We start from the raw sequence: 72,089 nt of genomic DNA on the forward strand, positions 1-72,089 counted from the left end.
TCCTCCAGCCCCTACAACCCTCCCTATCTCTGTAACTCCTCCAGCCCCTACAACCTCCCTATCTCAGTCACCACCTCTATCCCCTACAACTGTCCCTATCTATGTAATCTCATCCATTCCCAACACCCCTCCCTATCTCTGTAACCTTCTCGAGCCCCTACATCCCTCACTCTCTCTTTAACCTCCTCCAGCCCTAACGGTCCTCCCTATCTCTGTCACCTACTCCAGACCCACCAACCCTTCCTTATCTCATAAACTCATAAATGTTTACAGCATAGAAGGAGGCCATTCGGCCCACTGTGTTCAAAGATCTGACTACACTGTCAGATACAAGCCCAGCTTGGCCCTGGAGGCCATGGCAACACAACTTAAATGTGACGAGAGTTTCTGACTCAACCATCCTTTCAGGCAGTGAGTTCCAGACTCCCACCACCCTCTGGGTGAAAAAACATCCCGTCAACTCCCCTCTTAGCCTCCCACCTCTCAATGGTCATCTTTAGACTTTTAATTCCAGATTTTTATTGGATTTAAGTTGCACCATGTCCTGTGGCAGGATTTGAGTCCAGGTAACCCCAAAGCATTGCCCTGGTTTTCTGGAATATTGGTCTAGTGATAATATCACTGTACCACCGTCTTAGTGGCGGCTCCGTGTTACCACTGGACAGGGACCAGGGCAGAAGCAAAATAACTGCGGTCGCTGGAAATCTGAAACAGTAAAGAGAAAACGCTGGGAAGGGTTAACAGGCCCAGCAGCATCTGTGGAGAGGGAATCGGAGTTAACATTTCCGGTCATACTAACATGTGAATTAGGAGCAGGAGCACTGGGCCCTCAAGCCTGCTCTCCCCACCCCCCTCCCCACCCATTCAATAAGATCGTGGCTGATCTGATTGTAAGCTTGACCCCACATTCCCGCCCACCCCCTGATAACCTTTCACCTCCCTTGTTAATCAAGGATCTATCTCGCTCTGCCTCAAAAATATTCAAAGACTCTGCTTCCACTACCTTTCGAGGAAGAGAATTCCAAAGACTCACCGCCCTCTGGGTGAAAACATTTCTCTTCATCTCTGTCTTAAAGGGGCGACCCCCTTATTCTTAAACAGCGACCCCCCCCCCCCACCTTGTTCTAGATTCTCCCACAAGAGGAAACATCCTCTCCAGATCCACCCTGTCGAGACCCCTCAGGATCTTAAAGGTTTCAATTGAGTTGCCTCTTACTCTTCTAAACTTCAGCGGGTACAAGCCCAACCTTCCCTCATAAGACAACCCGCCCATTCCTAGTATTAGCCTGGTAAACCTCCTCTGAACTGCTTCCAATGCATTTACATCCTTCCTTAAATAGGGAGACCAGTACACAGTATTCCAGATGTGGTCTCACTAATGCCCTGTACAACATCCCTACTTTTGTAATCAATTCTCCTCGCAATAAATGATAACATTGTATTAGCTTTCCTAATTACTTGCTGTACCTGCTCTGTAAACTTTTGTGATTCATGCACTAGGACACCCAGATCCCTCTGCACCTCAAGAGGCTCTGCAAGAGCCGGCCACCTTTCACCAGGACTGGGAAAAAGTGAGAAGTGTAACAGGCTGTAAACAAGCCCCGAGAGAGAGGGAAAGTGGGGGAGAGGGGGTTAGAAGTGATGGGTTGGAGGACAGGAGGGATCAAGTAACAAAAGGGAGGTTGGTGGAAGGCAAAAGGGAATGGTAATGGAACAAATAAAGAGATGGGTATAGAGGAGGTGTGAATGGCAACAGCAGAAGCATCACTAACAGCCACCATCTGAAATAAGCGGGGGCAGTGGGTGTGATGTGAAATCGTTGGCCTCACTGTTGCGTCCGGAAGGCTGTCGTGTGACTAATTAAATGATGAGGTGCTGTTCCTCGACCTAACACTAAGCTTCTACAAATGCAGAGAATACCGTGGACGCTGGAAACCTGAAACAAGGGCTTTTTTTCTTATCTTTGATTATTCGTTCGTGGGGTGTGGGTGCCACTGGCCAGGCCAGCATTTATTGCCCATCCCTAATTACCCTTGAGGGCAGAGTGGCTTGCTAGGCCATTTCAGAGTCAACCCACAAGACTGTGGCTCTGGGAGTCACATCTCGGCCAGAACAGGTAAGGACGGTAGATTTCCTTCCCTAAAGGACATTAGCGGACCAGATGGGGTTTTTACAACAATTGCCAATGGTTTCATGGTCATTGTTCATTCCAGATATTTTATTGAACTCATGAGGTCATGAGGACTCGAAACGTCACCTCTTTTCTTCTCCGCCGATGCTGCCAGACCTGCTGAGTTTTTCCAGGTAATTCTCTTTTTGTTTTGGATTTCCAGCATCTGCAGTTTTTTGTTTTTATCCCCAAGGCATTATCCTGGGTCTCTGGATTACTCGTCCAGTGATATCACCACTATGCCAACGCCTCCCCCCAAGTGCCAGAGCAGCTCAGCAGAGTCTGGCAGCACCTGTGGAGAGAGAAACAGAGTTAACGTTTCGAGTCCCTCAGACTCTTCTTTGGAGCTTGCTCGAGAGCTCTTCTCCTGAAGGGTCACCCGGACTCGAAACGTTAACCCTGCTTCTCTCTCCACCGTTGCTGCCGGACCTGCTGAGCCTTTCCAGCCTTTTTCTGTCTTCGTTTCCAACATTGAGCTCCACTGGGAGACCGAGGACAGGGAGGTTGGAGTGGGAGTGGGGCAGGGAATGAAAATGGGACGCCATTTGGCAGCTCAGGGTTAGGCTCGCAGGAGGCTCTGGGTTCAACTCCCTTTTCTTAGGAGGCTTGAGCACAAAAAGTGTCAGACTGATGCTCCCGTGCAGTACTGAGGGTGCGCTGTGCCATTGGAGGTGCCATAGCCCGAAGGGGCTCGATAGGGTAGATGCTGAGAGATTGTTTCCTCTGGTTGGGGAATCTCAAACACTGGGGAGGGGGTGGGGTGGGGGCAGGGGGCCCAGTCCCAGGATAAGGGGTCGATCATTTAGGACTGAGATGAGGGGAAATTACTTCATCCAAAGGGCTGTGAATCTTTGGAATTCTCTACCCCTGGGGGTTGTGGATGCTCCATCGTTGAACACATTTAAGGCCGGGGTGGACAGATTTTTGGTCCCTCAGCGAATTAAGGGAAATGGGGAGTGGGCGGGAGAGTGGAGTTGAAGCCCAAGATCAGCCATGATCGCATTGAATGGCGGAGCAGGTTCGACAGGCCGTCTGGTCTAACCCTGCTCCTCTTCTCTTGTGTTCATGTGTGAACCTGAGGCCCCATCTGCCCCATCAGGTGGGTGTAAATTATCCCATGCTGCACTTTTGAAGAAGAACTGGGGAGTTATCCCCGGTGCCCGGGCCAATGTTTATCCCTCAACCAACATCACAAAAAAACAGATTGTCTGCTTGTGTTTACATTGTTGTTAGTGGGAGCTTGCTGTGCAAAAATTGGCTGTCACATCCCCTGCTTTTTATAAGTTCCTTCATAGGATGTGATCAGCACTGGCAAGACCAGCGTTTATTAATTACTGCTAATTGCCTCTTGAGAAGGAGGTGGTGAGCCGCCTTCTTGAACCGCTGCAGTCCATGTGGTGTAGGTACACCCACAGTGCTGTTAGGGAGGGAGTTCCAGGATTATGACCCAGCAACAGTGAAGGAACGGCCGATATATTTCCAAGTCAGGATGGTGAGTGTCTTGGAGGGGAACTTCCAGGTGGTGGAGTTCCCATCTGTCTGTTGCCCTTGTCCTTCTAGATGGTGGTGGTCTTGGGTTTGGAAGGTGCTGTTAAAGGAGCCTTGGTCTGTTCCTGCAGAGCATTTTGTAGATGGTACACACTGGCTGCTACCGTGTATGGATGGTGGAGGGAGTGAATGTTCAAAACATTACAGCAGTGGATTAAACATTAAACATTACTTAAAGTGGATCTTTCAAGACTGTGATTGATAGTTTTGTTGGTAGTTTTTCTTGAATTAAGGAACAGGAGGTAGAGATGGGTAAATGGAGTTAAGATTCAGATCAATCACGGATCTAAATGAATGGTCAGGCAAGTTTAAGGGGCTGAATAGTCTACCCCAAGTTCCTATGTTTCATGCCCCTACATCTGAACATTTGCAGCTCCCAGTTCTGCACCGCACCGCCCCCACCCCCCACCCCACCACCCTCAACCCTCCTCCTCCCTACCACCCTCCAATACTCTCAATGATTCCTTTACATTTGCTATAAGCGACATACAATCATACTCAGTGACCCATTCTCTGCAAAACAAAAGGAATATGTTCAAGCCTCACGCCTTTTTTGAATGTCCAGGAGCTTTTGGAGCCTAAACTCCCCCCCACCCCATTGTTTTCTCTATGGAAACGCCTCGGCCAATCTCCTCGGCCAATCAGAGTTGACGTGCCAACCCATCAGCACCGTTTTCCACCGTAGTGTAAATCGTTGTGAGAGTCTGAAATTTGGCATTCTTGTGTTTGTCCTGATGAGTGCGAGATGAAAGGCAAGCCTCGGCGACACGTCTCTCTTTAGAGCAGCAGACAATGGTTCCTCCTTCAGTCAGCACGTACCCGCCCTTGGGAACCTGCTTGTCCGAAACATTGTCTCCTGGCAGCCAGGGGTCCACATAAATGGTGGGGCAGGTATGAGAATTGGAAGTGGTCAAACTTTCTTCTTAATTATTCTTCCATGGGGGTTTTTTGAAAAAGAAAATTATTCTGTCACGGGACGTGGGGCATTTCTGGCAAGCCCAGCATCTGTGGCCCATCCCTAGTCGCCCTTGAACTGAGTTTCTTGCGAGGGGCCATTAAGAGTCAATCACTTTGCTGTGTGGACCAGGAGTCACGTGTAGGGCCAGACCAGGTAAGGTTGGCAGATTTCCTTCCCTAAAGGGACATTAGTGAACCAGATGGGGTTTTTACAACAATCGATGATAGTTTCACGGTCACCATGACTGAGATTGGCTTCTCAATTCCAGAGATTTTAATTCATTGAATTTAAATTCCACCAGCTGCTGCGGTGGGATTTGAACCCACGTTCCCCCAGAGCAATAAGCCTGGGGCTACCGGATTACTAGTCTAGAGGCACAACCGAGATGCCGCCATCTCCCCGGAGATGAGGCCAGTGGTTTGGGGGAGGGGAGGGGAGGGGGGGGGGGGTGTTGGTGGTGTATGGGAGGGAGGGTGGGGGCTTTATCCATTCATTGTGGGGAAAGTGGCAGCAAAAATGAGATATCTGCATTTACATAGTGCCTTTCACAGCCAATGAAACATTTTCAAGTGTAGCCACTGTCGTAACGCGGGGAAAGGTAGCAGCCAATTTGCGCACAGTGAACTCCCACCCACCTCAACATGATCAGTGACAGCCTGGGAGAGGGTGGTACTCTCACTGGACAAGTCATCCAGAGGCCCAGGCTAATGGCCTGGTGGGCGTGGGTTCAAATCCAAGAAATTCAATTAATAAATCTGGAATTGTAAAGCTAGCCTCAGTAACAGTGACTGTAAAACCAACATTGATTGTTGTGGGGGAAAAAAAAGAAACCATCTGGCTCACTAATGTCCCTTTAGGGAAGGGAATCTGCCTCCTTGCCTGGTCTGGCCTATGAGTGGCTCCTAGACCCACACTGCATTGTGGCTGATGTCTCTTAACTGCCCCCTTTGAAATAGTGTGACAAACCAACCAGCCCAAAGGGGCAATTGGGGATGGGCAACAAATGCTGGCCTTGCCCACAAAAGAATAAGTTATGGAAAGAGTGAGCAGGAACAGAGGGACCTTAGAGTCCATGTACATAGGCCTTTGAAGGTGGTAGGACTTAGTGAGTGAGGAATTAGCACAGAATCACACAATGCAGAAGAGGCCCTTCGGCCCATCGAGTCTGCACCGACACTTGAGAAACACCTGACCTACCTCCCTAATCCCATTTACCAGCACTTGGCCCCATAGCCTTGAATGTTATGAGGTGCCGAGTGCTCATCCAGGTGCTTTTTAAAGGATGTGAGGCAACCCGCCTCCACCACCCTCCCAGGCAGTGCATTCCAGACCGTCACCACCCTCTGGGTAAAAAAGTTTTTCCTCACATACCCCCCCCCCCCCCAAACCTCCCACCCCTCACCTTGAACTTGTGCCCCCTCATGACTGACCCTTCAACTAAGGGAACAGCTGCTCCCTATCCACCCTGTCCATGCCCCTCATAATCTTGTACACCTCGATCAGGTCGCCCCTCAGTCTTTTCTGCTCCAACGAAAACAACCCAAGTCTATCCAACCTCTCTTCATAACTTAAATGTTTCATCCCAGGCAACATCCTGGTGAATCTCCTCTGCACCCCCTCCAGTGCAATCACATCCTTCCTGTAATGAGGCGACCAGAACTGCACACAGTACTCCAGCTGTGGCCTCACCTAGGGAGCATGAAAAGCACATGGGATCTTGGGCTTCAGAAATAGAGGGATTGAGAACAAAAGCAGGGAAGTTATGCTGAACCTTTATAAAGCTCTGGTTTGGCCACAACTAGAGTATTGAGACCAGTTCTGGTCACCACACTTTAGGAAGGATGTGAGGGTCCCTGAGAGGGTGGAGAGGAGATTTACCAGAATGGTTCCAGGGATGAGGGATTTTAACCACAAGGTTAGGTTGAAGAAGCTGGGGTTGTTCCCCTTGGAGCAAAGGAGGTTGAGGGGAGATTGGATAGAGGTGTACAGGATTATGACAGGTTTAGATAAGGTGGACAAAGAAAAGCTGTTCCCATTCGCTGATGGTACAAGGATGAGGGGGACACAGATTCAAAATTTTGGGGATGAGATGCAGGGGGGCATGTGAGGAGGAATATTTTCACACAGCGAGTGGTAATAACCTGGAATAGCTGCCTATGAGGGGGGTGGAAGCAGAGATGATGGAGCGATTTCAAAAGGAAATTGGACAGGTGCTTGAAGGAAATAAACTTTCAGGGGATCGGGGATATAGAGGGGGAATGGGACTGACTGGATTGTTCCACAGAGACCTAGCAGGGACTCCATGGGCTGAATGTCCTCCTTCTCTGCTATAATGATGTTCTGCTCATCTGTTTTTGCGATGATGATTGAGGGATAAGTATTGGCCAGGGCAACGGGAATTAAACCCCCCTTGCTCTCCTTCAAATAGTGCCACTGGATCTTGCACTGCCACCGGAGAGGGCAAGATGTGGCTGCAGTTTCAGGTCTCATCTGAGAGATGGCACCTCTGGCAGTGCAGCACTCTCACACTTGGGTACCCAGCCTCGATTTTGTGCTCAAGTCTCTGAAGTGGGACTTGAACCTATGAACCTTGTGACTCAGAAGTGGGAGCGGCTACCAACTGAGCCATTGTAATCAAAGCAATAAAAGCTGGAGACCTGAAATCAAAGCAGAGTGTGCTGCAAAGACTCAGCAGGCCTGGCAGCATCTGTGGAGAGAGAAACCGGGGTTAACGTCTTGAGTCCGTGTGACTCTGCTTTGGAACTGACCGACACATTGATCTTCTCCATGTAACTGAGGGTGCTACCTAGGTCGATGAATCAATGTTCACAGTTTAAAATGTCAAACAATGCTTGGCAGTTAACCAGCAGTCACCATCAACTGGTGCATCCTTCATGGCCACGCCTCTGCCAATCAGCGCTCTCTTCTCATGCAGTAGAAATGGCTGTTTCTTCCCCTGACATTGGTATTCTTGCGATTATCAGCAACTTTCTTCGGCGACAATTAAAACAGGGGGAACGTTATTGTTGCGGGTCATTTCAGTCACCACACGGCGTCCCGAGGGAGTAGGGTTAAGCCGGTTTATTCAAACCTGCGTGCAAGGGGAGCAGTCCTTCTCTCAGAATCAATGGTTTACAGCAGCCGCAGTGATAATACCCCCTCAGGGGAGGCTGTGCACCACCAGATGGAGCTTCTGTGAACATGTTACTCCCAGCTCACCCAAATAACAATCGTAAAATTCAGTCAGTAAGCCAGAGCCTCCGCCATATGTTATTCCCAGCCCAGCCCACCCAAATAGTCTTGACCCCCATTAATGGCCACACGAGGAGTTCAAAACGTCTGACTTGCTCTACCTCAAACACGCACGGTTTCAATTGATGAACGTCTTAGGAGAGGAGTCGGCAGGTTTGGGGGTGGTTAGTACCATGTGGCACAGGAATGGCATCGACTGTTTCCCGAAGCCCTTCCAACGGCTGAATCTGCTGTGTGTGCCAGACTGGTGCCTCAGGCCTCCTTCACCGGTTTGTTGCTCTCTCTGGACTGATACTGAAACAGAAGAGATGGGTATTAAGTGGGCATTCCCCCGGAGTGCTGCAGTCTCAATGATGCAGGTGCACCCACCGTGCTTTTATTCTGGGCCAGTTAAACGATCCTGGCGGCGATATGCCCGAGGGTGACCCCTCTGCTCATTTCTCCACGCCTCCGGTCCTGTGCTTTCCTCTTCCTCATTGCTGATCAGAGTGTCCCGCTTGCAACCTCAATGAGAAATGAGCGGTATGACTCAGAATCTCACAGTGCAGAAGAGGCCCTTCGGCCCATCGAGCCTGCACCGACGCCGACACAAGGGAAAAGAATACATAAGATGGAGCCCCTTTCTCCCCCTCCTCCCCATCTCCCAGCTCCTCCCCATCTCCCAGCTCCACCCCCCTCCTCCCCCTCCTTCTGCTCCTTCCTGCTTCTTCCCTCTCCTCCCCTCCACCCCCTCCCCCTCCTTCCCTCCTCCCCCTTCTCCATTCCCCGCTTCTCCTTGCTTCCCCTCTTCTCTCCACTTCTCCCAATTCCTCCCCTCCTCCCCTCTCCTCCCCTCCACCCCTTCCTGTAGCTCCCCTTCCTCCCCCTCCTTCCCTCCTCCCCTTTCTCCCCTCCTCCCTTCTCCTTTCCTCCACTTCTCCCTCTTCTCCTCTCTTCCCCCTTCTCCCCCATTCCCCCTTCTCTCCCTTCTCCCCCCTCCACTTCTCCCAATTCTTCCCCTCCTCTCCTTCTTCCCCTTTCTCACCCCTTCTTCCCCTCCTACCCTCCTCCAACTTCTCACCGCTTCTCCCCCTTCAGCCTGAGTCAGACAGAGACCGAGTGAGTACATTTGGGAACTTGGTTCAAACTGGGAATTGGGTGCACAGGGGGAAGAGGAGCTTTAGGTGAAGTTTACTGCAGGAAGTGTGTCGTAGAATAGAGAGCTGGGGGTTGGGTAATTAAAGGAGTTAGGGAAGGGAGGGAAAGAGGTGCACTTTGGGTTTCTGCTTTCTAACACTCTGAGCCATCAGGAAGTGGTCGTACTCTGCTGCAGGAGAAGCTGGTTATTTGGTGAGTATCTGGTAAATGACTAAGGTTTATTCTATTCCTAAGGTTCAAAATAGTCTGGCAACTGGCGATCAGGTTAATAAAACATATAAAAACAAAAATAAAATATATAATTGAATAAAAGAATTAAACAGTTAATTAGGATACATGAAGGATGTCAGGACGGGTGGTGTGTTGCAGCTGCAGCATGTGGGAACCCCAGGATGCCAATTTGATCTAGGGCAAACATGTCTGCAGTCAGTGTTTGAAGTTCGAGCAGCTTCAGCTCAGAGTTTATGAGCTGGAGGCTTAACTACAGACACTGCGACACATCAGGGAGAGGGAAAGTTACCTGGATTCTTTGTACCTGGAGGCAATCGAACCTCTTAGGGCAGGGTCTTCTGATTTGGTCAGTGGTCAGGGACAGGAAAGTGTGACTGTGAGTGAGGCAGGTAAGGGGACCCAGAGGGCAGGAGCACAGGAGTGTGAGCCTCTGCAATTGTCCAACAGGTTTGAGGTTTTTTCAGCTTGTCTGGATGAGAGTGGGGGCTGCAGGGTGGATGGGCTAACAGGTCATGGCCCGTGGTACAGGAAGCCATTCAACTGGGGAGAGCATAAAGGAATGTAGTAGAAGTAGTAGAGGATAGTATATTCAGAGGGATTGACACCGTTCTCTGCAGCAAAGAGCATGAGTCCAGGTGGCTGTGTTGCCGGCCCAGTGCCAAGGTTCAGGACATGATCTTGGGGCAGGAGAGGAACTTGCAGTTTTTCAGGAAGGTATAATAATTTGCATAATGTTTTTGGAATTTATTGTAGACTAATAGTGGGTCTATGTCTATGTCTGTTTGTGGGTGCGTGTGACTTAATTAAATTAAAGGCAGCTGTTCTGAAGGCTTTGATGTATCAGAAGATAAGCTAGGTTTGAAATGTTATGATAGATTTTTATTATTAGAGGTTAAGTCCAAAGACGTGGTGAAACAATGGGAATTTCCATTCAAAGGAGAAAATATGTATAAAGGAGAGAAGGCTGTGTGTAAGGGCAGGCATCCTAAAGTATAGAACAAGTGTGAAAAGCCCCAAGCATCTAAGCCTCAAGCTGCTGTCTATAAAAAACTGAAGTTAAGAAAACTCACTTTGAAATGGATTGTTCAGAGAATTGTGTTTCTTAGCCTGGGTCTTTTAATATCTATGTGTCTTACTGTTGCATTGACAATCGTGTAATTGGGAGTTAGATTAACGAGGGGATTTATCATCACAGTAATTTGTAGATCTATGTGTGTATTTAAAATAATTTCTTCCATTAATAAAGGTTTAATTTAGCTTTTTAAGACTTGGTGGTCTTATTACTACTGATCTCAAGGCACACATCTCGAAATTTATACAAATTGCAAAAACAGTCGTGGCAGTTGTTTCAAGTTCCCCTTTGGGGTTTGAGCAGCTCAGCATTTACCATCGGCTGTGCCATAACACAGTGGGAGGGGGAGGACCCAGTCACCATGGTCCACATAGGTACCAATGACATTGGCAGGACAAAGAAGGAGGTTCTGCATAGTCAGCATGAGGACCTAGGTACCAAATTAAGAAGCAAAATCTCAAAGGTCATAATCTCTGGATTATTACTTGAGCCACGTGCAAATTAGCATAGGACTAGGGAGATGAATGTGTGGCTCAAAGACTGGTGTGAGAGAAGTGAGTTCCAGTTTGTGGGGCACTGGCACCAGTGCTGGAGAAAATGGGATCTGTTCCATTGGGGTGGTCTACATCTGAATTGTGTTGAGACTGGTGTTCTTGTGAGCTGCATAACTAGGGAAGTAGAGAGGGTTTTAAACTAAATAGTGGGGGCAAGGGATCAAATTTGGAAAGATGTGGTAAATCAAAGAATAGAGACAAGGCAAAAGAAAAAGGTATTATTATGGGAAATGAAAAGCAGGAAGGGATAGAGAGTACAAATCTAACTGTAAATCAACAGATGAAACTAGAGGTTACAAAAAGAATAAAAGGATAAAACTAAAGGCTTTGTATCTAAAGGCACATAGTATGCAAAACAAAACAGATGAACTGAGAGCGCACACAGAAATAAATAGTTACGGTTTGATAGCTATTATGGAGATATGGCTGCAGGAGGACATGGATTGGGACCTGAATATTGAAGGGTGCAGGATATTTAGGGAGGACAGGAAGTGAGGAAAAGGTGGAGGGGTGGCTCTGTTAATTAATGATGGTATTAGCACAATAGAGAGAGATGACCTAAGTTCAGGAAACCAGGATGAGGAAACAGTTTGGGTAGAGGTGAGAAATAGTAAAGGTAAGAAGAAACTTGTGGGAGTTTGTGTACAGGCCCCCTAGCAGTAACCGCAGAGTGGGGTTGAGCATAAAGGAAGAAATAATGGGAGCTTGTTAGAAAGGCACGGCGATAATCACGAGATTTTAATTTACATATAGACTGGAAAAGTCAGATGGGCAAAGATAGCCTAGATGAGGAGCACATTGAATGTTTTTGGGATAGTTTCTTGGAACAGCATGTTCTCAAGCCAAACAGAGAATAGGATATACTATTGTTATTATGTAACGAGATCGGAGTAATTAATGATCTCATAGTGAAGGTGCCTCTAGGTAGCAGTGACCATAATATGATTGAATTTTACATTCAGTTTGAGGGAGAGAGGCATTGGTCTGAGACTAAGCTTTTAAACTTAAATAAGGGCATTAATGAGAGCACAAAAGCTGAGCTGGCGAAAATTAAGTTAAGCGATAGGTCAATAGAGATGCAATATTTAAGGGGATATTTCAGAATGTACAGAACAGATACATTCCAACGAGCAAGAAAAAGTCCAAGGAACGGACACATCATCCATGGGTAACTAGAAAGGTTAAAGATAGTATCAAACTTAAAGAAAAAGCATATAATTGTGCAAAGATATGTGGAAGGCCAGAAGATTGGACAGAATATAAGGAACAGCAAAGAATGACTAAAAGACAAACAAGGAGGGAAAAAATAAGTACGAGAGAAAGCTAGCCAGAAATATAAAAACACATAGTAAGAGTTTTTATAAATATATAAAAAAGAAAAGGGTTAACAAAGTAAGCATTGGTCCTATAGAAAGTGAGTCTGGAGAATTGATAATGGAAAACAAAGAGATGGCAGGTGAATTGAACAGGCATTTTGCAAAATGTTCACTATGGAAAAAAACAAGTAACATCCCATAAACCAGGAAATGGAAGTGGGGAAGGAAGTCACGAAAACTACAGTCACCAGAGAAGTGGTGATGAGTAAATTGTTGGAGCCGCGAGCTGACAAGAGCCCGGGTCCTGATAGACTTCTAGTCTAGTAAGATAGTTGATGCATTGGCTTTAATTTTCTAAAACTTCCTTGATTCAGGGAAGATCCCATTAGATTGGAAGATAGGAAATGTAGTTCCATTATTCAAAAAGGGAGGGAGACAGAAAGCAGGAAACTACAGGCCAGTTAGCTTAACGTCTGTCACAGGGAAAATGTTAGAAGCTGTTATTAAAAAAAGTTATAGCAGGGCACTTGGATAAGCTCAAGACCATCAGGCAGAGTCAGCATGGTTTTGTGAAAGGGAAATCATGTTTAACCAATTTATTGGAGTTCTTTGAGGAAGTAACATGTGCTGTGGATAAAGGGGAACCAGTGGATGTACTGTAGTTAGATTTCCAGAAGGCATTTGATAAAGTGCCACGTCAAAGGTTATTGCAGAAAATAAACGCTCATGGTAGAGGGGATAATATATTGGCATGGATAGAAGATTGGCTGGCTAGCAGGAAGAAAAAAGCAGGCTTAAATAGATATTTTTCAGGTTGACTAGATGCCACAGTGCTGGGACCTCAACTGCTTACAATTTATATAAATGACTTGGATGAAGGGATTGAAGGGATGGTTACCAAATTTGCTGATGACACAAAAATTAGTAGGAAAGTAAGTTGTGAAGAAGACATAAGGAGGCTACAAACAGATATAGAAAGGTTAAGTGAGTGGGCAGAGATCTGGCAGATGGAGTTTAATGTGGAAAAATATGAAATTGTCCATTTTGGCAGAAAGAATAGAAGTGTATTATCTAAATGGTGAGAGATTGCAGGGCTTTGAGGTGCTGAGGGATCTGGGTGTCCGAGTGCTTGAATCACAAAAGGTTAGTATACAGGTACAACAAGTAACTAGGAAAGCTAATAGAATGTTATCATTTATTGCGAGGGGAATTGAATAAAAAGTAGGGAGTTTATGCTTCAGTTATACGAGGCACAAGGGAGATCACATCTGGAGTACTGTGTACAGTATTGGTTACTTTTTTTAAGGAAGGATGTTAATGTGTTGGAAGCAGTTCAGGGAAGTTTTACCAGACTAATGCCTGGAACGGGAGAGTTGTCTTATGATGAAAGGCTGGACAGACAAGGCTTGTATCAGCTGGAGTTTAGAAGAGTAAGAGGTGATTGAAACATAACAGATCCTGAGGGGTCTTGACAGGGTGGATGTGGAGAGGATGTTTCCTCTTGTAGGAGAATCTGGAACGAGGGAGTCACTGTTTAAAAATAAGAGATCGCCCATTTAAAACACAGATGAGGCGACATTTTTTCACTCAAAGGGTCGTGAGTCTTTGGAACTCTCTTCCTGAGAAGGTGGTGGAAGTAGAGTCTTTGAATATTGTTAAGGCAGAGGTGGAGAGATTCTTGGTAAGCAAGGGGGGTGATAGGTTATTGGCAGTTGTTGGGATGCAGATGTCAGGTCAGTTTCAGATCAGCTATGATCTTATTAAATGGCGGAGCAGCCTCGAAGGGCCGAATGGCCTATTCCTGCTTCTTGTTCGTATCCTTGTGCTTAAAGGAAACTCAAGTCCTCTTCCGGAAAGATCCTCCCTCCACCTGTGAGCAGCTGTTGTCCCTCGAGGTTGCAGCTCTTACGCCATCACCGGTGAGACGCTGCACGTTTTTTCAGTGGGCCACAGCTCGCAGCCTTGAGCATGGGAACCCTTACCTAGGCCCTGGGACGGGGACTTGCAAAAGGGTGGGGATGGACCACCGCCTGCGGACTTGAAAATGATCCTGACCGCCCTCCGCCCCACACTGCCTATATATAAATATGGCCAACTAAAACTGCGGCTGTTGGGTTAGAAGGTGCGTGCTGGCGACCTCAAGCTCTGTAAATAAATATCGAAGTTGGACAGAGTAGCCAGGGCGACAGAGGGGGCGATAATGGCGGCCGCATTACCCAGACAACCCCGCGCTTCAGAAACCGCTCTATCCCGCCGGCTGGTGGCCGAGCACGCATGCGTCACTCTGGTTGCTGGCCCCGGGGAAGGGGATAAGGGAGCCCCTGGTGGATGGAGAGGGAGACCCCGGAATCTGTTTCCGAACAAAAGGCAAACAAAAAAAAACACCGGATGAGGCGAACCAAGTCCAACCCCGGCAGCTTCCTGACGGTTGTGGGATTTTACCCTGGACTACGGTGCGGCGGGGCCATGTTTGGCACTTGGTACTGGCGCCCTCGTGACTTGACGTGATGACATCACAACGCCCTGGCGAGGTCGGGGGGTGGGGGGGGCGGTGGTAGGTGAGGCCAGGAGCCAGCGGCCTCGTGGCTTGACGGGATGACGTCGCAAAGCGGAGGTGGGCTGGGGTTGGGGGCCCGGTGAGGCCCAGTGTGCTTGACGTGATGACGTCACAAAGCCGGGGTTGGTGGGGTTTGGGGGGACCGGTTCGGCAGGGACTTGTGGCTTGACGTGATGACGTCACAACGCACGGCCAAGGAGCTGGGCGTGAGGCCCGTGGCGGCAGCATTCTGGATTGTGACGTCAGGACACCCGGCAGGTGTGTGTATGCGTATTTTGGGGGCGGTGTCATCCTGGCACTGACGTGATGACATGAGGACGCCGGGCTATGAATGACGGGGAGCTCCGCCAATGGGAGGAGCGGAAGGGGCGCGCGGACGGGGTGGGGTTGGTCGCCCAGCCCAGGGGCGGGGCCGGACTTGATTGGGATGTCAGTCGCTTGAGGAGAGGAGGCAGAGGCTCTTACCACCTTGTCCTGTGATTGCAGGCTGGGAATCCTGTGGCGGGTAACCCACCTCCAGACTCCCCCAAAGCCTGTCCATCATCTACAAGGCACAAGTCTGGAATGTAATGGATACTCCCCACTTGCCTGGATGAGTGCAGCTCCCACAACACTCAAGAAGCTCGACACCATCCAAGACAAAGCAGCCCCGCTCGATTGGCACCACATCCACAAACATTCACTCCCTGCAACACCGACACACAGTAGCAGCCAGTGTGCACCATCTACAAGATGCACTGCAGGAACTCACCAAGGCTCCTTCAACCACACCTTCCAAACCCACGACCACTACCATCTAGAAGGACAAGGGCAGCAGACACACGGGAACACCACCACCTGGAAGCTCCCCTCCCAGTCACTCACCATCCTGACTTGGAAATATATCGGCCGTTCCTTCACTGTCGCTGGGTCATAATGCTGGAGCTCCCTCCCTAACAGCACAGTGGGTGTACCTACACCACATGGACTGCAGCGGCTCAAGAAGGCGGCTCACCACCACCTTCTCAAGGGGCAATTAGGGACAGGCACTAAATGCTGGCCCAGCCAGTGATGCCCAAAGCCTATGGAAGAATGAAAAACTACCCTGGGGAGTGGCTTGGAGGGGAACCTGTAGGTGGTGAAAGGTGCTGGCTAAGGAGCCTTGGTGAGTCGCTATATACAACAGACTGAGAAAGGATAGAGAGAGGAAACTGGCAGATGGGAGTAGCTGTACTTGCTCGGGATAACACGTCAGCGGCAATCAGCGAGACAAAAGTAGAATCTGTATGGAAAGAGACAAAAGATAATAAAGGATCAATCACAATGATAGGAACATAGGGAGCAGGAGCAGCCATTCAGCCCCTCGAGCCTGCTCTGCCATTCAACCCGATTATGGCTGATCATCTACCTCAGCATCATTTTTCCCCACTATCCTCAAATCCCTTGATACCTTCAATATGTGGAAATCCCTCCATTTCTGTCTTGAACATGTTCAATGACTGAGCTCCCACAGCCCTTTGGGGGAGTGAATCCCCACAGATTCAGCGCCCTCTGGGTGAAGAAATCCCTCCTCCTCACCTCAGTCCCAGCCAGCGGGAAACATCCTTCCTACATCAGCCCGCCTAAGTTCAGCTAGAATTTTGTAGGACTTGATGAGTTTGTCTCTCCTCCTCCGAAACAGGAGGAAATACAAGCCCAGTCTCCTCAACCTCTCCGAAGAGGACAATTCCCTGGGATCAGCCTGCCTTCCCCAGCTGTAGTCCACAGATCGCCTCCAAGTGCAAGTGAGGTGGAGGGAGAAATATGCAGGCAAATGAGGGAATTGAGTAAAATGTGGATAATAATCATGGGGGATGGGGGGATTTCAAGTGTCCCTGATCTTAATTGGACAGAAGAGGTCGGCAAAGGGAGAGAGTGCCTACCCCCTATGTCTGGGTTTCCAGGTGGGAAGAAATTAGTGCTCGGCAGCTGTGAAGAGGAGGCTGTTTGTCGTCAATATCTGATGAAGCAGTCGTGAAAGGCAGTTTGCTTAGACCATAAGACCATAAGACCATAAGACATAGGAGCAGAAATTAGGCAAATCGGCCCATCGAGTCTGCTCCGCCATTCAATCATGGCTGATAAGTTTCTCAACCCCATTCTCCCGCCTTCTCCCCATAACCTTTGATCCCCTTACCAAACAAGAGCCTATCTATCTCGGTCTTAACTACACTCAATGACCTGGCCTCCACAGCCTTCTGTGGCAATGAATTCCATAGATTCACCACTCTCTGGCTAAAGAAGTTTCTCCTCATCTCTGTTCTAAAAGGTCTTCCCTTTACTCTGAGGCTGTGCCCTCGGGTCCTAGTCTCTCCCACTAATGAAAACATCTTCCCCACGTCCGTTCTATCCAGGCCTTTCAGTATTCTGTAAGTTTCAAGCAGATCCCCCCCTCATCCTAAACTCCATCGAGTATAGACCCAGAGTCCTCAAACGTTCCTCATATGTTAAGCCTTTCATTCCTGGGATCATTCTCGTGAACCTCCTCTGGACCCTCTCCAGGACCAGCACATCCTTCCTGAGATACGGGGCCCAAAATTGCTCACAGTATTATAAATGTGGTCTGACCAGAGGCTTATAAAGCCTCAGCAGCACACCCCTGCTTTTATATTCTAGTCCTCTCGAAATAAATGCCAACATTGCATTTGCCTTCCTAACTACTGACTCAACCTGCAAGTTAACCTTAAGAGAATCCTGGACTAGGACACCCAAGTCCCTTTGCACTCCAGATTTCTGAATTCTCTCCCCATTTATAAAATAGTCTATGCCTCTATACTTCCTACCAAAGTGCATGACCTCACACTTCCCCACGTTGTATTCCATCTGCCACTTCTTTGCTTGAGGGGCTTTTAACCCTTATAACAGGGTTTGTTGTTTAAATCTGCAGAACTCAGAACTTTTGCAGGACAGTGGTTCGAGACTTCTTTGACCCCACGGTGTGCATTGACAAACCCACTGTTACAATCCCGGACTCAGTGCGATCAAATCCGTGACAAACCCTGACACCTGTGTTTAAATCTCTCCACAATCTGTGAATCCTGTGCATAAATCTCTCCACAATCTCTGATCTTGTGTTTAACCGCAATCCCTCCACAATTCCTGACCCCTGACATTAAATCCCTCCACAATGCCGGACTCCTGTGTTTAATTCCCTCCACAATCGCTGACACCTGTGAATAAATCACTCCACGATCCCTGAACCAAGTGTTTAAGACCCTACACTATCCCTGAACCCTGCATTTAAATCTCTCCACAATCCCAAATTCCTGTGGTTAAATCCCTCCACAATCCCTGACTCCTGTGTTTAAATCGCTCCACAAACGCTGACTCCTGTGTTTAAACCCCTCCACAATCCCTGACTCCTGTGTTTAAATCCCTCCACAATCCCTGACTCCTGTGTTTAAATCCCTACAAAGTCCTTGACTCCTGTGTTTAAATCCCTCCACAATCCCTGAGTCCTGTGTTTAATTCCAACCACAACCCCTGACTCCTGTACATAAATCCCTCCACAATCCCTGACTCCTGTGTTTAAATCCCTCCACAAACCCTGACTCCTGTGTGTAAATCCCTCCACAAACCCTGACTCCTGTGTGTAAATCCCTCCACAATCCCTGACCCCTGTGTAAATCCCTCCACAATCCCTGACTCCTGTGTTTAAATCCCTCCACAATCCCTGACTCCTGTGTCTAAATCCCTCAACAATCCCTGCCTCCTGAGCCTAAATCCCTCAAGTATCCCTGACTCCTCTGTTTAAATTGCTCAACAACCCCTGACCCCTGTGTTAAAATCCCTCCACAATCCCTGACTCCTGCATTGAAATCGGTCTAGGACCCCTGACCCCTGAGCCTAAATCAGTCCTCTATCCATGACACCTGTGTTTAAATCCCTCCACAATCCCTGACTCCTGATTTTAAATCCATCCACAATCCCTGACTCCTGTGTTTAAATCCTTACAAAATCCTTGACTCATGTGTTTAAATCCCTCCAAAATTCCTAATTTATGTGTTTAAATCCCTCCCCAATCCCTGAGTCCTGTGTTTAATTCCATCCACAATCCCTGACTCCTGTACATAAATCCCTCCACAATCCCTGACCCCTGTGTTTTAAACCCCTCCACAATCCCCGGCTCCTGTGTTTAAATAACTCCACAACCCATCAATCCTGTGTGTAAACCATGCCACAATCCCTGGTGTTTAAATCCCTCCACAATCCCTGACTCCTGTGTGTAAATCCCTCCACAATCCCTGATTCCTGTGTGTAAATCCCTCCACAATCCCTGACTCCTGTGTGTAAATCCCTCCACAATCCCTGACTCCTGTGTTTAAATCCCTCCACAATCCCTGGTGTTTAAATCCCTCCACAATCCCTGACTCCTGTGTGTAAATCCCTCCACAATCCCTGACTCCTGTGTTTAAATCCCTCCACAATCCCTGATTCCTGTGTGTAAATCCCTCCACAATCCCTGACTCCTGTGTGTAAATCCCTCCACAATCCCTGACTCCTGTGTGTAAATCCCTCCACAATCCCTGATTCCTGTGTGTAAATCCCTCCACAATCCCTGACTCCTATGTGTAAATCCCTCCACAATCCCTGACTCCTATGTGTAAATCCCTCCACAATCCCTGACTCCTGTGTGTAAATCCCTCCACAATCCCTGACTCCTGTGTTTAAATCCCTCCACAATCCCTGACTCCTGTGTTTAAATCCCTCCACAAGCGCTGACACCTGTGTGTAAAACCCTCCACAATCCCTGACCCCTGTGTGTAAGTCCCTCCACAATCCCTGACTCCTGTGTGTAAATCCCTCCACAATCCATGACTCCTGTGTGTAAATCCCTCCACAATCCATGACTCGTGTGTGTAAATCCCTCCAAAATCCCCGACTCCTGTGAGTAAATCCTTCCACAATCCCTGACTCCTGTGTGTAAATCCCTCCACAATCCCTAACTCCTGTGTGTAAGTCCCTCCACAATCCCTAACTCCTGTGTTTAAATCCCTCCACAATCCCTGACTCCTGTTTTTAAATGTCTCCACAATCCCTGACCCCTGTGTGTAAATCTCTCCGCAATCCCTGACTCCTAAATTTAAATCCCTCCACAATCCCTGAATCCTGTTTTAAATCCCTGCACCATCCCTGACCCCTGTGTGTAAATCCCTCCAAATTCCCTGACACCTATGTTAACATCCCTCCACAATCCCTGACTCCTGTGTTTAAATCCCTCCACAATCCCTGACTCCTGTGTGTAAATCCCTCCACAATCCCTGATTCCTGTGTTTAAATCCCTCCACAATCCCTGACTCCTGTGTTTAAATCACTCCACAATCCCTGACTCCTGTGTTTAAATCCCTCCACAATCCCTGACTCCTGTGTTTAAATCCCCCCATAATCCCTGACTCCTGTGTGTAAATCCCTCCACAATCCCTGACCCCTGTATTTAAATCCCTCCACATTCCATGACTCTTGTACTTAAATCCCGCCACAATCATTGACTCCGGTGCTTAATTCCCTCCACAATCCCTCATTCCTGTTTATAAATCCCTTCACTATCCCTGACTCCTCTGTGTAAACCCCTCCACATCCCTGACTCCTGTGTTTAAATCCCCCCGTAATCCCTGACTCCTGTGTGTAAATCCCTCCACAATCCCTGACTCCTGTGATTAATTCCCTCCACAATCCCTGACCCATGCATATAAACACCTCCGCAATGCCATGTGTGCGTTTGTGTGTATGTTAGAGCCACAAAGTGGGGGTTCAATGCCCCCAGGGTCCGGGAGGTGAAACCCAAGCTGGGGAATCCGATCCGGAGAGGAGGCGGTGAGTCCCGATATCCGTGGGGGCAGTCATTCCCGGCTCGTTTGGTCTCAGCTTGTTTCCAGTCGCTTCTGATGAAGAGGTTTCCGAGATTGAGTGCGGTCCGGTTGGGGTTGGGGGTGGGGGGGTGGGGTTGGGGGTGGCGGGTGGGAGCTGGGCTGTGTAATCGGCATTTAAAATGAATCAGGAAGCTGACTAACCAGGGAGGGGACGACTGCTCGCTCACGAGGGCTTTCAGAATGAAGGAAAGGAGCCAAAAATTAGAACTAAGCCTCTTGGAAGGGAATCTGAAAAAAATTCTTCACACATGGTGTGATTGCAGCACCCCAGAGGGCTAATGGATGTTAATTATATGTAAATATATGCTAATTTATATTGCTAAGATCCAGAGGAGATGGGCAGTGTTTAATTGAGCACCTAGAGTACTTGTAAAGAGAGACCGGCCTCCCGCCACCACTGAGCACCATGGGGGCTGGACCACTTCATTGGCCCCAAAATGACACTTTAATTAGATTTGACAATATTCCTTTAAGATTTTTGTCTTTTGTTACAGTGCCCCTTTAAGGACTATCACTTTAATTTGACGTGTTAACTTGCCTACCTGTTTGTTGGAGTATTCCGTGACCAATGGACACCGTCAGGGCTGGAGTGCTTCATCGCCCTGCCAAAACCACATTTTGACTCAGTTAGATAAGTTTTCTTCAGAGTTTTGTTTTGTTACAGTGCCCCTTTAAGGGGCTATCATTTTAATTTAACTTGTAGGTTTGTATATTTTAATTTACTGATTTACCCATCAGAGTATAAAGAGAGACTGCTGGGACACTGGGACACATGGTCGGAGATTAATCACACCGAGGCATCATTAATACATAGAAACCCCATTTATTACTTGTGCACAAGGGAGACAGCACAATGAGAGCTACTGTACAGTCTCATAGCAGAATACACGCAGATTTGTTAAAAGCATTTTTACAGCCGGTCAGTAAGTTTTGCAACATACCTATCCGTATATTTGCATAAGTTAACCGACCAATCCATGTTCCAGTAAATTTCCCTTTTCCTCACAACAGATGTTTGGTCAGGCAGTTGCTTATCGCAACCCTGATTACGTTCGGCCTGGGAAAGAACAAAATGGAATGTCTCAGGGCTCATCCTACAACTGTGGTCAGGCAAGGTTGTATTCTTCTCAAGGCTGCAGTATTTTTCTCTTAGGCCTAGGCGTACAATTCAACTTCTCCAATAACCCTTTCAGCACCAAATGGGTTCCCTATAGTTGCCTAGGCCACCACACTTACACATGTCATGCTGCTGTAAGAAACATATCTTTTTATTTCTGTTAGACTGTTGTAAAGAACACATCTTTTTTTATTTTCTGTTGGACTGTGGATTAAAATTACAATGGCTGCAATTTGGAACAGGATGAGAGATATACGCAATGTTGCAGTCCTGGAACAGAGTGTGCCTTGAAAGACAGGGTGGTGCCGGAAAGGAGCCCTGGCCCAAGGGAGCTGCCCGGCAACAATGTTTTAATTGGCTCCTGACCGGGTGACCAGGGTTTGTGTGAGAGCAGTGCAGCAGAATAGCTCCTAGCCTGAAAGGGAAAAGACCTAACCCCCCCCCTCTCTCCTGTGCGTGTAAGATTCCAGTAACTCTACAATAATAGCCAGCTGGCTTTTTCACCTCATATCTCTATAACCTGCTCTCTCTCTGAAAACCCCTGTCAAGAGGCAACGGGGAAAATCACCGTTCAAGACATTGAAAGGCAAGTGAACTGAAGACTGAAAGCGCTGGGAAGACCACCCCGTGTCATCAACAAAGAACTAAAAGGAGATTGGAAGACATGATCAAAATCAACCCATTGAATCCTGTACCCCAGAATTGGTGCTATTGAACTGTTTTATCCCACCCTTAAACTCCATGTTTTGTGTGTCTTGTATGTGTGTGGGGGGTGGGGGGCGGGGGGTGGGGGGGATTTAAGAAGGGGGTAGCAGTCGGGGTGCTGAAATGGGCTGCGAAGGAGGAGGAGGAGAATTGATGGGCCGAATGGCGAGGACAGGAGGCAGCAGGCGAGCAGCAGAGGCTCCGCAGCTTAGGAGAGAGGAATGGGTGTGAATTCCAATAATCGTAACTGAAGCCAACCTCGTACCTGAAGATGGGTTCATTTCCAAGAGAGCCGCGTAAAGTCCCAGAATCTCCCAGCTCATCCCAGACGCTCAGAGGGAGCTGCTTTCCATATAAAATCCTGCAACGATTCCCCATAATCCTCCCCCCCCCCGCCCCCCCCCACCCCCCGCCCCGCCCAAGTGGGGACAGCGGAGCTCAGATACCAACGTGAAGCTCCTGCTCCACTGCTGCACAGGCTCAGCATGAGGGCTACAGGGGAACTGAAACTGACTGGCCTTCAATTTTGCCCTGCGCTTATAAATAATGGGGTCACACCATTTCATCAGGGCGTTAATATCATCAAGCATTGAGTGCGGAAGGAGGAATGTTTGCCTGCTCTGCCGGCGGGAAGAGATTTTCAAAGTTTGTCAAGGCTGGAAAAGCAGCGAGGCATATGTATGCACCCCTGGGTGAGGCTGTTTCCAGGGTGTTGACTGTGGAAAGAGCTTTAACCAGTTGCACAACCTGAAAAAACATCACCGTCCACAGTGAGGAGAGACCGTGCACGTGTTCTGATGTCTGTATCTGTGTGTGTGTCTGTGAGCGAGAGTCTGTGTGTGTGTGTGTGTGTTACCAAAAGTCTGTGTGTGTATGTGTGTGTGAGCGAGAGTCTGTGTTTGAGAGTGTGTGTGTGTGTGTGAGCAAGAGTCTATGTAAGTGTGTGTGTTACTAAGAGTCTGTGTGTGTGTGTGTTACCAAATGTCTGTGTGTGTATGTGTGTGAGCAAGAGTCTATGTAAGTGTGTGTGTTACTAAGAGTCTGTGTGTGTGTGTGTGAGCGAGAGTCTGTGTGTGTGTGTGTGAGTGAGAGTCTGTGTTTGTGTGTGTGTGTGTGAGCGAGAGTCTGTGTGTTTGAGAGTGTGTGTGTGTGTGAGCAAGAGTCTATGTAAGTGTGTGTGTTACTAAGAGTCTGTGTGTGTGTGTGTGTGTGAGCGAGAGTCTGTGTGTGTGTGTGTGAGTGAGAGTCTGTGTTTGTGTGTGTGTTACCAAAAGTCTGTGTGTGTAGGTGTGTGTGAGCGAGAGTCTGTGTGTTTGAGAGTGTGTGTGTGTGTGAACAAGAGTCGGTGTGTATGTGTGAGTGAGAGTCTGTGTGTCCGTTTGTGTTTCTGTGTCAATGTGTGTGTGTCTGTGAGCGACAGTCTGAGTGTCTGAGAGTGCGTGTGTGAGCAAGAGTGTGTGTGTCTGTGTGAGCTAGAGTCTGTGTGTCCGTGTGTGGGTCTTTGTCAATGTGTGTGTGTGTGTCTGTGAGCAAGAGTCTGAATGTTTGTGTGTGTGTTACCAAGAGTCTGTGTGTGTGTGTGTGTGTGTGAGCAAGAGTCTGTGTGTGAGCAAGAGTCTGTGTGTGTGTGAGTGAGAGGCTGTGTGTGTCTGTGTGTCCGTGTGTGTGTCTGCTTCAATGTGTGTGTGTCTGTAAGCGAGAGTCTGAGTATGTGTGTGAGCAAGAGACTGTGTGTGTGTTTGTGTGAGTGAGAGTCTGTGAGTGTGTGTGTGTGTGTGTGTGTGTGAGCGAGAGTCTGTCCATGTGTGTGAGCAAGAGTCTGAGTGTGTGTGTGAGCGAGAGTGTGTGTGAGAGTGTGTGTGTGAGCAAGAGTCTGTGTGTGTCTGTGTGTGTGTGTGAGCAAGAGGCTGTGTGTGTGTGTGTGTGTGTGTTTCTGAGCGAGAGTCTGTGTGTCCGTGTGTGTGTCTGTGTCAATGTGTGTGTGTCTGTGAGCGAGTCTGGGTTTGTGTGTGTGAGTGAGAGTCTGACTGTGTGTGTGTGTGTGTGTGTGTGTGAGAGTCTGTGTTTGTGTGTGTGTGTGAGTGAGAGTGTGTGTGTGTGAGCAAGAGGCTGTGTGTGTCGGTGTGTGTGTCTGTGTCAATGTGTCAATGTGTGTGTGTCTGTGAGCGAGTCTGGGTTTGTGTGTGTGAGTGAGAGTCTGTGTGTGTGTGTGTGTGAGCAAGAGACTGTGTGTGTGTGAGTGAGAGTCTGTGAGTGCGTGTGTGTCTGTGTGTGTGTGAGCAAGAGTCTGTGTTTGTGTGTGTGTGTCTGTGAGCGAGAGTCTGCCCGTGTGTGTGTGAGTGAGAGAGAGTCTGTGTGCGTGTGTGTGTGTGTCAGCGAGAATCTGTGTGTGTGTCTGTGGACGAGGCTTCAACTGATTGACCAACCATGGAGAATGCCCTAGATTCAGGGAAACATTGACGCAGTCGTTTTGCAAGAAAATGATTGAATTTTTACATCAGCCTCAGTTGATTCTAAAAGCAACAGCAGCATTTCAGTCCTGTCTGAGATTCAAGAAGTGAAAACAGGGTGATGGTTTATATCAGACAGGAGGAGTTTGGTGTCAGTGACTGTGGGGTTGGTTTATATCAGACAGAAGGAGATTGGTGTCAGTGACTGTGGGGTTGGTTTATATCAGGCAGGAGGAGATTGGTGTCAGTGACTGCGCGGTTGGTTTATATCAGACAGGAGAAAATTGGTGTCAGTGACTGTAGGTTTTTTTCATATCAGACAAGGGGAGATTGGTGTCAATCACTGTGGGGTTGGTTTAGATCAGACAGTAGGAGATTGGTGTAAGTGACTGTGGGATCGTATTATATCAGAGATTAGGAGATTGGTGTCAATGACTGTGTGGTTGGTTTGTATCAGAAAGGAGGAAATTGGAAAGAGTGACTGTGGGGTTGCATTATCTCAGACAGGGTGAGATTGGTGTCAGTGATTTGGGATCAGTTTATATCAGACAGGAGGAGATTGGTGTCAGTGGCTGTGTGATTGGTTTATATCAGACATTTTGAGTTTGGTGTCAGTGACTGTGAGGTTGGATTATATCAGACAGTATGAGTTTGGTGTCAGAGACTGTGGAGTTGTTTTACATCAGACAGGAGAAGATTGGTGTCAGTGACTGTGGGTTTGGTTTATATCAGACAGGAGGAGATCGGTGTCAGTAAATTTGGGGATTGGTTTTTATAAGACTGGAGGAGATTGGTATTAGTGATTGTTTGATGGGGTTAAATCAGACCAGAGGAGTTTGGTGTCACTAAATTTGGGGTTGGTTTATATAAGACAGGAGGACATTGTTGTCAGTGACTGTGGGATTGGTTTATATCAGACAGGAGGAGATTGGTGTCAGTGACTGTGAGGTTGGTTTATATCAGACAGGAGGAGATTGGTGTCAGTGACTGTAGGGTTGGTCTATATCAGAAAGGAGGAGATTGGTGTCAGTGACTGTAGGGTTGGTTTATATCAGACAGGAAGACATTGATGGTCAGGACTGTGTGGTTGAATAATATCAGACAGGAGGAGATTGTTGTCAGTAACTGTGGGGGTGTTTTACATGGGACAGGAAGAGATTGGTGTCAGTGGCTGTGGGGTTGGTTTATATCACACAGGAGGTGATTGGTGCCAGTGACTGTGAAGCTGGTTTATTTCAGACAAGAGGAGATTTGTGTCAATGACTGTGGCATTGTTTCATATCAGAGAGTAGGAGATTGGTGTCAATGACTGTGGGATTGGTTTATATCAGACAGGAGGAGATTGGTGTCAGTGACTGTGAGGTTGGTTTATATCAGACAGGAGGAGATTGGTGTCAGTGACTGTAGGGTTGGTCTATATCAGAAAGGAGGAGATTGGTGTCAGTGACTGTAGGGTTGGTTTATATCAGACAGGAAGACATTGATGGTCAGGACTGTGTGGTTGAATAATATCAGACAGGAGGAGATTGTTGTCAGTAACTGTGGGGGTGTTTTACATGGGACAGGAAGAGATTGGTGTCAGTGGCTGTGGGGTTGGTTTATATCACACAGGAGGTGATTGGTGCCAGTGACTGTGAAGCTGGTTTATTTCAGACAAGAGGAGATTTGTGTCAATGACTGTGGCATTGTTTCATATCAGAGAGTAGGAGATTGGTGTCAATGACTGTGCGGTTGGTTTATATCAGACAGGAGGAGATTGGTGTCAGTGACTGTGGGGTTGGTTTATATCAGACAGGAGGAGATTGGAGTCAGTGACTGTGGGGTTGGCTTATGTCAGACAGGAGGAGAATAGTGTCAGTGACTGTAGGTTTTTTTCATATCAGACAAGGGGAGATTGGTGTCAATCACTGTGGGGTTGGTTTAGATCAGACAGGAGGAGATTGGTGTCACTGACTGTGGGGCTGGTTTATATCAGACAGGAGGAGATTGGAGTCAGTGACTGTGGGGTTGGCTTATGTCAGACAGGAGGAGAATAGTGTCAGTGACTGTAGGTTTTTTTCATATCAGACAAGGGGAGATTGGTGTCAATCACTGTGGGGTTGGTTAATATCAGACAGGAGGAGATTGGTGTCAGTGACTGTGAGGTTTATTTATATCAGACAGAAGGAGATTGGTGTCAGCGACTGTGGGGTTGGTTTATATCAGACAGGAGGAGATTGCTGTTAGTGACTGTGAAGTTTGTTTATATCAGACAGGAGGAGATTAGTGGCAGTGACTGTGGGGTTGGATTCTATCAGACAGAAGGAGATTGGAGTCAATGACTGTGTGGTTGGTTTGTATCAGAAAGGAGGAAATTCGAAAGAGTGACTGTGGCGTTGCATTATGTCAGACAGGGTGAGATTGGTGTCAGTGACTTTGGGATCAGTTTATATAAGACAGGAGGAGATTGGTATCAGTGGCTGTGTGATTGGATTATATCAGACATTTTGAGTTTGGTGTCAGTGACTGTAAGATTGGTTTATATCAGACAGTATGAGTTTGGTGTCAGAGACTGTGAGATTGGTTTATATCAGACAGGAGGAGATTGGTGTCAGTGACTGTGGGGTTGGTTTATATCAAACAGGAGGAGATTGGTATCAGTGACTGTGGGGTTGGTTTAAATCAGTCAGTAGGAGATTGGTGTCAGTGACTGTGAGGCTGGTTTATATCAGATAGGAGGAGATTTGTGTCAGAGATTGTGGGTTTGGATTATATCAGACTGGAGGAGATTTGTGCCATTGACTGTGGGGTGGGTTTGTATCAGACATGAGGAGATTGGTGTCAATGACTGTGGTGTTGGTTTATATCAGACAGGAGGAGATTGGTGTCAGTGACTGTGAGGTTTATTTATATCAGACAGAAGGAGATTGGTGTCAGCGACTGTGAGGTTGGTTTATATCAGACAGGAAGAGATTGCTGTTAGTGACTGAAGTTGGTTTGCATCAGACAGGAGGAGATTGGAGTCAGTGACTGTGAGGTTGGTTTATATCAGATAGGAGGAGATTGGTGTCAGTGACTGTGAGGTTGGTTTATATCGGACAGGAGGAGATTGGTGTTAGTGACTGTGAGGTTGGTTTATATCGGACAGGAGGAGATTGGTGTCAGTGACTGTGTGGTTGGTTTTTATCAGACAGGAGGAGATTGGTGTCAGTGATTGTGAGTTTGTTTTATATCAGACAGGAGGAGACTAGTGTCAGTGACTGTGAGGTTGGTTTATATCAGACAGGTTGAGATTGCTGTCAGTGACTGTGGGGTTTATTTATATCAGACAGAAGGAGATTGGTATCAGCGACTGTGAGGTTGGTTTATATCACACAGGAGGAGATTGCTGTTAGTGACTGTGAAGTTGGTTTGCATCAGACAGGAGGAGATTGGAGTCAGTGACTGTGAGGTTGGTTTATATCAGAGAGGAGGAGATTGGTGTCAGTGACTGTGGGGTTGGTTTATGTCAGACAGGAGGAGATTGGTGTCAGTGACTGTGGGATTGGTTTATATCAGGCAGGAGGAGATTGGTGTCAGTGACTGTGAGGTTGGTTTATATCGGACAGGAGGAGATTGGTGTTAGTGATTGTGAGGTTGGTTTATATCGGACAGGAGGAGATTGGTGTCAGTGACTGTGTGGTTGGTTTTTATCAGACAGGAGGAGATTGGTGTCAGTGATTGTGAGTTTGGTTCATATCAGACAGGAGGAGACTAGTGTCAGTGACTGTGAGGTTGGTTTATATCAGACAGGTTGAGATTGCTGTCAGTGACTGTGGGATTCATTTATATTAGACAGGAGGAGATTGCTCTTAGCGACTGTGAGGTTTGGATATATCAGATAAGAGGAGATTGGTGTCAGTGACTGTGGGTTTGGTTTATATCAGATAGGAGAAGATTAGTGTCAGTTACTGTGGGGTCAGATTAGATCAGACAAGAGGAGATTGCTGTCAGTGACTGTGAGGTTTGGATATATCAGATAAGAGGAGATTGGTGTCAGTGACTGTGAGGTTGGTTTATATCAGACAGGAGGAGATTGGTGTAAGTGAATGTGAGGTTGGTTTATATCAGACAGGAGGAGATTGGTGTCAGTGACTGTGAGGCTGGTTTATATCAGACAGGAGGAGATTGGTGTCAGTGACTGTGAGGTTGGTTTATATCAGACAGGAGGAGATTGGTGTCAGTGACTTTGGGGTCTGTTTGTATCAGACAGGAGGAGATAGGTGTCAACAAATATGGGGTTGCTTTATATAAGACAAGAGGATATTGGTATCAATGACTGTGGGATTGGTTTATATCAGGCAGGAGGAGGTTGGTGTCAGTGACTGTGTGGTTAGTTTATGTCAGACTGGAAGAGATTGATGGTCAGTGACTGTGTGGTTCAATAATATCAGACAGGAGGAGATTGGTGGCAGTGACTGCAGGGGGTCTTTTACATGAAACAGGAAGAGTTTGGTGTCAGTGAATGTGGTGTTGGTTTATATCAGACAGTAGGTGAATGTTGTCAGTGACTGTTGGGTTGGTTTATATCACACAGAGGAGATTGGTGTCAGTGTCTGTAGGTTTGTTTTATGTCAGACAAGAGGAGATTGGTGTCAATGAATGTGGGGATGGTTTCTATCAGACAGAAGGAGATTGGTGTCAGCGACTATGTGGTTGCTTTATATCAGAGAGTAGGAGATTGGTGTAAGTGACTGCGGGATTGTACTATATGAGAGATTAGGAGATTGGTCTCAATGACTATGCAGTTGGTTTGTATCAGACAGGAGGAGATCGGAATGAGTGACTGTGGGGTTGCATTATATCAGACAGGAGGAGATTGGTGATAGTGACTGTGGGGCCGGTTTATATCAGACAGGAGGAGTTTGGTGTCAGAGCCTGTGAGATTGGTTTATATCAGACAGGAATAGATTGATGGTCAGTGACTGTGTGGTTCAATAATATCAGAAAGGAGGAGATTGGTGGCAGTGACTGTGGGGTTGGTTTATATCAGACAGGAGTAGATTGGTGTCAGTGGCTGTGTCTTTGGTTTATATCAGAGAGTTTGAGTTTGGTGTTAGTGACTGTAAAGTTGGTTTATATCAGACAGTATGAGTTTGGTGTCAGAGCGTGTGAGATAGGATTATATCAGACAGGAGGAGATTGGTGTCAGTGACTGAGGGTTCGCTTTGTATCAGATAGGAGGAGATTGGTGTCAGTGACTGTGGGGTTGGTTTATGTCAGACAGGAAGACATTGGTGTCAGTGACTGTGGGGTTGGTTTATATCAGGCAGGAGGAGACTGGTGTCATTGACTGTGAGGTTGGTTTATATCGGACAGGAAGAGATTTGTGTTAGTGACTGTGAGGTTGGGTTATATCGTACAGGAGGAGATTGGTGTCAGTGACTGTGAAGTAGTTTTATATCAGAAAGGAGAAGATTGGTGTCAGTGATTGTGGTGCTGATTTATATCAGGCAGGAGGAGATTGGAGTCAGTGACTGTGAGGTTGGTTTATATCAGACAGGAGGAGCTTGGTGTCAGTGACTGTGAGGTTGGTCTATATCGGACAGGAGGAGATTGGTGTCAGTGACTGTGAGATTGGTTTTTATCAGACAGGAGGAGATTGGTGTCAGTGATTGTGAGTTTGGTTTATATCAGACAGGAGGACACTAGTGTCATTGACCGTGAGGTTGGTTTATATCAGACAGGTTGAGATTGCTGTCGATGACCGTGGGGTTCATTTTTATTAGACAGGAGGAGATTCTTCTTAGTGACTGTGAGGTTCGGATATATCAGATAAGAGGAGATTGGTGTCAATGACCGTGAGGTTTATTTATAACAGATAGGTTGAGTTTGGTGTCAGTGACTGTGACGATGGATATTATCAGATAATAGGAGACTGGTGTCAGCGACAATGGGGTTGGTTTATATCAGACAGGAGGAAATTGGTGTCAGTGACTGTCGGGTTGGTTTTTTTCAGACAGGAGGAGAATGGTGTCAGTGAATGTGGGTTTGTTTTATATCAGACTGGAGGAAATTAGTGTCTGTGATTGTGGGGTCGGATTCAACAGACAAGAGGAGATTGGTGTCAGTGAATGTGAGGTTGGTTTATATCAGATAGGAGGAGATTGGAGTTAGTGACTGTAGTTGGTTTATGTCAGACAGGGGGAGATTGCTGTTAGTGACTGTGGAGTTTGTTTATATCAGACAGGAGAAGATTAGTGGTAGTGACTGTGGGGTTGTTTTACATCAGACAGGAGGAGATTGGAGTCAGTGACTATGAAGTTGGTTTATATCAGATCGGAGGAGATTGGTGTCAGTGACTGTGGGGTTGGTTTATATCGGACAGGAGGAGATTTGTGTTAGTGACTGTGAGTTTGGGTTATATCGGACAGGAGGTGATTGGTGTCAGTGACTGTGAAGTAGTTTTATATAAGACAAGAGGATATTGGTATCAGTGACTGTGAGGTTGGTTTATATCGGACAGGAGGAGATTGGTGTTAGTGACTGTGGGATTGGTTTATATCAGGCAGGAGGAGGTTGGTGTCTGTGACTTTGTGGTTGGTTTACGTCAGACAGGAAGATATTGATGGTCAGTGATTGTGTGGTTCAATAATATCAGACAGGAAGAGATTGGTGGCAATGACTGCAGGGGGTATTTTACATGAAACAGGAAGAGATTGGTGTCAGTGACTGTGGGGTTGTTTTACATCAGACAGTAGGAGAATGTTGTCAGTGACTGTTGGGTTGGTTTATATCAGAGAGTAGGAGGTTGGTGTCAGTGACTGTGAGGCTGGTTTATATCAGATAGGAGGAGAATGGTGTCAGTGACTGTGAGGTCGGTTTATATCAGATAGGACGAGATTGGTGTCAGTGACGTTGAGGCCGATTTATATCACACAGGAGGAGAATGGTGTCAGTGATTGTAGGATTGTTTTATATCAGACAAGAGGAGATTGGTGTCAACGAATGTGGGGATGGTTTCTATCAGACAGAAGGAGTTTGGTGTCAGCGACTGTGTGGTTGCTTTATATCAGAGATTAGGAGATTGGTCTCAATGACTATGCGGTTGGTTTGTATCAGACAGGAGGAGATCGGAATGAGTGAATGTGGGGTTGCATTATATCAGACAGGAGGAGATTGGTGATAGTGACTGTGGGGCTGGTTTATATCAGACAGGAAGAGATTGATGGTCAGTGACTGTGTGGTTCAATAATATCAAAAAGGAGGAGATTGGTGGCAGTGACTGTGGGGTTGGCTTATATCAGACAGGAGGAGGTTGGTGTCAGTGACTGTGGGGGTGTTTTACATGAGACAGGAAGAGATTGGTGTCAGTGACTGTGGGGTCAGTTTATATCAGACAGGAGTAGATTGGTGTCAGTGGCTGTGTCTTTGGTTTATATCCGACAGTATGAGTTTGGTGTCAGAGCCTGTGAGATAGGTTTATATCACACAGGAGGGGATTGGTGTCAGGGACTATGAGATTGTTTTATATCAGACAGGAGGAGATTGGTGTCAGGGACTGTGAGATTGTTTTATATCAGACAGGAGGAGATTGGTTTCTGTGACTGTGGGGCTGCTTTATATCAGGCAGGAGGAGATTGGAGTTAGTGACTGTGGTTGGTTTATATCAGACAGGGGGAGATTGCTGTTAGTGACTGTGGAGTTTGTTTATATCAGACAGGAGGAGATTTGTGGTAGTGACTGTGGGGTTGTTTTACATCAGACAGGAGGAGATTGGAGTCAGTGACTATGAAGTTGGTTTATATCAGATAGGAGGAGATTGGTGTCAGTGACTGTGGGGTTGGTTTATATCGGACAGGAGGAGATTTGTGTTAGTGACTGTGAGTTTGGGTTATATCGGACAGGAGGAGATTGGTGTCAGTGACTGTGAGGTTGGTTTATATCAGACAGGTTGAGATTGCTGTCAGTGACTGTGGGGTTCATTTATATTAGACAGGAGGAGATTGTTCTTAATGACTATGAGGTTCGGATATACCAGATAAGAGGAGATTGGTGTCAGCGACTGTGACGATGGATATTATCAGATAATAGGAGACTGGTGTCAGCGACAATGGGGTTGGTTTATATCAGACAGGAGGAAATTGGTGTCAGTGACTGTCGGGTTGGTTTTTTTCAGACAGGAGGAGAATGGTGTCAGTGAATGTGGGTTTGTTTTATATCAGACTGGAGGAAATTAGTGTCTGTGATTGTGGGGTCGGATTCAACAGACAAGAGGAGATTGGTGTCAGTGAATGTGAGGTTGGTTTATATCAGACAGGAGGAGATTGGTGTCAGTGACTGTGAGGTTGGTTTATATCAGACAGGAGGAGATTTATGTCAGTGACGGTGAGGCTGGTTTATATCAGACAGGAGCAGATTGGTGTCAGTGACTGTGAGGCTGGTTTACATCAGACAGGAGGAGATTGGTGTCAGTGACTTTGAGGTCCGTTTGTATCAGACAGGAGGAGATAGGTGTCAACAAATATGGGCTTGCTTTATATAAGACAAGAGGATATTGGTATCAGTGACTGTGGGATTGGTTTATATCAGGCAGGAGGAGGTTGGTATCAGTGACTGTGTGGTTGATTTATATCAGACAGGAAGAGATTGATGGTCAGTGACTGTGTGGTTCAATAATATCAGACAGGAGGAGATTTGTGGCAGTGACTGCAGGGTGTGTTTTACATGAAACAGGAAGAGATTGGTGTCAGTGACTGTGGGGTTGGTTTATATCAGACAGTAGGAGGTTGGTGTCAGTTACTGTGAGGCTGGTTTATATCAGACAGGAGGAGATTGGTGTCAGTGACTGTGAGGTTGGTTGATATCAGACATTAGGAGATTGTTGTCAGTGACTGTTGGGTTGGTTTATATCAGACAGTAGGAGATTGGTGTCAGTGACTGTGAGGCTGGTTAAAATCATACAGGACGAGATTGGTGTCAGTGACTGTGAGGCTGGTTTATATCAGACAGTAGGAGACTGGTGTCAGTGACTTTGGGGTTGCTTCACATCAGACAGGAGCAGATTTGTGTCAGCAACTGTGGGTTTATATTGTATCCGACAAGCGTAGATTGGTGTCAGTGACTATGAGGTTGGTTTATATCGGACAGGAGGAGATGAATGTTAGTGACTGTGAGGTTGGTTTATATTGGACAGGAGGAGACTAGTGTCAGTGACTGTGAGGTTGGTTTATATCAGACAGGTTGAGATTGCCTTCAGTGACTGTGGGGTTCATTTATACTAGACAGGAGGAGATTGCTCTTAGTGACCGTGAGGTTCGGATATATCAGATAAGAGGTGATTGGTGTCAGTGACTAGAGGTTTGTTTATAACAGGTTGAGATTGGTGTCAGTGAATGTGGGGATGGTTTCTATCAGACAGAAGGAGATTGGTGTCAGCGACTGTGTGGTTGCTTTATATCAGAGATTAGGAGATTGGTCTCAATGACTATGTGGTTGGTTTGTATCAGACAGGAGGAGATCGGAATGAGTGAATGTGGGGTTGCATTATATCAGACAGGAGGAGATTGTTGATAGTGACTGTGGGGCCAGTTTATATCAGACAGGAGGAGTTTGGTGTCAGAGCCTGTGAGATTGGTTTATATCAGACAGGAAGAGATTGATGGTCAGTGACTGTGTGGTTCAATAATATCAGAAAGGAGGAGATTGGTGGCAGTGACTATGGGGTTGGTTTATATCAGACAGGAGGAGATTGGTGTCAGTGAACGTGGGGGTGTTTTACATGAGACAGGAAGATTGGTGTCAGTGACTGTGGGGTCAGTTTATATCAGACAGGAGTAGATTGGTGTCAGTGGCTGTGTCTTTGGTTTATATCAGACAGTTTGATTTTGGTGTCAGTGACTGTAAAGTTGGTTTATATCCGACAGTATGAGTTTGGTGTCAGAGACTGTGAGATAGGTTTATATCACACACGAGGAGATTGGTGTCAGGGACTGTGAGATGGTTTTATATCAGACAGGAGGAGATTGATGTCAGGGACTGTGAGATTGTTTTATATCAGACAGGAGGAGATTGGTTTCTGTGACTGTGGGGCTGCTTTGTATCAGGCAGGAGGAGATTGGAGTTAGTGACTGTGTGGTTGGTTTATATCAGACAGGGAGAGATTGCTGTTAGTGACTGTGGGGTTGCTTTACATCAGACCGGAGGAGATTGGAGTCAGTGACTATGAAGTTGGTTTATATCAGATAGGAGGAGATTGGTGTCAGTGATTGTGGGTTTGGTTTATGTCAGACAGGAGGGGATTGGTGTCAGTGACTGTGGGGTTGGTTTATATCAGGCAGGAGGAGATTGGTGTCAGTGACTGTGAGGTTGTTTTATATCAGACAGGAGGAGATTGGTGTCAGTGACTGTGGGATTGTTTTATATCAGGCAGGAGGAGATTGGTGTCAGTGACTGTGAGGTTGTTTTATATCGGACAGGAGGAGATTTGTGTTAGTGACTGTGAGGTTGGGTTATATCGGACAGGAGGAGATTGGTGTCAGTGACTGTGAAGTAATTTTATATCAGACAGGAGAAGATTGGTGTCAGTGATTGTGGGGTTGATCTATATCAGGCAGGAGGAGATTGGAGTCAGTGACTGTGAGGTTGGTTTATATCAGACAGGAGGAGATTGGCGTCAGTGACTGTGAGGTTGGTCTATATCAGACAGGAGGAGATTGGTGTCAGTGACTGTGAGGTTGGTTTATATCAGACAGGTTGAGATTCCTGTCAGTGACTGTGGGGTTCATTTATATTAGACAGGAGGAGAATGTTCTTAGTGACTGTGAGGTTCGGATATATCAGATAAGAGGAGATTGGTGTCAGTAACTGTGAGGTTTGTTTATAACAGATAAGTTGAGATTGGTGTCAGTGACTGTGACGATGGATATTATCAGATAATAGGAGACTGGTGTCAACGACAATGGGGTTGGTTTATATCAGACAGGAGGAAATTGGTGTCAGTGACTGTCGGGTTGGTTTTATTCAGACAGGAGGAGAATAGTGTCAGTGAATGTGGGTTTGTTTTATATCAGACTGGAGGAAATTAGTGTCTGTGATTGTGGGGTCGGATTCAACAGACAAGAGGAGATTGGTGTCAGTGAATGTGAGGTTGGTTTATATCAGACAGGAGGAGATTTATGTCAATGACGGTGAGGCTGGTTTATATCAGACAGGAGAAGATTGGTGTCAGTGACTGTGAGGCTGGTTTATATCAGACAGGAGGAGATTGGTGTCAGTGACTTTGGGGTCCGTTTGTATCAGACAGGAGGAGATAGGTGTCAACAATTATGGGCTTGCTTTATATAAGACAAGAGGATATTGGTATCAGTGACTGTGGGATTGGTTTATATCAGGCAGGAGGAGGTTGGTATCAGTGACTGTGTGGTTGATTTATGTCAGACAGGAAGAGATTGATGGTCAGTGACTGTGTGGTTCAATAATATCAGACAGGAGGAGATTTGTGGCAGTGACAGCAGGGTGTGTTTTAAATGAAACAGGAAGAGATTGGTGTCATTGACTGTGGGGTTGGTTTATATCAGACAGTAGGAGAATGTTGTCAGTGACTGTTGGGTTTGTTTATATCAGACAGTAGGAGGTTGGTGTCAGTTACTGTGAGGCTGGTTTATATCAGACAGGAGGAGATTGGTGTCAGTGACTGTTAGGCTGGTTAAAATCATACAGGACGAGATTGGTGTCAGTGACTGTGAGGCTGGTTTATATCAGACAGTAGGAGACTGGTGTCAGTGACTTTGGGGTTGCTTCACATCAGACAGGAGCAGATTTGTGTCAGCAACTGTGGGTTTATTTTGTATCAGACAAGCGTAGATTGGTGTCAGTGACTATGAGGTTGGTTTATATCAGATAGGAGGAGATTGGTGTCAGTGACTCTGAGTTTGGTTTATATCGGACAGGAGGAGATTGGTGTCAGTGATTGTGAGTTTGGTTTATATCTGACAGGAGGAGACTAGTGTCAGTGACTGTGAGGTTGGTTTATATCAGACAGGTTGAGATTGCTGTCAGTGACTGTGGGGTTCATTTATACTAGACAGGAGGAGATTGCTCTTAGTGACTGTGAGGTTCAGATATATCAGATAAGAGGTGATTGGTGTCCGTGACTGTGAGGTTTGTTTATAACAGATAGGTTGAGATTGGTGTCAGTGACTGTGATGATGGATATTATCAGATAGTAGATTGGTGTCACGACAATGGGGTTGGTTTATATCAGACAGGAGGAAATTGGTGTCAGTGACTGTGAGGTTGGTTTATATCAGATAGGAGGAGATTGGTGTCAGTGACTTTGAGGTTGGTTTATATCAAATAGGAGGAGATTGCTGTCAGTGACTTTGAGGCCGGTTTATATCACACAGGAGGAGAATGGTGTCAGTGACTGTCGGGTTGGTTTTTTTCAGACAGGAGGAGAATGGTGTCAGTGAATGTGGGTTTGTTTTATATCAGACTGGAGGAAATTAGTGTCTGTGATTGTGGGGTCGGATTCAACAGACAAGAGGAGATTGGTGTCAGTGAATGTGAGGTTGGTTTATATCAGACAGGAGGAGATTGGTGTCAGTGACTGTGAGGTTGGTTTATATCAGACAGGAGGAGATTGGTGTCAGTGACTGTGGGGCCGATTATATCAGACCGAAGGAGATTGGTGTCAGTGACTGTGGGGTCAGTTTATATCAGACAGGAGTAGATTGGTGTCAGTGGCTGTATCTTTGGTTCATATCAGACTCTTTGAGTTTAGTGTCAGTGACTGTAAAGTTGGTTTATATCAGACAGTATGAGTTTGGTGTCAGAGCCTGTGAGATTGGTTTATATCACACAGGAGGCGATTGCTCTCAGTGACTGTGGGTTCGGTTTATATCAGACAGGAGGAGATTGGTGTCAGGGACTGTGAGGTTGGTTTATATCAGACAGGAGGATATTGGTGTCAGTGACTGTCGAGTTGGTTTATATCTGACAGGCGGAGATTGGTGTCAGTGACTGTGAGATTGTTTTATATCAGACAGGAGGAGATTGGTGTCCGTGACTGTGAGGTTTTTTTATATCAGACAGAAGGAGATTGGTGTCAACGACTGTGGGGTTGGTTTATATCAGACAGGAGGAGATTGCTGTTAGTGACTGTGAAGTTTGTTTATATCAGGCAGGAGGAGATTGGTGTCAATGACCGTGATGTTTATTTATATCAGACAGGAGGAGATTGGTGTCAATGACTATGGGTTTGCTTTATATCAGACAGGAAGAGATTGGTGTCAGGGACTGTGAGATTGTTTTATATCAGACAGTAGGAGACTGGTGTCATTGACTTTGGGGCTGGCTTATATCAGACAGGAGGAGATTGGTGTCAGTGACTGTGGGCTTATTTTATATCAGACAAGCATAGATTGGTGTCAGTGACTATGAGGTTGGTTTATATCAGATAGGAGGAGATTGGTGTCAGTGACTGTGAGGTTGTTTTATATCAGACAGGAGGAGATTGGTGTCAGTGACTGTGAGGCTGGTTTATATCAGACAGGAGGAGATTGGTGTCAATGACTTTGAGGTTGCTTTATATCAGATAGGAGGAGATTGCTGTCAGCGAATGTGAAGTAGGTTTATATCAGACAGGCGGTGATTGGTGTCAGTGACTATGAAGTTGCTTTACATCAGATAGGAGGTAATTGGTGTCAGTGACTGTGGGGTAGGTTTATGTCAGACAGGAGGAAATTGTTGTCAATGACTGTGAGGTTGGTTTATATCAGACATGAGGAGATTGGTGTCAGTGATTGTGAGGTTGGTTTATATCGGACAGGAGGAGATTGGTGTCAGTGACTGTGAGGTTGCTTTATATCGGACAGGAGGAGATTGGTGTTAGTGACTGTGAAGTAGGTTTTTATCAGGCAGGAGAAGATTGGTGTCAGTGACTGTGAGGTTGCTTTATATCAGACAGCAGGAGATTGGTGTCAGTGACTGTGCAGTTGATTTATATCAGACAGGAGGAGATTGGTGTCAGTGACTGTGAGGTTGGTTTATATCAGACAGGAGGAATTTGGTGTCAATGACTGTGAGGCTGGTTTATATCAGACAGGAGGAGATTGGTGTCAGTGACTGTGAGGCTGGTTTATATCAGACAGGAGGAGATTGGTGTCAGTGACTGTGTGGTTGGTTTATATCAGACAGGAGGAGATTGGTGTCAATGACAGTGAGGCTGGTTTCTATCAGACAGGAGGAGATCGGTGTCAGTGACTGTGAGGCTGGTTTATATCAGACAGGAGGAGATTGGTGTCAGTGACTGTGTGGTTGGTTTATATCAGACAGGAGGAGATTGGTGTCAATGACAGTGAGGCTGGTTTATATCAGACAGGAGGAGATTGGTGTCAGTGACTTTGGGGTCCGTTAGTATCAGACAGGAGGAGATAGGTGTCAACAAATATGGGGTTGCTTTATATAATACAAGAGGATATTGGTATCAGTGACTGTGGGATTGGTTTATATCAGGCAGGAGGAGGTTGGTGTCAGTGACTGTGAGGTTGGTTAATGTAAGACTGGAAGAGATTGATGGTCAGTGACTGTGTGGTTCAATAATATCAGACAGGAGGAGATTGGTGGCAGTGACTGCAAGTGGTATTGTACATGAAACATGAAGAGATTGGTGTCAGTGACTGTGGGGTTGGTTTATATCAGACAATAGGAGACTGTTGTCTGTGACTGTTGGGTTGGTTTATATCAGACAGTAGGAGATTGCTGTCAGTGACTGTGAGGCTGGTTTATATCAGACAGGAGGAGATTTGTGTCAGTGACTGTGAGGCTGGTTTATATCAGACAGTAAGAGACTGGTGTCAGTGACCTTGTGGTTGCTTCACATCAGACAGGAGCAGATTTATGTCAGCGACTGTGGCTTTATATTGTATCAGACAACCGTAGATTGGTGTCAGTGACTATGAGGTTCGTTTATATCAGATAGGAGAAGATTGGTGTCAGTGACTTTGAGGCCGGTTTATATCACACAGGAGGAGATTGGTGTCAGTGACTGTAGGTTTGTTTTATATCAGACAAGAGGAGATTGGTGTCAATGAATGTGGGGTTGGTTTACGACAGAAAGGAGGAGATTGGTGTCAGTGACTGTGGGGTTGGTTTATATCAGACAGGAGGAGATTGGTGTCAGTAAATTTGGGGTTGGTTTATATCAGACAGGAGGAGATTGGTGTCAGTGACTTTGTGGTCCGTTTGAATCAGACAGGAAGAGATAGGTGTCAATAAATATGGGGTTGCTTTATATAAGACAAGAGGAGATTGGTATCAGTGACTGTGGGATTGGTTTATATCAGACAGGAGGAGGTTGGTGTCAGTGACTGTGAGGTTGGTTTATGTCAGACAGGAAGAGATTGATGGTCAGTGACTGTGTGGTTCAATAATATCAGACAGGAGGAGGTTGGTGTCAGTGACAGTCGGGTTGGTTTATATCAGACAGTAGGAGAATGCTGTCAGTGACTGTGAGGCTGGTTTATATCAGACAGGAGGAGATTGGTGTCAGTGACTGTGAGGCTGGTTTATATCAGACAGTAGGAGACTGGAGTCAGTGACTTTCGTGTTGCTTCACATCAGACAGGAGCAGATTTGTGTCAGCGACTGTGGCTTTATATTGTATCAGACATGCGTAGATTGGTATCAGTGACTATGAGGTTGGTTTATATCAGATAGGAGGAGATTGGTGTCAGTGACTGAGAGGTTGGTTTATATCAGGTAGGAGGAGATTGGTGTCAGTGACTTTGAGGCCGGTCTATATCACACAGGAGGAGATTGGCGTCAGTGACTGTACGTTTGTTTTATATCAGACAAGAGGAGATTGGTGTCAATGAATGTGGGGTTGGTTTACGTCAGAAGGAGGAGATTGGTGTCAGTGACTGTGGGGTTGGTTTATATCAGATATTATGAGATTGGAGTCAGTGACTATGGGGTTGGTTTATATCAGACAGCAGGAAATTGGTGTCAGTGACTCTAGGGTCAGTTTATATCAGACAGGAGGAGATTGGTTTCAGAGAAGGTGGGTTTGGTTTATATCAGACACGAGGAGATTGGTGTCAGTTACTGTGGGGACAGATTAGATCAGACGGGAGGAGATTGGTGTCAGTGACTGTGAGGTTGGTTTATATCAGACACGAGGAGATTGGTTTTCAGTGACTGTGAGGCTGGTTTATATCAGACAGGAGGAGATTGGTGTCAGTGACTGTGAGGCTGGTTTATATCAGACAGTAGCAGATTGGTTTTCAGTGACTGTGAGGCTGGTTTATATCAGACAGGAGGAGATTGGTGTCAGTGACGTTGGGGTCCGTTTGTATCAGACAGGAGGATATACTTGTCAATAACTATGGGGTTGCTTTATATAAGACAAGAGGAGATTGGTATCAGTGACTGTGGGATTGGTTTATATCAGACAGTAGGAGACTGGTGTCAGTGACTTTGGGGTTGCTTCACATCAGACAGGAGTAGATTTGTGTCAGCGACTGTGAGTTTATTTTGTATCAGACAAGCGTAGATTGGTGTCAGTGACTATGAGGTTGGTTTATATACGATAGGAGGAGATTGGTGTTGGTGACTTTGAGGTTGGTTTATATCAGATAGGAGGAGATTGGTGTAAGTGACTTTGAGGCCGGTTTAAATCACAGAGGAGGAGATTGGTCTCAGTGACTGTAGGTTTGTTTTATATCAGACAAGAGGAGATTGGTGTCAATGTATGTGGGGACGGTTTCTATCAGACAGAAGGAGATTGGTGTCAGTGACTGTGAGGTTGGTTTATATCAGACAGGAGGAGATTGGTGTCAGTGTCTGTGGGGCCGGTTTATATCACACAGGTGGAGATTGGTTTTTGTGACTGTGAGGTTGGTCTATATCAGACAGTATGTGTTTGGTGTCAGAGCCTGTGAGATTGGTTTATATCAGACAGGAAGAGATTGAAGGTCAGTGACTGTGTGGTTCAATAATATCAGACAGGAGGAGATTGGTGGCAGTGACTGTGAGGTTGGTTTCTATCACACAGGAGGAGATTGTTGTCAGGGACTGTGAGATTGTTTTATATCAGACAGGAGGAGATTGGTGTCAGTGACTGTCCGGTTGGTTTAATATCAGACAGGAGGAGATTGGTGTCAGTGACTGTGGGGTTGGTTTATATCAGACAGGAGGAGTTTGGTGTCAGTGACTGTTGGGTTGGTTTATATCAGACAGTAGGTGATTGGTGTCAGTGACTGTGGAGTTGGTTTATATAAGACAGGAGGAGTTTGGTGTCAGTGACTGTGGGGTTGGTTTATATCAGACAGGAGGAGATTGGTGTCAATGACTGTGGGGTTGGATTATATCAGGCAGGAGGAGATTGGTGTAAGTGAATTGCGGTTGGTTTATATCAGACAGGAGGAGATTGGTGTCAGTGACTTTGGGGTCCGTTTGTATCAGGCAGGAGGAGAAAGTTGTCAATAAATATGGGGTTGCTTTATATAAGACAAGAGGAGATTGGTATCAGTGACTGTGGGATTGGTTTATATCAGGCAGGAGGAGGTTGGTGTCAGTGACTGTGAGGTTGGTTTATGTCAGACAGGAAGAGATTGATGGTCAGTGACTGTGTGGTTCAATAATATCAGACAGGAGGAGATTGGTGGCAGTGACTGCAAGGGCTGTTTTACATGAAACAGGAAGAGATTGGTGTCGGGGACTGTGAGGTTGGTTTATATCAGACAGTAGGAGATTGCTGTCAGTGACTGTGAGGCTGGTTTATATCAGACAGGAGGAGATTGGTGTCAGTGACTGTGAGGCTGGTTTATATCAGACAGTAGGAGACTGGTGTTAGTGAGTTTGTGGTTGCTACACATCAGACAGGAGCAGATTTGTGTCAGCAACTGTGGGTTTATTTTATATCAGACAAGCGTAGATTGGTGACTGTGAGGTTGGTTTATATCAGACACGAGGAGATTGGTGTAAGTGAATTGGGGTTGGTTTATATCAGACAAGAGGAGATTGGTGTCAGTGACTGTGAGGCTGGTTTATATCAGACAGTAGCAGATTGGTTTTCAGTGACTGTGAGGCTGGTTTATATCAGACAGGAGGAGATTGGTGTCAGTGACGTTGGGGTCTGTTTGTATCAGACAGGAGGAGATACGTGTCAATAACTATGGGTTTGCTTTATATAAGACAAGAGGAGATTGGTATCAGTGCCTGTGGTATTGGTTTATATCAGACAGTAGGAGACTGGTGTCAGTGACTTTGGGGTTGCTTCACATCAGACAGGAGTAGATTTGTGTCAGCGACTGTGAGTATATTTTGTATCAGACAAGCGTAGATTGGTGTCAGTGACTATGAGGTTGGTTTATATACGATAGGAGGAGATTGGTGTCAGGGACTTTGAGGTTGGTTTATATCAGATAGGAGGAGATTGGTGTAAGTGACTTTGAGGCCGGTTTATATCACAGAGGAGGAGATTGGTCTCAGTGACTGTAGGTTTGTTTTATATCAGACAAGAGGAGATTGGTGTCAATGAATGTGGGGACGGTTTCTATCAGACAGAAGGAGATTGGTGTCAGAGCCTGTGAGATTGGTTTATATCAGGTAGGAGGAGATTGGTGTCAGTGACTGTGTGGTTCAATAATATCAGACAGGAGGAGATTGGTGGCAGTGACTGTGAGGTTGGTTTCTATCACACAGGAGGAGATTGTTGTCAGGGACTGTGAGATTGTTTTATATCAGACAGGAGGAGATTGGTGTCAGTGACTGTCCGGTTGGTTTATATCAGACAGGAGGAGTTTGGTGTCAGTGACTGTGGGGTTGGTTTTTATCAGACAGTAGGTGATTGGTGTCAGTGACTGTGGAGTTGGTTTATATAAGACAGGAGGAGTTTGGTGTCAGTGACTGTGGGGTTGGTTTATATCAGACAGGAAGAGATTGGTGTCAATGACTGTGGGGTTGGATTATATCAGGCAGGAGGAGATTGGTGTAAGGGAATTGCGGTTGGTTTATATCAGACAGGAGGAGATTGGTGTCAGTGACGTTGGGGTCCGTTTGTATCAGGCAGGAGGAGAAACTTGTCAATAACTATGGGGTTGCTTTATATAAGACAAGAGGAGATTGGTATCAGTGACTGTGGGATTGGTTTATATCAGACAGGAGGAGGTTGGTGTCAGTGACTGTGAGGTTGGTTTATGTCAGACAGGAAGAGATTGATGGTCAGTGACTGTGTGGTTCAATAATATCAGACAGGAGGAGATTGGTGGCAGTGACTGCAAGGGCTGTTTTACATGAAACAGGAAGAGATTGGTGTCAGGGACTGTGAGGTTGGTTTATATCAGACAGTAGGAGATTGCTGTCAGTGACTGTGAGGCTGGTTTATATCAGACAGGAGGAGATTGGTGTCAGTGACTGTGAGGCTGGTTTATATCAGACAGTAGGAGACTGGTGTTAGTGACTTTGGGGTTGCTACACATCAGACAGGAGCAGATTTGTGTCAGCAACTGTGGGTTTATTTTATATCAGACAAGCGTAGATTGGTGTCAGTGACTATGAGGTTGGTTTATATCAGATAGGAGGAGATTGCTGTCAGTGACTTTGAGGTTGCTTTATATCAGATAGGAGGAGATTGCTGTCAGTGAATGTTTAGTAGGTTTATATCAGACAGGTGGAGATTGGTGTCAGTGACTGTGGGATTGGTTTACATCAGACAGGAGGAGATTGGTGTGAGTGACTGTGAGGTTGGTTTATATCAGACATGAGGAGATTGGTATCAGTGACTGTGGGGTTGGTATATATCAGGCAGGAGGAGATTGGTGTTAGTGTCTGTGAGGTTGGTTTATATCAGCTAAGAGGAGATTGGTGTCAGTGACTGTGGGATTGGATTATATCAAGCAGGAGGAGATTGGTGTCAGTGTCAGTGACTGTGAGGTTGGTTTATATTGGACAGGAGGAGATTGGTGTCAGTGACTGTGGGATTGGTTTATATCAGGCAGGAGAAGATTGGTGTCAGTGACTGTGAGGTTGGTTTATATCAGACAGGAGGATATTGGTGTCAGTGACTGTGAGGTTGGTTTATATCAGACAGGAGGAGATTGGTGTCAGTGACGGTGGTGTTGGTTTATATCAGACAGGAGGAGATTGGTGTCAGTGACTGTGGGTTTGGTTTATGTCAGACAGGAGGAGATTGGTGTTAGTTAATGTGGGGTTGATTCATATCAGATAGGAGGAGTTTGATGTCAGTTACTGTGGGGTCGAATTAGATCAGACAGGCGGAGACTGGTGTCAGTGACTGTGAGGTTGGTTTATATCAGCCAGGAGGAGATTGGTGTCAGTGACTGTGGGGTTGGTTTGTATCAGAGAGTCGCAGATTGGTGTCAGTGACTGGGGGGTTGGTTTGTACCAGAGAGTAGCAGATTGGTGTCAGTGACTGGGGGGTTAGTTTATATCAGACAGGAGATTGGTGTCAGTGGCTGTGGGGTTAGTTTGTATCAGATCGCAGGAGATTGGTGTTAGTGGGGTTGGTTTATATCAGAGAGGAGGATATTGGTTTTAGTGACTGTAGATTCGTTTTATATCAGACAGGTGGAGCTGGGTGGCAGTGATTGTAGGGTTGGTTTATATCAGACAAGTGGAGATTGATGTCAGTGATTGTGGATTCGATTTATATCAGATTGGAGAACTTTGGTGTCAGTGACTGTAGAGTTGATTTATATCGTACAGGAGGAGATTGTTGTGAGTGACTGTGAGGTTGGATTATACAAGACAGGAGAAGATTGGTGTCAGTTATTGCGGGTTTGGTTTATACCAGACAGGAGGAGATTGTTGTCAGTGACTGTGAGGTCGGTTTATATCATACAGGAGGAGATTGGTGTCAGTGACTGTGAGGTCGGTTTATATCAGACAGGAGGAGATTGGTGTCAGTGAATCTATGCTTGGATTATATCAAACAGGAGGATATTGGTTTCAGTGACTATAGATTCGCTATTTTATCAGACAGTAGGAGATTGGTGTCAGGGACTTTGGGGTGGGTTGTATCAGAGAGTAGCAGATTGGTGTCAGTGACTGTAGAGTCAATTTATATCAGACAGGAGGAGATTGATGTCAGTGACTATGTGGTTGGTTTATATCAGACAGGAGGAGATTGGTGTCAATGACTGTCAGGTTGGTTCCTATCATACAGGAGGAGATTAGTGTCAGTGACTGTGGGGTTGGATTATATCAGACAGGATGAAATTCCTGTCACTGACTGTGGGGTCGGTTTATTTCAGTCAAATGGAGATATTTCTCATTTACTGAGGGGCTGGTTTATATCAGGCAGGAGGAGCTTGGTGTCAGGGACTTTGGGGTTGGTTTGTATCAGACAGGAGGAGATTGGTGTCAGTGGCTGTGGGTTGGGTTTATACCAGGCAGGAGGAGATTTGTGTCAGTGAATGTGAGGTTGTTTTATATCAGACAGGAGCAGATTGGTGGCAGTGATTGTGGGTTTGGTTTATATCAGACACGTGGAGAATTGTGTCAGTGATTGTGGATTCGAATTATATCAGCTAGGAGGAGATTGGTGTCAGTGACTGTAGAGTCAATTTATATCAGGCAGTAGGAGATTGGTGTCAGTGACTGGGATTGGTTTGTATCCGACAGTATGAGATTGGTGTCTGTGACTGCGTGTTTGTTTTATATCAGACAGGAGGAGATTGGTGTCAGTGACTGCAGGTTTGGTTTATATCAGACAGGAGGAGATTTGTGTCAGTAATTGTGGATTTATTTCATATCAGATAGGAGGACTTTGGTGTCAGTGACTGTAGAGTCAATTTATATCAGACTGGAGGAGATTGGTGTCAGTGACTCTGGAGTCGATATATATCAGACAGGAGGAGATTGGTGTCAGTGACTGCGGGTTTGGTTTTTATCAGACAGAAGGAGATTTGTGTCAGTGACTTTGAGGATGCTTTACATCAGACAAGTGGAGATTGGTGTCAGTGATTGTGGATTCGATTTATATCGGATAGGAGGAGATTGGTGTCAGTGACTGTGGGTTTGGTTTAAATCAGACAGAAGGAGTTCTGTGTCAGTGACTGTGGGGTTGGTTTATATCAGAGAGGAAGAGATTGGTGTCAGTGACTGTGGGGTTGGTTCATATCAGACAGGAGGAGATGGGTGTCAGTGATTGAGGATTCGATTTATATCAGATAGGAGGAGATTAGTGTCAGAGACTGTAGAGTCGATTTATATCAGACAGGAGGAGATGTGTGTCAGCGACTGTGGAGTAGATTTATACCAGACAGGAGGAGATTGGTGTCAATGACTGCGGGTTTGGTTTATATCAGACAGTAGGATATTGGTGTCAGTGGTTGTGAGTTTGGTTTACAACAGAGAGGAAGAGATTGGAGTCAGTGACAGTGAGGTTGGTTTGTATCAGACAGGAGGAGATTGGTGTCACTGACTGTGAGTTTGATTTATATCAGAAAGGAGGAATGAGATTGGTGTCAGTGACTGTGGGTTTGGTTTATACCAGACAGGAGGAGATTGGTGTCAGTGACTGTAGAGTCAATTTTTATAAGACAGGAGGAGATTGGTGTCAGTGACTATGAGGTTGGTTCCTATCAGACAGGAGGAGATTGGTGTCAATGACTGTGGGATTGGTTTATATCAGACAGGATGAGATTCCTGTCACTGACTGTGGGATCGGTTTATTTCAGTCAGGAGGAGATTGGTGTCAGTGACTGTGAGGTTGGTATATATCAGACAGGAGGTGATTGGTGTCAGTGACTGTGAGGTTGTTTTATATCAGAGAGGAGGAGATTGGTGGCAGTGATTGTGGATTTGATTTATATCAGATAGGAGGAGATTGGTGTCAGTGACTGTAGAGTCGATTTATATCAGACTGGAGGAGATTGGTGTCAGCGACTGTGAGGTTGGTTTATACCAGACAGGAGGAGATTGGTTTCAGTGACTTTGAGGTTGGTTTATATCAGACAGGAGGAGATTGGTGTCAGTGTCTGTGGGGCCGGTTTATATCACACAGGTGGAGATTGGTTTTTGTGACTGTGAGGTTGGTCTATATCAGACAGTATGTGTTTGGTGTCAGAGCCTGTGAGATTGGTTTATATCAGACAGGAAGAGATTGATGGTCAGTGACTGTGTGGTTCAATAATATCAGACAGGAGGAGATTGGTGGCAGTGACTGTGAGGTTGGTTTCTATCACACAGGAGGAGTTTGTTGTCAGGGACTGTGAGATTGTTTTATATCAGACAGGAGGAGATTGGTGTCAGTGACTGTGGGGTTGGTTTATATCAGACAGGAGGAGTTTGGTGTCAGTGACTGTGGGGTTGGTTTATATCAGACAGTAGGTGATTGGTGTCAGTGACTGTGGAGTTGGTTTATATAAGACAGGAGGAGTTTGGTGTCAGTGACTGTGGGGTTGGTTTTCATCAGACAGGAGGAGATTGGTGTCAATGACTGTGGGGTTGGATTATATCAGGCAGGAGGAGATTGGTGTAAGTGAATTGCGGTTGGTTTATATCAGACAGGAGGAGATTGGTGTCAGTGACGTTGGGGTCCGTTTGTATCAGGCAGGAGGAGAAACTTGTCAATAACTATGGGGTTGCTTTATATAAGACAAGAGGAGATTGGTATCAGTGACTGTGGGATTGGTTTATATCAGACAGGAGGAGGTTGGTGTCAGTGACTGTGAGGTTGGTTTATGTCAGACAGGAAGAGATTGATGGTCAGTGACTGTGTGGTTCAATAATATCAGACAGGAGGAGATTGGTGGCAGTGACTGCAAGGGCTGTTTTACATGAAACAGGAAGAGATTGGAGTCAGGGACTGTGAGGTTGGTTTATATCAGACAGTAGGAGATTGCTGTCAGTGACTGTGAGGCTGCTTTATATCAGACAGGAGGAGATTGGTGTCAGTGACTGTGAGGCTGGTTTATATCAGACAGTAGGAGACTGGTGTTAGTGACTTTGGGGTTGCTACACATCAGACAGGAGCAGATTTGTGTCAGCAACTGTGGGTTTATTTTATATCAGACAAGCGTAGATTGGTGTCAGTGACTATGAGGTTGGTTTATATCAGATAGGAGGAGATTGCTGTCAGTGACTTTGAGGTTGCTTTATATCAGATAGGAGGAGATTGCTGTCAGTGAATGTTTAGTAGGTTTATATCAGACAGTTGGAGATTGGTGTCAGTGACTGTGGGATTGGTTTACATCAGACAGGAGGAGATTGGTGTGAGTGACTGTGAGGTTGGTTTATATCAGACATGAGGAGATTGGTATCAGTGACTGTGGGGTTGGTATATATCAGGCAGGAGGAGATTGGTGTTAGTGTCTGTGAGGTTGGTTTATATCAGCTAAGAGGAGATTGGTGTCAGTGACTGTGGGATTGGATTATATCAGGCAGGAGGAGATTGGTGTCAGTGTCAGTGACTGTGAGGTTGGTTTATATTGGACAGGAGGACATTGGTGTCAGTGACTGTGGGATTGGTTTATATCAGGCAGGAGAAGATTGGTGTAGGTGACTGTGAGGTTGGTTTATATCAGACAGGAGGATATTGGTGTCAGTGACTGTGAGGTTGGTTTATATCAGACAGGAGGAGATTGGTGTCAGTGACGGTGGTGTTGGTTTATATCAGACAGGAGGAGATTGGTGTCAGTGACTGTGGGTTTGGTTTATGTCAGACAGGAGGAGATTGGTGTTAGTTAATGTGGGGTTGATTCATATCAGATAGGAGGAGTTTGATGTCAGTTACTGTGGGGTCGAATTAGATCAGACAGGAGGAGACTGGTGTCAGTGACTGTGAGGTTGGTTTATATCAGCCAGGAGGAGATTGGTGTCAGTGACTGTGGGGTTGGTTTGTATCAGAGAGTCGCAGATTGGTGTCAGTGACTGGGGGGTTGGTTTGTACCAGAGAGTAGCAGATTGGTGTCAGTGACTGGGGGGTTAGTTTATATCAGACAGGAGATTGGTGTCAGTGGCTGTGGGGTTAGTTTGTATCAGATCGCAGGAGATTGGTGTTAGTGGGGTTGGTTTATATCAGAGAGGAGGATATTGGTTTTAGTGACTGTAGATTCGTTTTATATCAGACAGGTGGAGCTGGGTGGCAGTGATTGTAGGGTTGGTTTATATCAGACAAGTGGAGATTGATGTCAGTGATTGTGGATTCGATTTATATCAGATTGGAGAACTTTGGTGTCAGTGACTGTAGAGTTGATTTATATCAGACAGGAGGAGATTGTTGTGAGTGACTGTGAGGTTGGATTATACAAGACAGGAGAAGATTGGTGTCAGTTATTGCGGGTTTGGTTTATACCAGACAGGAGGAGATTGTTGTTAGTGACTGTGGGGTTTGTTTATATCAGACAGGAGGAGATTGGTGTCAGTGAATCTATGCTTGGATTATATCAAACAGGAGGATATTGGTTTCAGTGGCTATAGATTCGCTATTTTATCAGACAGTAGGAGATTGGTGTCAGGGACTTTGGGGTGGGTTGTATCAGAGAGTAGCAGATTGCTGTCAGTGACTGTAGAGTCAATTTATATCAGACAGGAGGAGATTGGTGTCAGTGACTGTGAGGTTGGTTCGTATCATACAGGAGGAGATTGATGTCAGTGACTATGTGGTTGGTTTATGTCAGACAGGAGGAGATTGGTGTCAATGACTGTCAGGTTGGTTCCTATCATACAGGAGGAGATTAGTGTCAGTGACTGTGGGGTTGGATTATATCAGACAGGATGAAATTCCTGTCACTGACTGTGGGGTCGGTTTATTTCAGTCAAGTGGAGATATTTCTCATTTACTGAGGGGCTGGTTTATATCAGGCAGGAGCAGCTTGGTGTCAGGGACTTTGGGGTTGGTTTGTATCAGACAGGAGGAGATTGGTGTCAGTGGCTGTGGGTTGGGTTTATACCAGGCAGGAGGAGATTTGTGTCAGTGAATGTGAGGTTGTTTTATATCAGAGAGGAGGAGATTGGTGGCAGTGATTGTGGATTCGAATTATATCAGCTAGGAGGAGATTGGTGTCAGTGACTGTAGAGTCAATTTATATCAGGCAGTAGGAGATTGGTGTCAGTGACTTTGGGATTGGTTTGAATCCGGCAGTATGAGATTGGTGTCTGTGACTGCGTGTTTGTTTTATATCAGACAGGAGGAGATTGGTGTCAGTGACTGCAGGTTTGGTTTATATCAGACAGGAGGAGATTTGTGTCAGTAATTGTGGATTTATTTCATATCAGATAGGAGGACTTTGGTGTCAGTGACTGTAGAGTCAATTTATATCAGACTGGAGGAGATTGGTGTCAGTGACTCTGGAGTCGATATATATCAGACAGGAGGAGATTGGTGTCAGTGACTGCGGGTTTGGTTTTTATCAGACAGAAGGAGATTTGTGCCAGTGACTTTGAGGTTGCTTTACATCAGACAAGTGGAGATTGGTGTCAGTGATTGTGGATTCGATTTATATCGGATAGGAGGAGATTGGTGTCAGTGACTGTGGGTTTGGTTTAAATCAGACAGAAGGAGATTTGTGTCGGTGACTTTGAGGTTGCTTTACATCAGACAAGTGGAGATTGGTGTCAGTGACTGTGAGGTTGGTTTATGTCAGACAGGAAGAGATTGATGGTCAGTGACTGTGTGGTTCAATAATATCAGACAGGAGGAGATTGGTGGCAGTGACTGCAAGGGCTGTTTTCCATGAAACAGGAAGAGATTGGTGTCAGGGACTGTGAGGTTGGTTTATATCAGACAGTAGGAGATTGCTGTCAGTGACTGTGAGGCTGGTTTATATCAGACAGGAGGAGATTGGTGTCAGTGACTGTGAGGCTGGTTTATATCAGACAGTAGGAGACTGGTGTTAGTGACTTTGGGGTTGCTACACATCAGACAGGAGCAGATTTGTGTCAGCAACTGTGGGTTATATCAGACAAGCGTAGATTGGTGTCAGTGACTATGAGGTTGGTTTATATCAGATAGGAGGAGATTGCTGTCAGTGACTTTGAGGTTGCTTTATATCAGATAGGAGGAGATTGCTGTCAGTGAATGTTTAGTAGGTTTATATCAGACAGTTGGAGATTGGTGTCAGTGACTGTGGGATTGGTTTACATCAGACAGGAGGAGATTGGTGTGAGTGACTGTGAGGTTGGTTTATATCAGACATGAGGAGATTGGTATCAGTGACTGTGGGGTTGGTATATATCAGGCAGGAGGAGATTGGTGTTAGTGTCTGTGAGGTTGGTTTATATCAGCTAAGAGGAGATTGGTGTCAGTGACTGTGGGATTGGATTATATCAGGCAGGAGGAGATTGGTGTCAGTGTCAGTGACTGTGAGGTTGGTTTATATTGGACAGGAGGACATTGGTGTCAGTGACTGTGGGATTGGTTTATATCAGGCAGGAGAAGATTGGTGTCAGTGACTGTGAGGTTGGTTTATATCAGACAGGAGGATATTGGTGTCAGTTACTGTGAGGTTGGTTTATATCAGACAGGAGGAGATTGATGTCAGTGACGGTGGTGTTGGTTTATATCAGACAGGAGGAGATTGGTGTCAGTGACTGTGGGTTTGGTTTATGTCAGACAGGAGGAGATTGGTGTTAGTTAATGTGGGGTTGATTCATATCAGATAGGAGGAGTTTGATGTCAGTTACTGTGGGGTCGAATTAGATCAGACAGGAGGAGACTGGTGGCAGTGACTGTGGGGTTGGTTTGTATCAGAGAGTCGCAGATTGGTGTCAGTGACTGGGGGGTTGGTTTGTACCAGAGAGTAGCAGATTGGTGTCAGTGACTGGGGGGTTAGTTTATATCAGACAGGAGATTGGTGTCAGTGGCTGTGGGGTTAGTTTGTATCAGATCGCAGGAGATTGGTGTTAGTGGGGTTGGTTTATATCAGAGAGGAGGATATTGGTTTTAGTGACTGTAGATTCGTTTTATATCAGACAGGTGGAGCTGGGTGGCAGTGATTGTAGGGTTGGTTTATATCAGACAAGTGGAGATTGATGTCAGTGATTGTGGATTCGATTTATATCAGATTGGAGAACTTTGGTGTCAGTGACTGTAGAGTTGATTTATATCAGACAGGAGGAGATTGTTGTGAGTGACTGTGAGGTTGGATTATACAAGACAGGAGAAGATTGGTGTCAGTTATTGCGGGTTTGGTTTATACCAGACAGGAGGAGATTGTTGTTAGTGACTGTGGGGTTTGTTTATATCAGACAGGAGGAGATTGGTGTCAGTGAATCTATGCTTGGATTATATCAAACAGGAGGATATTGGTTTCAGTGGCTATAGATTCGCTATTTTATCAGACAGTAGGAGATTGGTGTCAGGGACTTTGGGGTAGGTTGTATCAGAGAGTAGCAGATTGGTGTCAGTGACTGTTGAGTCAATTTATATCAGACAGGAGGAGATTGGTGTCAGTGACTGTGAGGTTGGTTCGTATCATACAGGAGGAGATTGATGTCAGTGACTATGTGGTTGGTTTATATCAGACAGGAGGAGATTGGTGTCAATGACTGTCAGGTTGGTTCCTATCATACAGGAGGAGATTAGTGTCAGTGACTGTGGGGTTGGATTATATCAGACAGGATGAAATTCCTGTCACTGACTGTGGGGTCGGTTTATTTCAGTCAAGTGGAGATATTTCTCATTTACTGAGGGGCTGGTTTATATCAGGCAGGAGGAGCTTGGTGTCAGGGACTTTGGCGTTGGTTTGTATCAGACAGGAGGAGATTGGTGTCAGTGGCTGTGGGTTGGGTTTATACCAGGCAGGAGGAGATTTGTGTCAGTGAATGTGAGGTTGTTTTATATCAGAGAGGAGGAGATTGGTGGCAGTGATTGTGGATTCGAATTATATCAGCTAGGAGGAGATTGGTGTCAGTGACTGTAGAGTCAATTTATATCAGGCAGTAGGAGATTGGTGTCAGTGACTTTGGGATTGGTTTGAATCCGACAGTATGAGATTGGTGTCTGTGACTGCGTGTTTGTTTTATATCAGACAGGAGGAGATTGGTGTCAGTGACTGCAGGTTTGGTTTATATCAGACAGGAGGAGATTTGTGTCAGTAATTGTGGATTTATTTCATGTCAGATAGGAGGACTTTGGTGTCAGTGACTGTAGAGTCAATTTATATCAGACTGGAGGAGATTGGTGTCAGTGACTCTGGAGTCGATATATATCATACAGGAGGAGATTGGTGTCAGTGACTGTGAGGTCGGTTTATATCAGACAGGAGGAGATTGGTGTCAGTGAATCTATGCTTGGATTATATCAAACAGGAGGATATTGGTTTCAGTGACTATAGATTCGCTATTTTATCAGACAGTAGGAGATTGGTGTCAGGGACTTTGGGGTGGGTTGTATCAGAGAGTAGCAGATTGGTGTCAGTGACTGTAGAGTCAATTTATATCAGACAGGAGGAGATTGATGTCAGTGACTATGTGGTTGGTTTATATCAGACAGGAGGAGATTGGTGTCAATGACTGTCAGGTTGGTTCCTATCATACAGGAGGAGATTAGTGTCAGTGACTGTGGGGTTGGATTATATCAGACAGGATGAAATTCCTGTCACTGACTGTGGGGTCGGTTTATTTCAGTCAAATGGAGATATTTCTCATTTACTGAGGGGCTGGTTTATGTCAGGCAGGAGGAGCTTGGTGTCAGGGACTTTGGGGTTGGTTTGTATCAGACAGGAGGAGATTGGTGTCAGTGGCTGTGGGTTGGGTTTATACCAGGCAGGAGGAGATTTGTGTCAGTGAATGTGAGGTTGTTTTATATCAGACAGGAGCAGATTGGTGGCAGTGATTGTGGGTTTGGTTTATATCAGACACGTGGAGAATTGTGTCAGTGATTGTGGATTCGAATTATATCAGCTAGGAGGAGATTGGTGTCAGTGACTGTAGAGTCAATTTATATCAGGCAGTAGGAGATTGGTGTCAGTGACTGGGATTGGTTTGAATCCGACAGTATGAGATTGGTGTCTGTGACTGCGTGTTTGTTTTATATCAGACAGGAGGAGATTGGTGTCAGTGACTGCAGGTTTGGTTTATATCAGACAGGAGGAGATTTGTGTCAGTAATTGTGGATTTATTTCATATCAGATAGGAGGACTTTGGTGTCAGTGACTGTAGAGTCAATTTATATCAGACTGGAGGAGATTGGTGTCAGTGACTCTGGAGTCGATATATATCAGACAGGAGGAGATTGGTGTCAGTGACTGCGGGTTTGGTTTTTATCAGACAGAAGGAGATTTGTGTCAGTGACTTTGAGGTTGCTTTACATCAGACAAGTGGAGATTGGTGTCAGTGATTGTGGATTCGATTTATATCGGATAGGAGGAGATTGGTGTCAGTGACTGTGGGTTTGGTTTAAATCAGACAGAAGGAGTTCTGTGTCAGTGACTGTGGGGTTGGTTTATATCAGAGAGGAAGAGATTGGTGTCAGTGACTGTGGGGTTGGTTCATATCAGACAGGAGGAGATGGGTGTCAGTGATTGAGGATTCGATTTATATCAGATAGGAGGAGATTAGTGTCAGAGACTGTAGAGTCGATTTATATCAGACAGGAGGAGATGTGTGTCAGCGACTGTGGAGTAGATTTATACCAGACAGGAGGAGATTGGTGTCAATGACTGCGGGTTTGGTTTATATCAGACAGTAGGATATTGGTGTCAGTGGTTGTGAGTTTGGTTTACAACAGAGAGGAAGAGATTGGAGTCAGTGACAGTGAGGTTGGTTTGTATCAGACAGGAGGAGATTGGTGTCACTGACTGTGAGTTTGATTTATATCAGAAAGGAGGAATGAGATTGGTGTCAGTGACTGTGGGTTTGGTTTATACCAGACAGGAGGAGATTGGTGTCAGTGACTGTAGAGTCAATTTTTATAAGACAGGAGGAGATTGGTGTCAGTGACTATGAGGTTGGTTCCTATCAGACAGGAGGAGATTGGTGTCAATGACTGTGGGATTGGTTTATATCAGACAGGATGAGATTCCTGTCACTGACTGTGGGATCGGTTTATTTCAGTCAGGAGGAGATTGGTGTCAGTGACTGTGAGGTTGGTATATATCAGACAGGAGGTGATTGGTGTCAGTGACTGTGAGGTTGTTTTATATCAGAGAGGAGGAGATTGGTGGCAGTGATTGTGGATTTGATTTATATCAGATAGGAGGAGATTGGTGTCAGTGACTGTAGAGTCGATTTATATCAGACTGGAGGAGATTGGTGTCAGCGACTGTGAGGTTGGTTTATACCAGACAGGAGGAGATTGGTTTCAGTGACTTTGAGGTTGGTTTATATCAGACAGGAGGAGATTGGTGTCAGTGTCTGTGGGGCCGGTTTATATCACACAGGTGGAGATTGGTTTTTGTGACTGTGAGGTTGGTCTATATCAGACAGTATGTGTTTGGTGTCAGAGCCTGTGAGATTGGTTTATATCAGACAGGAAGAGATTGATGGTCAGTGACTGTGTGGTTCAATAATATCAGACAGGAGGAGATTGGTGGCAGTGACTGTGAGGTTGGTTTCTATCACACAGGAGGAGTTTGTTGTCAGGGACTGTGAGATTGTTTTATATCAGACAGGAGGAGATTGGTGTCAGTGACTGTGGGGTTGGTTTATATCAGACAGGAGGAGTTTGGTGTCAGTGACTGTGGGGTTGGTTTATATCAGACAGTAGGTGATTGGTGTCAGTGACTGTGGAGTTGGTTTATATAAGACAGGAGGAGTTTGGTGTCAGTGACTGTGGGGTTGGTTTTTATCAGACAGGAGGAGATTGGTGTCAATGACTGTGGGGTTGGATTATATCAGGCAGGAGGAGATTGGTGTAAGTGAATTGCGGTTGGTTTATATCAGACAGGAGGAGATTGGTGTCAGTGACGTTGGGGTCCGTTTGTATCAGGCAGGAGGAGAAACTTGTCAATAACTATGGGGTTGCTTTATATAAGACAAGAGGAGATTGGTATCAGTGACTGTGGGATTGGTTTATATCAGACAGGAGGAGGTTGGTGTCAGTGACTGTGAGGTTGGTTTATGTCAGACAGGAAGAGATTGATGGTCAGTGACTGTGTGGTTCAATAATATCAGACAGGAGGAGATTGGTGGCAGTGACTGCAAGGGCTGTTTTACATGAAACAGGAAGAGATTGGAGTCAGGGACTGTGAGGTTGGTTTATATCAGACAGTAGGAGATTGCTGTCAGTGACTGTGAGGCTGCTTTATATCAGACAGGAGGAGATTGGTGTCAGTGACTGTGAGGCTGGTTTATATCAGACAGTAGGAGACTGGTGTTAGTGACTTTGGGGTTGCTACACATCAGACAGGAGCAGATTTGTGTCAGCAACTGTGGGTTTATTTTATATCAGACAAGCGTAGATTGGTGTCAGTGACTATGAGGTTGGTTTATATCAGATAGGAGGAGATTGCTGTCAGTGACTTTGAGGTTGCTTTATATCAGATAGGAGGAGATTGCTGTCAGTGAATGTTTAGTAGGTTTATATCAGACAGTTGGAGATTGGTGTCAGTGACTGTGGGATTGGTTTACATCAGACAGGAGGAGATTGGTGTGAGTGACTGTGAGGTTGGTTTATATCAGACATGAGGAGATTGGTATCAGTGACTGTGGGGTTGGTATATATCAGGCAGGAGGAGATTGGTGTTAGTGTCTGTGAGGTTGGTTTATATCAGCTAAGAGGAGATTGGTGTCAGTGACTGTGGGATTGGATTATATCAGGCAGGAGGAGATTGGTGTCAGTGTCAGTGACTGTGAGGTTGGTTTATATTGGACAGGAGGACATTGGTGTCAGTGACTGTGGGATTGGTTTATATCAGGCAGGAGAAGATTGGTGTAGGTGACTGTGAGGTTGGTTTATATCAGACAGGAGGATATTGGTGTCAGTGACTGTGAGGTTGGTTTATATCAGACAGGAGGAGATTGGTGTCAGTGACGGTGGTGTTGGTTTATATCAGACAGGAGGAGATTGGTGTCAGTGACTGTGGGTTTGGTTTATGTCAGACAGGAGGAGATTGGTGTTAGTTAATGTGGGGTTGATTCATATCAGATAGGAGGAGTTTGATGTCAGTTACTGTGGGGTCGAATTAGATCAGACAGGAGGAGACTGGTGTCAGTGACTGTGAGGTTGGTTTATATCAGCCAGGAGGAGATTGGTGTCAGTGACTGTGGGGTTGGTTTGTATCAGAGAGTCGCAGATTGGTGTCAGTGACTGGGGGGTTGGTTTGTACCAGAGAGTAGCAGATTGGTGTCAGTGACTGGGGGGTTAGTTTATATCAGACAGGAGATTGGTGTCAGTGGCTGTGGGGTTAGTTTGTATCAGATCGCAGGAGATTGCTGTTAGTGGGGTTGGTTTATATCAGAGAGGAGGATATTGGTTTTAGTGACTGTAGATTCGTTTTATATCAGACAGGTGGAGCTGGGTGGCAGTGATTGTAGGGTTGGTTTATATCAGACAAGTGGAGATTGATGTCAGTGATTGTGGATTCGATTTATATCAGATTGGAGAACTTTGGTGTCAGTGACTGTAGAGTTGATTTATATCAGACAGGAGGAGATTGTTGTGAGTGACTGTGAGGTTGGATTATACAAGACAGGAGAAGATTGGTGTCAGTTATTGCGGGTTTGGTTTATACCAGACAGGAGGAGATTGTTGTTAGTGACTGTGGGGTTTGTTTATATCAGACAGGAGGAGATTGGTGTCAGTGAATCTATGCTTGGATTATATCAAACAGGAGGATATTGGTTTCAGTGGCTATAGATTCGCTATTTTATCAGACAGTAGGAGATTGGTGTCAGGGACTTTGGGGTGGGTTGTATCAGAGAGTAGCAGATTGCTGTCTGTGACTGTAGAGTCAATTTATATCAGACAGGAGGAGATTGGTGTCAGTGACTGTGAGGTTGGTTCGTATCATACAGGAGGAGATTGATGTCAGTGACTATGTGGTTGGTTTATGTCAGACAGGAGGAGATTGGTGGCAGTGACTGTGAGGTTGGTTTCTATCACACAGGAGGAGTTTGTTGTCAGGGACTGTGAGATTGTTTTATATCAGACAGGAGGAGATTGGTGTCAGTGACTGTGGGGTTGGTTTATATCAGACAGGAGGAGTTTGGTGTCAGTGACTGTGGGGTTGGTTTATATCAGACAGTAGGTGATTGGTGTCAGTGACTGTGGAGTTGGTTTATATAAGACAGGAGGAGTTTGGTGTCAGTGACTGTGGGGTTGGTTTTTATCAGACAGGAGGAGATTGGTGTCAATGACTGTGGGGTTGGATTATATCAGGCAGGAGGAGATTGGTGTAAGTGAATTGCGGTTGGTTTATATCAGACAGGAGGAGATTGGTGTCAGTGACGTTGGGGTCCGTTTGTATCAGGCAGGAGGAGAAACTTGTCAATAACTATGGGGTTGCTTTATATAAGACAAGAGGAGATTGGTATCAGTGACTGTGGGATTGGTTTATATCAGACAGGAGGAGGTTGGTGTCAGTGACTGTGAGGTTGGTTTATGTCAGACAGGAAGAGATTGATGGTCAGTGACTGTGTGGTTCAATAATATCAGACAGGAGGAGATTGGTGGCAGTGACTGCAAGGGCTGTTTTACATGAAACAGGAAGAGATTGGAGTCAGGGACTGTGAGGTTGGTTTATATCAGACAGTAGGAGATTGCTGTCAGTGACTGTGAGGCTGCTTTATATCAGACAGGAGGAGATTGGTGTCAGTGACTGTGAGGCTGGTTTATATCAGACAGTAGGAGACTGGTGTTAGTGACTTTGGGGTTGCTACACATCAGACAGGAGCAGATTTGTGTCAGCAACTGTGGGTTTATTTTATATCAGACAAGCGTAGATTGGTGTCAGTGACTATGAGGTTGGTTTATATCAGATAGGAGGAGATTGCTGTCAGTGACTTTGAGGTTGCTTTATATCAGATAGGAGGAGATTGCTGTCAGTGAATGTTTAGTAGGTTTATATCAGACAGTTGGAGATTGGTGTCAGTGACTGTGGGATTGGTTTACATCAGACAGGAGGAGATTGGTGTGAGTGACTGTGAGGTTGGTTTATATCAGACATGAGGAGATTGGTATCAGTGACTGTGGGGTTGGTATATATCAGGCAGGAGGAGATTGGTGTTAGTGTCTGTGAGGTTGGTTTATATCAGCTAAGAGGAGATTGGTGTCAGTGACTGTGGGATTGGATTATATCAGGCAGGAGGAGATTGGTGTCAGTGTCAGTGACTGTGAGGTTGGTTTATATTGGACAGGAGGACATTGGTGTCAGTGACTGTGGGATTGGTTTATATCAGGCAGGAGAAGATTGGTGTAGGTGACTGTGAGGTTGGTTTATATCAGACAGGAGGATATTGGTGTCAGTGACTGTGAGGTTGGTTTATATCAGACAGGAGGAGATTGGTGTCAGTGACGGTGGTGTTGGTTTATATCAGACAGGAGGAGATTGGTGTCAGTGACTGTGGGTTTGGTTTATGTCAGACAGGAGGAGATTGGTGTTAGTTAATGTGGGGTTGATTCATATCAGATAGGAGGAGTTTGATGTCAGTTACTGTGGGGTCGAATTAGATCAGACAGGAGGAGACTGGTGTCAGTGACTGTGAGGTTGGTTTATATCAGCCAGGAGGAGATTGGTGTCAGTGACTGTGGGGTTGGTTTGTATCAGAGAGTCGCAGATTGGTGTCAGTGACTGGGGGGTTGGTTTGTACCAGAGAGTAGCAGATTGGTGTCAGTGACTGGGGGGTTAGTTTATATCAGACAGGAGATTGGTGTCAGTGGCTGTGGGGTTAGTTTGTATCAGATCGCAGGAGATTGGTGTTAGTGGGGTTGGTTTATATCAGAGAGGAGGATATTGGTTTTAGTGACTGTAGATTCGTTTTATATCAGACAGGTGGAGCTGGGTGGCAGTGATTGTAGGGTTGGTTTATATCAGACAAGTGGAGATTGATGTCAGTGATTGTGGATTCGATTTATATCAGATTGGAGAACTTTGGTGTCAGTGACTGTAGAGTTGATTTATATCAGACAGGAGGAGATTGTTGTGAGTGACTGTGAGGTTGGATTATACAAGACAGGAGAAGATTGGTGTCAGTTATTGCGGGTTTGGTTTATACCAGACAGGAGGAGATTGTTGTTAGTGACTGTGGGGTTTGTTTATATCAGACAGGAGGAGATTGGTGTCAGTGAATCTATGCTTGGATTATATCAAACAGGAGGATATTGGTTTCAGTGGCTATAGATTCGCTATTTTATCAGACAGTAGGAGATTGGTGTCAGGGACTTTGGGGTGGGTTGTATCAGAGAGTAGCAGATTGCTGTCTGTGACTGTAGAGTCAATTTATATCAGACAGGAGGAGATTGGTGTCAGTGACTGTGAGGTTGGTTCGTATCATACAGGAGGAGATTGATGTCAGTGACTATGTGGTTGGTTTATGTCAGACAGGAGGAGATTGGTGTCAATGACTGTCAGGTTGGTTCCTATCATACAGGAGGAGATTAGTGTCAGTGACTGTGGGGTTGGATTATATCAGACAGGATGAAATTCCTGTCACTGACTGTGGGGTCGGTTTATTTCAGTCAAGTGGAGATATTTCTCATTTACTGAGGGGCTGGTTTATATCAGGCAGGAGCAGCTTGGTGTCAGGGACTTTGGGGTTGGTTTGTATCAGACAGGAGGAGATTGGTGTCAGTGGCTGTGGGTTGGGTTTATACCAGGCAGGAGGAGATTTGTGTCAGTGAATGTGAGGTTGTTTTATATCAGAGAGGAGGAGATTGGTGGCAGTGATTGTGGATTCGAATTATATCAGCTAGGAGGAGATTGGTGTCAGTGACTGTAGAGTCAATTTATATCAGGCAGTAGGAGATTGGTGTCAGTGACTTTGGGATTGGTTTGAATCCGACAGTATGAGATTGGTGTCTGTGACTGCGTGTTTGTTTTATATCAGACAGGAGGAGATTGGTGTCAGTGACTGCAGGTTTGGTTTATATCAGACAGGAGGAGATTTGTGTCAGTAATTGTGGATTTATTTCATATCAGATAGGAGGACTTTGGTGTCAGTGACTGTAGAGTCAATTTATATCAGACTGGAGGAGATTGGTGTCAGTGACTCTGGAGTCGATATATATCAGACAGGAGGAGATTGGTGTCAGTGACTGCGGGTTTGGTTTTTATCAGACAGAAGGAGATTTGTGCCAGTGACTTTGAGGTTGCTTTACATCAGACAAGTGGAGATTGGTGTCAGTGATTGTGGATTCGATTTATAACGGATAGGAGGAGATTGGTGTCAGTGACTGTGGGTTTGGTTTAAATCAGACAGAAGGAGATTTGTGTCGGTGACTTTGAGGTTGCTTTACATCAGACAAGTGGAGATTGGTGTCAGTGACTGTGAGGTTGGTTTATGTCAGACAGGAAGAGATTGATGGTCAGTGACTGTGTGGTTCAATAATATCAGACAGGAGGAGATTGGTGGCAGTGACTGCAAGGGCTGTTTTCCATGAAACAGGAAGAGATTGGTGTCAGGGACTGTGAGGTTGGTTTATATCAGACAGTAGGAGATTGCTGTCAGTGACTGTGAGGCTGGTTTATATCAGACAGGAGGAGATTGGTGTCAGTGACTGTGAGGCTGGTTTATATCAGACAGTAGGAGACTGGTGTTAGTGACTTTGGGGTTGCTACACATCAGACAGGAGCAGATTTGTGTCAGCAACTGTGGGTTATATCAGACAAGCGTAGATTGGTGTCAGTGACTATGAGGTTGGTTTATATCAGATAGGAGGAGATTGCTGTCAGTGACTTTGAGGTTGCTTTATATCAGATAGGAGGAGATTGCTGTCAGTGAATGTTTAGTAGGTTTATATCAGACAGTTGGAGATTGGTGTCAGTGACTGTGGGATTGGTTTACATCAGACAGGAGGAGATTGGTGTGAGTGACTGTGAGGTTGGTTTATATCAGACATGAGGAGATTGGTATCAGTGACTGTGGGGTTGGTATATATCAGGCAGGAGGAGATTGGTGTTAGTGTCTGTGAGGTTGGTTTATATCAGCTAAGAGGAGATTGGTGTCAGTGACTGTGGGATTGGATTATATCAGGCAGGAGGAGATTGGTGTCAGTGTCAGTGACTGTGAGGTTGGTTTATATTGGACAGGAGGACATTGGTGTCAGTGACTGTGGGATTGGTTTATATCAGGCAGGAGAAGATTGGTGTCAGTGACTGTGAGGTTGGTTTATATCAGACAGGAGGATATTGGTGTCAGTTACTGTGAGGTTGGTTTATATCAGACAGGAGGAGATTGATGTCAGTGACGGTGGTGTTGGTTTATATCAGACAGGAGGAGATTGGTGTCGGTGACTGTGGGTTTGGTTTATGTCAGACAGGAGGAGATTGGTGTTAGTTAATGTGGGGTTGATTCATATCAGATAGGAGGAGTTTGATGTCAGTTACTGTGGGGTCGAATTAGATCAGACAGGAGGAGACTGGTGGCAGTGACTGTGGGGTTGGTTTGTATCAGAGAGTCGCAGATTGGTGTCAGTGACTGGGGGGTTGGATTGTACCAGAGAGTAGCAGATTGGTGTCAGTGACTGGGGGGTTAGTTTATATCAGACAGGAGATTGGTGTCAGTGGCTGTGGGGTTAGTTTGTATCAGATCGCAGGAGATTGGTGTTAGTGGGGTTGGTTTATATCAGAGAGGAGGATATTGGTTTTAGTGACTGTAGATTCGTTTTATATCAGACAGGTGGAGCTGGGTGGCAGTGATTGTAGGGTTGGTTTATATCAGACAAGTGGAGATTGATGTCAGTGATTGTGGATTCGATTTATATCAGATTGGAGAACTTTGGTGTCAGTGACTGTAGAGTTGATTTATATCAGACAGGAGGAGATTGTTGTGAGTGACTGTGAGGTTGGATTATACAAGAGAGGAGAAGATTGGTGTCAGTTATTGCGGGTTTGGTTTATACCAGACAGGAGGAGATTGTTGTTAGTGACTGTGGGGTTTGTTTATATCAGACAGGAGGAGATTGGTGTCAGTGAATCTATGCTTGGATTATATCAAACAGGAGGATATTGGTTTCAGTGGCTATAGATTCGCTATTTTATCAGACAGTAGGAGATTGGTGTCAGGGACTTTGGGGTGGGTTGTATCAGAGAGTAGCAGATTGCTGTCAGTGACTGTAGAGTCAATTTATATCAGACAGGAGGAGATTGGTGTCAGTGACTGTGAGGTTGGTTCGTATCATACAGGAGGAGATTGATGTCAGTGACTATGTGGTTGGTTTATATCAGACAGGAGGAGATTGGTGTCAATGACTGTCAGGTTGGTTCCTATCATACAGGAGGAGATTAGTGTCAGTGACTGTGGGGTTGGATTATATCAGACAGGATGAAATTCCTGTCACTGACTGTGGGGTCGGTTTATTTCAGTCAAGTGGAGATATTTCTCATTTACTGAGGGGCTGGTTTATATCAGGCAGGAGGAGCTTGGTGTCAGGGACTTTGGCGTTGGTTTGTATCAGACAGGAGGAGATTGGTGTCAGTGGCTGTGGGTTGGGTTTATACCAGGCAGGAGGAGATTTGTGTCAGTGAATGTGAGGTTGTTTTATATCAGAGAGGAGGAGATTGGTGGCAGTGATTGTGGATTCGAATTATATCAGCTAGGAGGAGATTGGTGTCAGTGACTGTAGAGTCAATTTATATCAGGCAGTAGGAGATTGGTGTCAGTGACTTTGGGATTGGTTTGAATCCGACAGTATGAGATTGGTGTCTGTGACTGCGTGTTTGTTTTATATCAGACAGGAGGAGATTGGTGTCAGTGACTGCAGGTTTGGTTTATATCAGACAGGAGGAGATTTGTGTCAGTAATTGTGGATTTATTTCATGTCAGATAGGAGGACTTTGGTGTCAGTGACTGTAGAGTCAATTTATATCAGACTGGAGGAGATTGGTGTCAGTGACTCTGGAGTCGATATATATCAGACAGGAGGAGATTGGTGTCAGTGACTGCGGGTTTGGTTTTTATCAGACAGAAGGAGATTTATGTCAGTGACTTTGAGGTTGCTTTACATCAGACAAGTGGAGATTGGTGTCAGTGATTGTGGATTCGATTTATATCGGATAGGAGGAGATTGGTGTCAGTGACTGTGGGTTTGGTTTAAATCAGACAGAAGGAGATTTGTGTCGGTGATTTTGAGGTTGCTTTACATCAGACAAGTGGAGATTGGTGTCAGTGACTGTGGGTTTGGTTTAAATCAGACAGAAGGAGTTCTGTGTCAGTGACTGTGGGGTTGGTTTATATCAGAGAGGAAGAGATTGGTGTCAGTGACTATGGGGTTGGTTCATATCAGACAGGAGGAGATGGGTGTCAGTGATTGAGGATTCGAATTATATCAGATAGGAGGAGATTAGTGTCAGAGACTGTAGAGTCGATTTATATCAGACAGGAGGAGATGTGTGTCAGCGACTGTGGAGTAGATTTATACCAGACAGGAGGAGATTGGTGTCAATGACTGCGGGTTTGGTTTATATCAGACAGTAGGATATTGGTGTCAGTGGTTGTGAGTTTGGTTTACAACAGAGAGGAAGAGATTGGAGTCAGTGACAGTGAGGTTGGTTTGTATCAGACAGGAGGAGATTGGTGTCACTGACTGTGAGTTTGATTTATATCAGAAAGGAGGAATGAGATTGGTGTCAGTGACTGTGGGTTTGGTTTATACCAGACAGGAGGAGATTGGTGTCAGTGACTGTAGAGTCAATTTTTATAAGACAGGAGGAGATTGGTGTCAGTGACTGTGAGGTTGGTTCCTATCAGACAGGAGGAGATTGGTGTCAATGACTGTGGGATTGGGTTATATCAGACAGGATGAGATTCCTGTCACTGACTGTGGGATTGGTTTATTTCAGTCAGGAGGAGATTGGTGTCAGTGACTGTGAGGTTGGTATGTATCAGACAGGAGATGATTGGTGTCAGTGACTGTGAGGTTGTTTTATATCAGAGAGGAGGAGATTGGTGGCAGTGATTGTGGATTTGATTTATATCAGATAGGAGGAGATTGGTGTCAGTGATTGTAGGGTCGATTTATATCAGACTGGAGGAGAGTGGTGTCAGCGACTGTGAGGTTGGTTTATACCAGACAGGAGGAGATTGGTTTCAGTGATTGTGGATTTGTTTCATAACAGTTAGGAGGACTTTGGTGTCAGTGACTGTAGAGTCAATTTATATCAAACTGGAGGAGATTGGTGTCAGTGACTGCGGGTTTGGTTTATATCAGACAGAAGGAGATTGGTGTCAGTGACTTTGAGGTTGCTTTACATCAGACAAGTGGAGATTGGTGTCAGTGATTGTGGTTCGATTTATATCAGATAGGAGGAGATTGGTGTCAGTGACTGTGGGTTTGGTTTAAATCAGACAGAAGGAGATTTGTGTCATTGACTGTGGGGTTGGTTTATATCAGAGAGGAAGAGATTAGTGTCAGAGACTGTAGAGTCGATTTATATCAGACAGGAGGAGATGGGTGTCAGCGACTGTGGAGTAGATTTATACCAGACAGGAGGAGATTGGTGTCAATGACTGCGGGTTTGGATTATATCAGACAGTAGGATATTGGTGTCAGTGGTTGTGAGTTTGGTTTACAACAGAGAGGAAGAGATTGGAGTCAGTGACAGTGAGGTTGGTTTGTATCAGACAGGAGGAGATTGGAGTCAGTGACTGTGGGATTGGTTTATATCAGATAGGATGAGATTCCTGTCACTGACTGTGGGGTCTGTTTATATCAGACAGGAGGAAATTGGTGACAGTGACTGTGGGGTTGGTTTATATCAGGCAGGAGGAGTTTGGATTCAGTGAAAGTGAGGTTCGTTTATATCAGACAGGAGGAGATTGGCGCCAGTGACTGTGAGTTTGGTTACAAGAGATAGGAAGAAATTGGAATCAGTGGCTCTGAGGCTGGTTTAAATCAGACAGGAGGAGATTGGTGTCAGTGACTGTGGGGTTGGTTTATATCAGACAGGAGGAGATTGGTGTCAGTGACTGTGGGGTTGGTTTATATCAGATAGGAGGAGATTGGTGTCAGTGACTGTGGGTTTGGTTTATATCAGATAGGAGGAGATTGGTGTCAGTGACTTTGAGGTTGGTTTCTATCAGATAGGAGGAGATAGGTGTCAGTGACTTTGAGGCCGGTTTATATCACAGAGGAGGAGATTGGTCTCAGTGACTGTAGGTTTGTTTTATATCAGACAAGAGGAGATTGGTGTCAATGAATGTGGGGACGGTTTCTATCAGACAGAAGGAGATTGGTGTCAGTGACTGTGAGGTTGGTTTATATCACACAGGTGGAGATTGGTTTTTGTGACTGTGAGGTTGGTCTATATCAGACAGTATGTGTTTGGTGTCAGAGCCTGTGAGATTGGTGTACATCAGACAGGAAGAGATTGATGGTCAGTGACTGTGTGGTTCAATAATATCAGACAGGAGGAGATTGGTGGCAGTGACTGTGAGGTTGGTTTCTATCACACAGGAGGAGATTGTTGTCAGGGACTGTGAGATTGTTTTATATCAGACAGGAGGAGATTGGTGTCAGTGACTGTCCGGTTGGTTTAATATCAGACAAGAGGAGATTGGTGTCAGTGACTGTGGGGTTTGTTTATATCAGACAGGAGGAGTTTGGTGTCAGTGACTGTGGGGTTGGTTTATATCAGACAGGAGGTGATTGGTGTCAGTGACTGTGGAGTTGGTTTATATAAGACAGGAGGAGTTTGGTGTCAGTGACTGTGGGTTGGTTTATATCAGACAGGAGGAGATTGGTGTCAATGACTGTGGGGTTGGATTATATCAGGCAGGAGGAGATTGGTGTAAGTGAATTGCAGTTGGTTTATATCAGACAGGAGGAGATTGGTGTCAGTGACGTTGGGGTCCGTTTGTATCAGGCAAGAGGAGAAACTTGTCAACAAATATGGGGTTGCTTTATATAAGACAAGAGGAGATTGGTATCAGTGACTGTGGGATTGGTTTATATCAGACAGGAGGAGGTTGGTGTCAGTGACTGTGAGGTTGGTTTATGTCAGACAGGAAGAGATTGATGGTCAGTGACTGTGTGGTTCAATAATATCAGACAGGAGGAGATTGGTGGCAGTGACTGCAAGGGCTGTTTTACATGAAACAGGAAGAGATTGGTGTCAGGGACTGTGAAGTTGGTTTATATCAGACAGTAGGAGATTGCTGTCAGTGACTGTGAGGCCGGTTTATATCAGACAGGAGGAGATTGGCGCCAGTGACTGTGAGTTTGGTTTACAAGAGATAGGAAGAAATGGGATTCATTGGTTCTGAGGCTGGTTTATATCAGACAGGATGAGATTGGTGTCAGTGACGGTGGGGTTGGTTTATATCAGACAGGAGGAGATTGGTGTTAGTGACTGTGGGGTTGGTTTATATCAGACAGGAGGAGATTGGTGTCAGTGACTGTGGGTTTGGTTTATATCAGATAGGAGGAGATTGGTGTCAGTGACTTTGAGGTTGGTTTACATCAGATAGGAGGAGATTGGTGTCAGTGAGCTTGAGGCCGGTTTATATCACAGAGGAGGAGATTGGTCTCAGTGACTGTAGGTTTGTTTTATATCAGACAAGAGGAGATTGGTGTCAATGAATGTGGGGACGATTTCTATCAGACAGAAGGAGATTGGTGTCAGTGACTCTGAGGTTGGTTTATATCAGACAGGAGGAGATTGGTGTCAGTGTCTGTGGGGCCAGTTCATATCACACAGGTGGAGATTGGTTTTTGTGACTGTGAGGTTGGTCTATATCAGACAGTATGTGTTTGGTGTCAGAGCCTGTGAGATTGGTTTATATCAGACAGGAAGAGATTGATGGTCAGTGACTGTGAGGTTGGTTTCTATCACACAGGAGGAGATTGTTGACAGGGACTGTGAGATTGTTTTATATCAGACAGGAGGAGATTGGTGTCAGTGACTGTCCGGTTGGTTTAATATCAGACAGGAGGAGATTGCTGTCAGTGACAGTGAGGCTGGTTTATATCAGACAGGAGGAGATTGGTGTCAGTGACTGTCAGGCTGGTTGATATCAGACAGGAGGAGATTGGTGTCATTGACTGTGTGCTTTGTTTATATCATACAGGAGGAGGTTGGTGTCAGTGACTGTGGGATTGGTTTACATCAGACAGGAGGAGATTGGAGTCAGTGACTATGAAGTTGCTTTACATCAGATAGGAGGTAATTGGTGTCAGTGACTGTGGGGTACGTTTATGTCAGACAGGAGGAGATTGTTGTCACTGACTGTGAGGTTGGTTTATATCATACATGAGGAGATTGGTGTCAGTGATTGTGAGCTTAGTTTATATCGGATAGGAGGAGATTGGTGTCAGTGACTGTGAGGTTGGTTTATATCGGACAGGAGGAGATTGGTATCAGTGACTGAGAGGTTGGTTTATATCAGACAGGAGGAATTGGGTGTCAATGACTGTGAGGCTGGTTTATATCAGACAGGAGGAGATTGGTGTCAGTGACTGTGAGGCTGGTTTATATCAGACAGGAGGAGATTGGTGTCAGTAAATTTTGGGTTGGTTTATATCAGACAGGAGGAGATTGGTGTCAGTGACTTTGTGGTCCGTTTGAATCAGACAGGAGTAGATAGGTGTCAATAAATATGGGGTTGCTTTATATAAGACAAGAGGAGATTGGTATCAGTGACTGTGGGATTGGTTTATATCAGACAGGAGGAGGTTGGCGTCAGTGACTGTGAGGTTGGTTTATGTCAGACAGGAAGAGATTGATGGTCAGTGACTGTGTGGTTCAATAATATCAGACAGGAGGAGGTTGGTGTCAGTGACAGTCGGGTTGGTTTATATCAGACAGGAGGAGATTGGTGTCAATGATTGTGGGGTTGGATTATATCAGACAGGAGGAGATTGGTGTCAGTGACGTTGGGGTCCGTTTGTATCAGGCAGGAGGAGAAACTTGTCAATAAATATGGGGTTGCTTTATATAAGACAAGAGGAGATTGGTATCAGTGACTGTGGGATTGGTTTATATCAGACAGGAGGAGGTTGGTGTCAGTGACTGTGAGGTTGGTTTATGTCAGACAGGAAGAGATTGATGGTCAGTGACTGTGTGGTTGAATAATATCAGACAGGAGGAGATTGGGGGCAGTGACTGCAAGGGCTGTTTTACATGAAACAGGAAGAGATTGGAGTCAGGGACTGTGAGGTTGGTTAATATCAGACAGTAGGAGATTGCTGGCAGTGACTGTGAGGGTGCGTTATATCAGACAGGAAGAGATTGGTGTCAGTGACTGTGAGGCTGGTTTATATCAGACAGTAGGAGACTGGTGTTAGTGACTTTGTGGTTGCTACACATCAGACAGGAGCAGATTTGTGTCAGCAACTGTGGGTTTATTTTATATCAGACAAGCATAGATTGGTGTCAGTGACTATGAGGTTGGTTTATATCAGATAGGAGGAGATTGGTGTCAGTGACTTTGAGGTTGGTTTATATCAGGTAGGAGGAGATTGGTGTCAGTGACTTTGAGACCGGTCTATATCACACAGGAAGAGATTGGTGTCAGTGACTGTACCTTTGTTTTATATCAGACAAGAGGAGATTGGTGTCAATGAATGTGGGGTTGGTTTACGTCAGAAAGGCGGAGATTGGTGTCAGTGACTGTGGGGTTGGTTTATATCAGATATTATGAGATTGGAGTCAGTGACTATGGGGTTGGTTTATATCAGGCAGCAGGAAATTGGTGTCAGTGACTCTAGGGTCAGTTTATATCAGACAGGAGGAGATTGGTTTCAGAGAAGGTGGGTTTGGTTTATATCAGACACGAGGAGATTGGTGTCAGTTACTGTGGGGACAGATTAGATCAGACGGGAGGAGATTGGTGTCAGTGACTGTGAGGTTGGTTTATATCAGACACGAGGAGATTGGTGTAAGTGAATTGGGGTTGGTATATATCAGACAAGAGGAGATTGGTTTCAGTGACTGTGAGGCTGGTTTATATCAGACAGTAGCAGATTGGCTTTCAGTGACTGTGAGGCTGGTTTATATCAGACAGGAGGAGATTGGTGTCAATGACGTTGGGGTCCGTTTGTATCAGACAGGAGGAGATACGTGTCAATAACTATGGGGTTGCTTTATATAAGACAAGAGGAGATTGGTATCAGTGACTGTGGGATTGGTTTATATCAGACAGTAGGAGACTGGTGTCAGTGACTTTGGGGTTGCTTTACATCAGACAGGAGTAGATTTGTGTCAGCGACTGTGAGTTTATTTTGTATCAGACAAGCGTAGATTGGTGTCAGTGACTATGAGGTTGGTTTATATACGATAGGAGGAGATTGGTGTCAGTGACTTTGAGGTTGGTTTATATCAGATAGGAGGAGATTGGTGTCAGTGCCTTTGAGGCCGGTATATATCACAGAGGAGGAGATTGGTCTCAGTGACTGTAGGTTTGTTTTATATCAGACAAGAGGAGATTGGTGTCAATGAATGTGGGGACGGTTTCTATCAGACAGAAGGAGATTGGTGTCAGTGACTGTGAGGTTGGTTTATATCAGATATTATGAGATTGGAGTCAGTGACTATGGGGTTGGTTTATATCAGACAGCAGGTAATTGGTGTCAGTGACTCTAGGGTCAGTTTATATCAGACAGGAGGAGATTGGTTTCAGAGAAGGTGGTTTTGGTTTATATCAGACAGGAGGAGATTGGTGTCAGTGACGTTGGGGTCCGTTTGTATCAGACAGGAGGAGATACGTGTCAATAACTATGGGGTTGCTTTATATAAGACAAGAGGAGATTGGTATCAGCGACTGTGGGATTGGTTTATATCAGACAGTAGGAGACTGGTGTCAGTGACTTTGGGGTTGCTTTACATCAGACAGGAGTAGATTTGTGTCAGCGACTGTGAGTTTATTTGTATCAGACAAGCGTAGATTGGTGTCAGTGACTATGAGGTTGGTTTATATACGATAGGAGGAGATTGGTGTCAGTGACTTTGAGGTTGGTTTATATCAGATAGGAGGAGATTGGTGTCAGTGACTGTAGGTTTGTTTTATATCAGACAAGAGGAGATTGGTGTCAATGAATGTGGGGACGGTTTCTATCAGACAGAAGGAGATTGGTGTCAGTGACTGTGAGGTTGGTTTATATCAGACAGGA

The sequence above is a fragment of the Carcharodon carcharias genome (assembly GCF_017639515.1).
Source record: "Carcharodon carcharias isolate sCarCar2 chromosome 27 unlocalized genomic scaffold, sCarCar2.pri SUPER_27_unloc_5, whole genome shotgun sequence".
Lineage (NCBI taxonomy): Eukaryota > Metazoa > Chordata > Chondrichthyes > Lamniformes > Lamnidae > Carcharodon > Carcharodon carcharias.